Source organism: Myxocyprinus asiaticus, chromosome 34 (genome assembly GCF_019703515.2).
Source record: "Myxocyprinus asiaticus isolate MX2 ecotype Aquarium Trade chromosome 34, UBuf_Myxa_2, whole genome shotgun sequence".
NCBI classification, from domain to species: Eukaryota; Metazoa; Chordata; class Actinopteri; order Cypriniformes; family Catostomidae; genus Myxocyprinus; species Myxocyprinus asiaticus.
Window position 1 is genome coordinate 32,517,467 of NC_059377.1, and position 72,089 is coordinate 32,589,555.

At 38.3% G+C, this 72,089-nt stretch overlaps 1 protein-coding gene across 3 annotated transcripts; it reads left to right on the top strand.

Moving 5' to 3' along the window:
- Window positions 1-8,864: 8,864 nt before the first annotated feature.
- LOC127424923 (teashirt homolog 1) lies at window positions 8,865-55,470 on the top strand. Of its 3 annotated transcripts, XM_051670478.1 has the most exons (3): window positions 8,865-11,768; window positions 13,603-14,167; window positions 48,584-55,470. In XM_051670478.1, the coding sequence occupies exons 2-3, from the start codon at window positions 14,128-14,130 to the stop codon at window positions 51,964-51,966; spliced, it is 3,423 nt and encodes a 1,140-aa protein (XP_051526438.1). In that variant the 5' UTR covers window positions 8,865-11,768; window positions 13,603-14,127; the 3' UTR covers window positions 51,967-55,470. The 3 variants fall into 3 exon arrangements, with proteins under 3 accessions (XP_051526438.1, XP_051526437.1, XP_051526439.1); XM_051670477.1 differs by lacking the exons at window positions 8,865-11,768; window positions 13,603-14,167 and adding an exon at window positions 18,523-18,681; XM_051670479.1 differs by lacking the exons at window positions 8,865-11,768; window positions 13,603-14,167 and adding an exon at window positions 37,007-37,037.
- The last annotated feature ends 16,619 nt before the right edge of the window (window positions 55,471-72,089 follow it).

Sequence of the window (72,089 nt, forward strand, 5' to 3'; positions counted from 1 at the left end):
ACACAAAACTCCACATTTGAACTCTCGGTAGCAGATAAATCCACAAATAATCAAGCATACTTACAGGTTGTGATCCTAAAGCACAAGATTTTCCCAACAAAGTGGGAAATGCACCGTCTTTCAGGAGTAACTGTCTTGAAAATCCAGCATTGGTTGTGGTTATACTGCTGAAGAATAGTGGTAAAAATAAATTTTAACAACTGGTACTTCAATTCGTCTGCCTTTGGAAGTCCAAACAAAGAGGTATTGCTTTCGCAGTGAGGAAAACAGCATCTTCTCAACATGGCGACAACACTAACCCAACTCATCCTGGCCTCGGCTGTAACTACGTTTGTTTGAGGGCGGGCCAAAGTAGCCCTTAGGTGGGCATTATGCAAATGTGTTACATAGTGACGTAGATACTTTACGGAAGAAATGGCTGGACTACAAACAGCCCGTTTCTTGTAGTTCTTGAGCAGTGTTGTCTGTGGGAGAATAACTCCCTTTTGCGTGGACTTTGTGCTTTGTAACTTTGCAGACCTTTTACATGCACAAAGAGCTATGTTACACACTAAAGGAAAGTTAAAATTCCAAAAAGCATAATAGGGCCTCTTTAAATAAAATGTTACACAATAAATCACAGTAAACCCTAAAATGACCATAAAAAACAAAAATGTAAACAACTTTACATCTCAAATAATACATACATTTTAACAGAAGAATTCATGTGTGCTTTTAGAAAATGATAAGCTTCACATCTCAGCCCTTTTTCTTTTTTTTTTGCCCCATTCACTTCCATTGTAGATGCCTCACTATAACCTTGATTTTTGCTTTGCTTTGCTTTTATATATATATATAAAGAAAAGCAGGGGCAAGTTGAAATTACTTTTTGTGGCTATCAATATTATGTCCCAAATGCTGTAGATTGAGTTTACCTTGTATTAAACCCAGAATATTCCTTTAAAACATTTTTACTGTAGCATTTTTACATTCCCTATAAAAATTGTGAATTTTTTATTTTATTTTTACAGTGAATAGGCAAATTTAACCATAATATAATTTGCTTTATAACATCATGCGGATGCTCCCTCATAAGGTCGAGCCCTTCCCCACACCCTAGAGGCTGTAACAGTGTCCCGTTCACCAGTGGCCATAGTCACAAATGTATTTCTCTAACCATCCTTCATCTTTCTAAATCATTTCTCTGTCTCTCCTTCCATAATCTTTCATGCTGTCTCTCTCCCTGTCTCAATTCCTGCTTTTACACCCCCCCCCACCACCACCACCACCACCACCACCTCCTACTCCAGAGCGCGTCACAGGTTGTTTATAGGCTGTTGTTTTCGACGCTGATGACCATTGTCACACAGTGTTTCTATTACCCATCTGCCCTGATGGATGGCCCTCTCTGCGCTCATGCTGATAAGAGTGTCCTTGATCAGCCGTGGAAGTGGGGGGGGGGATTGTGTGAGGTTGGGTTGGCACCACCTGTCCAATCACAGTCTCGGCAGACTGCAAACTTCAGTTGTGACACGTGTAGATCAGCCCACTTACAGACACATGGTGACACACCGGTTGTAAATTGGCCTACTGCCAGCTGAGGTGGGTGTGGACGCCGGGTCCCTTTCACTGGTTAATTGGCAACCAGCAGTCTGCTGAGGACAGCGGTGTCTTTGCCATACAGCTGTGTCAAAGCAATGGAGACAATGGAGATATAACGGGCCAAAGCCTTAATTAAAGAAATACGTGGGGTGTCTCTGCTGTACCTCTCCATTTGTGAGCATCCACAGAGGTCTTTTTTGTTTAAAACACAGATGTAAATAGCGATCAACACTGGCATTCTATGAGCGTCAAAGATATTTGCATTCGAAAAATTAATTATTAAAGGGAATACCGGGGCTAGTTATCAAACAGGCTGTATCTCAGTAACTATATGATTTTTAGACCAAAATTACTTATTTTATGTTACATTTTACAGATTTGTTGTTTCATTATTTTATTTTATTTATATTGTAATTATATGTAATTATAAAAAAAAAAATTAGCTGTATTTTTAATGGCAAGTTCCCACTGAGACAACTTCCCCCAAATAGTCTGACATATATTTTCCTGGGCAGTAATAGTGGAAATTTTTCAATAGCTTTTATGTAGCAAGGACTTTAAGGTATATGCCTTTACATAAATTGGCTTTCAAAACTTATCCCGAGTAAAAAGTGTGACAACTAGTCCCAGTCTCCCCTATAAAAAATATAATCACAGAAAAATTAAGGAAAAAGGGTTATAAATGCATTGTTAAGATGAGGTCATTTAAAAAAAAAAAAAAATAATAAATAAACAAAATGGATTGTGCACCATACGTGGACTCATTTCTAGTGTATTTGTCTGTTTCATCTCTGATAAGAGTCATATTAATGATATTCGGTGTGGAAACAATGATAGCAGCGATTTGCCTCAGCATTGTCATTTACTGATTGATTATCCTGTGATTTATGTTTTAATATAAAGGGGGAAGGAGCTGCACTAGAGCACATAATACAATATCCACAGTTAAAACAACGTAATGAGCTAGAGAGAGAGAGAGAAATGAAATTTATAACGGATAGAACAGCTTATCAGTTATGACCCCTCTACATGTGTATGCTTTCTGTGTGTGTATGTGAATATGTATTGCTGTAATGTGTAAGCTGATGATGAATTTTTAAACAGATCACACTGATAATTGTATTTCATATCTGTCAGTGAGGAAGTGACTGGCCACAGAGATGCTATTTATGTCAGCACACCTCGCTCGCTACAGCCCTCAATAAAACTCAAATCACAAGGGAGATTGTTAAGTCTTCCACAAGAATTATTAAATCGAAGGAAAATTTATGGATGACACTTTATAACAATTAATCAAGCAATGTTGATTAATAAAGTTATCCTCCACCGCCTCCGTTAGCAGCAGTCGGGCAGCTGAGCCGTCGCTGTCGTCACAGATATGGTTTTGTCATTCTCTCTGATTAATGCAGCCAGGACAGACGCCTCCTTCTTTGCCCACCACACCCCACCAGAGCTTTCTCGACTTAAAGCAGCTCGGCACACTCGTCACGGCAAAAACATTTTCTACCTGTTAACCTTGAGAAATTATTGGAATGAGTGGGGCAAGAGAGAGAGATCATGTGGGATAAAAAAAATCTAAATTATATATTTTGGAAAATATCACCCAGCCAACCTTGTCAGTGTGATTAAGCTTCAGTGATTAATTAGTTTAGTAAGATTGAGCAATCTGGTCAGAAATGTAAGTGTGTGTGTGTATGCAATTTTATTAAAAGCCCCATGAAATCGCTTGACAGGCGAAGTTTTCTTTCCTATGTTGGGGCAGGACGCATTGAAGGGCTTGTCCTTTTTATTTAATTTTATTTATTATAATTTTTTATTTGTATAGCGCTTTACAGAAAAGTATGATGTAATAGAAAATGATACTGCTGTGTCTTTAATGTCTTAAAGTCCACATTGAGAAGTTTAAATTAAAAATGTAATTGAAAATCATGCTTTAAATATTATTTGTCTTTAGGCTCCCAGTGAGCAAGCCAAAGGCGACTCAAAACTCTGTAAGATGTTAGTTAACGGAGAGAAAGAAAAAAAAAAACTTGTGGGGAAACCAGGCTCAGATGGGGGAGCCAGTTCCCCTATTGCTAAATTATAGCCAATAGGCTTTAGTGACGTCACAGCTATGAACATTGATTTGGTACTTGCTAGTCGCATGAGAAAGAAATCGGTGTTGGAATAGAGCAGGGCCACATACGTCTGATTTGCTGATACAGCCTTTAAGCTGCCGTCATTGGTCGCTTCCAGTGCCTCACCCAGCCAGTGCTGCTAAGGCATTGGGGAGGACTTGTTATAGTGTGCAACAATGCCCGCCTACTTTTTCAGCCATCTTGGTTCTGAAAGTATTTCCCCATTAATTTTTCCCCTAGGGATTTTATAAAGTACTTCAGAAAAGAGTGAGAAGCCATAAACCAAATCAACCAGCACCAGAGGTGAATCACAACATTACAAACTTTGATTTGAAGCAAAACATTATTTAAAAATCGGACAAAAAGTCAAAGGCACAAGACTGTGTACTTAAAGGAATACTCTGGTTTCAATGCAAGTTAAGATCAATCTACAGCATTTGTGGCATAATATTGATTACCTCAACAATTAATTTCGACTTGTGTGTCCTTTTCTTAAAAGTGCCTCACTGTAACCTAGATTTTTTCTTTTTCTTTTTTTTCAAGAAAAGGAGGGAAGTGTTGAAAATGTTTTTGGTGGTAATCAACATTATTCCACAAATGCTGTTGATTGAGTTTAACTTGTATTGAACCCGGAATATTCCTTTAACGTCTTTAATGAGGCTATGAACTATAATCCCATAAAGCATGGTTCATGACATAATCAAATTAAAAATGATGGTAGCATATAAAGCTATTGATTTAAAGTTGTTGATTATAGGTATAGAATCAATATAGTGAAAATATGTTACAAAATATTCAGATAAATAAGAATTTTACGAGTGTAGGAAGACTTGATTGGATCATTCAGAGTGCGTCAAGGAAGTGGGCGGTCGCTGCAGAGCTCTTTTGTCTTGGTTGTTTGTCATGATTCTCTGATTGGTTTCCCTTTAGTATCAAGGATAGTGTAGTTCTTCACAAAGAATTCTGCTATTAAACAGTTAAAAAAAACACAGACTGATGGCTTCAGCTTTAACAACCTTGGAGCTCATGGTGTGTCTGTCTTTAAAGGTTTAGAAATGATTGTTAATAATAGATTCTGCTATGGACAAAAAGGTACAGCATTTTTATTTCTGGAACCAGACTGTTGCGCTCTATTAAGAGGAGCGACATACTCATTCTAGAGAGAATATGATTAGACAAATCTGTGTGGTGCAAGATGAGTCATCATTATTTTTGGTCATTTTCCCAATAAGAGAAAGACTTTAAATTATAAATGCATATATCTAAAAGTGAATTATGTCAATGTTTAGGAGTACGCTAGCATATAGATTACCTCAAAGCTAGTACACACTGATTAAAAGCCACAAAATTCCCTTTTTCATTTAATGAAATAAATGTGGAAATTAGTTGAAGAGCTTAAAGACAAACTTAAGCATGTGACCTGTTCAGTAGTAGAGCAAAAAAAACTAATTGAGAAAGAAGTGCTACGTGTCAGGGTGGAGCAGGGCCACATACTGTACGTCTGATTTGCTGATACAGAGTTGAGGCTGGCGTCTTTGGTCACTCCCAGTGCCTTGCCTAGCCAGTGCTTCTCAGGTGTTGGAGGACAGAGGCAGCGTTCAGGCTTGTCAGGTTGTGGAGGGACAACAAGGGGCCGGAAATCTGGCCTGGTTCAACACCCGGATCAAAGGGTGAGAGTGCATAGAGGCCGTTTGTTTGAATTAATCTATTTCTGGCTAAGAGAGTGAAGGGACGTTCAGTATGAAATGGTGCGTACGGAGCCTCCTTAGTCTTACATAAACCAAAACCTCTATGAAAATACCTCCTGACTTGTGAATTATGTTTTGATAGGCAGTCATATCTACTAAAATAAACAGAATGGCAGGTTTGGCAGTGAGATGTGTGTTAGCCAGGCAAGATGTTTTTTAGGTTAACCCTCATGTTCTGTTTGGGGTCCTAAGGCCATTAATAGCTTGAAATACATGCTTCTAATTATCATCAGGTTGACATTGCTGGTTAATATAATATCAGGTTGATACTTCTTGACTTTTCCCAATCTTACGAGAATTAAAATTTCAACTTAATAATGCACTTAAATTATCCTCCATAAATATGTTATATTACTCCGAGACGTCCTCTATAAAATAGGAATAAATTGATTCCTTGATTTCTTTTATTGAATTTTTTACAATGTGTTTTGCTTGGGTCAAACTGACCCCAAACTGAAACAACATTACTAGAATGGATACAAAAGTGCATACTTTGTTGTAAAAAATAGGTTATAGCACTTTCGGAGTCCAAACATAGAAACAGTAAAGTCAAACTGAACAGCATGAGAGTTAAGTATCGATTGCATAATTTTTGGAGCAATTTAACGGGAGTTTCTACCTTGCCCCAGATTAGTTAAAAATGCATTACTGTATTAGAATAGACTCTAATGCACTGCGTTATCATAACAGGTTGGCATTGTGCAGGATATTTTAGCTGGTCAAGGGAGAAAAGAGGGGAAAAAATAGTTGTTCTTATCAATGCTTTTAGATCTTTTATAAAAACAAACACATTTCCAACGAGTGCCAGAAGTAGAGCACACCGAGCAGCTTTCGGGGGCTGTTTTTCTCTTTGTTGCATTAGAACTGAGAAGATTTCTCTCTCTCTCTCTAACTGAAACCCTCAGGCTACGAGTTTGACTGAAGCGGAAAAAACATCATATTTTGTTTCTCTTAAAAACCATACATTATCAAAGGTACTTCATGCATATCTTTGATCTAAAATGGTTACATCTTAATAATTATGGGTTGGAAAGATGAAAGAACCAAGTGTTTTTTACTCTTGTATCGCTCAAAATTGTTCACCATCTTTGCCTTGCTTTTTACAGTGTGAAAAAGGACCTGGGGAGCAAACAAATAAATAAATAAAAACTGACAGAGCTGCGCTGCTATATTATTTAATGACAAGATGCGTAAAGAGGGGAAATATCCATTTTAAAATCTGAATATAAATCACGGCCTGTAGCTTTCGTGTCTAATCTCTATCTTTTCGCTTTTTCTTTCACTTTCTATAACAATACATCCAGTCAATAAAACGCTGAGAGAAATGTTCCAATAATCCTACATGCTTAAATATGACTCCAGGAGTTTATGTGCACTGTCTGGCCACTCTCTTCCAAGATACCGTGGAAAATAATGTTTTTACAGAACATTTCCCTCTGCAACCAATCAAAGAGGTGCAGTCAGTGGTAATGAAACAGGAAAACATTTCAGCACTCCTCTCTCCTCTTTAATGGCTGAAAAATGCTAATTGGAAGATCGCATGTGTCAAAGAAAACAAAAGAGGCGGGATGGCAGGCAGCGGAGCTCATGTTGGAGGATGGTATTTTGAAATGTGTCACTTAACTCCTGCTCAACTGCACGGGGTTTGGAGGGGAGGATCGAGGAACGAAAGCCCCTCCTGAATGTTGGAGGTGCAGTAGAGCGGGAAGAGATGTTTATGAGGTAATAACCACATTCAAACACACAGAGACGTATGAAATCTGGATGAAGAAACCTTGTCCTGATAGAAATCTACATACTGATCCAGTCAGTCCTAAAATGTCCCAGTCATTGATTTTTATTTGCAAAATATGGAATCATTGGTTTGGTCACAAAAAAATTATACCATGACTTGTTGCATACATACAAATACCTAAATAAATATACTAGTATTTATGATTCATTAATTTTAGAATGCATATTATGCACCTAATCATATAAAATAAGTACATTGCCTTGGTAGCATTTAAACTATATTAAAAAAATAATAATAATCATCATTTATGGCTTACAGTGAATTACCATTTCAAAAAATAATATAGCTGCTCTCCATCTAATCACTTTTAATGTGTACTGCTAATTAAGTCAGAAGTATTTCATTATTCATCATGAATTGTCAATCAAACCATAAAACACAACTTTCTATTAGTTGAAGGGATGAAAAGTATAATAAAAATAGCGATTGAAAAAGATTGATTCTATTCTGTGTCAGATTCTCAAGTCATCAAATAAGTTTTGTGATCAGCATTTAGTAGAAGTACAGAAGTAATGAGTTATGTAAAGCTGTGATGGGCCTCCTTCCTCCAGAGGAATGTGACATTTTAATTATCCTGCCTTATCTGATGGATTTCAAGATATTCTTCCCAGTAAAAGCCTTCTCTTTATTTTTGTATTATATATTCTTAGTTTCGCCTGTCATTGACTGTACAAAATTCATTTGACCCAGTCGCTGATTGAAGATGGAAGTTTTTATGTTATAAAATAGTTTTTTTTTATTTTTTTTTTTTTTTATGAAAAGATTCAAATCTCTGCAGTGTGAGAAGTGTCTCCTGCTTTAATAACAAAGTAAAAAAAATCCTTATAAAAAGGAATAATTGTGATAAACTAGATTTCTGACTTGAGTATTATCGAACTCGCTCTCTATTGAGTGCTCGAAACTGCAGGTATTTTTTTATTTATTTATTTAAATCATCTTATTAACAATTAAAATTAAATCAATTCCATGTGTGCACTATCCTTTATTTATATGGTTACATAATTAATAACAACAAATTAATTATCAACAAATTATTTATTTATTTTATTTCAAGCATTAAAACAGTTAATGTAAATAAATAGTGAAAAATACAATCTTGTATTGGATTAATACAGTGAAAATGTAAAAAAAAAAAAAAAAAAAAAAACAGATCCATAATTAGCAATGCCACAAGGACTGAATCATCAGTGGTACAATTACTAACAACAGTTATTCTAGAGATCTAGGACTGCAATAATAGTTTCAGTATTAAAAATGCTTCTAGAGATTATTATATTAGTTCTAATAATGATAATACCAGCAGTAGCATGTAAAATGGCTTTGATCGAGATTACAGATGTAAGGTTTACACCACAGCCGATCTGGAGTATTATTAACACTAACCGGGTGGCCGTGCTTAAGTGTACAATTAAAATTTAAGCAGTACTGACATTAATACCCAAGTGATTATCAGTGGCAACATCTGATGGTTTCATGTGCAGAACTCATTGTGAGAACTGTAAAGACAAAGCTGTACAAAAATGTTTTAAATATTTTACAAGTTAGAGAAAAAAAATAATTATTTGAAACAAAGGAGTATTGCTGACCTCTGACCTGTTTTGTTGCAATATGGTCCTTTTGGCATCCTCACCTACAAGACAGAAAAACATTTTGGAAACATAATCAATAAATCTGAGTAACATACAAGGTTAGAGTACTTTTTCCACATGATTTAAAGAGCAAACCTTTATCTGCGAGCCCACAGGAGAGACATTTTGTTTAAAAAAAGCTGCAGCATCTTGTAAATGCCATTTATCGTGCATGCTGATTTTGTAACAGTAACATGATTATTAAAAAGATGATATACACATATGCATTTCACATAAGTGGGGTCAGTACACTGAATTTTTACGAGAATGGTATGATTGGTCGTTTTTAATGTTTACAATACAAAACATGTACATCCAAACCCACAGTCCACAATTAGTAAGCATGTATTTCCAACACACATGACAACTGTATGATCATGTCACGTTGCTTGTGAAAATATAGATTTTTTTGGTCTAAGAAAACATTGTCATTGTGACAGTCTACAGTTACTCCACTTTCAAATACAGTAATGACAGCATGCTATTTTATTGTTTATATGACTTCAGATTTCGCCATACATGTCCGAGAACACATTTGACGGCATCCCGCCTCGTGTGGCGTGCAAGCAATTTAGATCATAATTTGTTGATGCGATGTGACATGCTACACATAAAAAAAAAACTACTTCAAAGGCTATCACCTCAAATCACCCTCTGTTTTTCAGTTCCAGTCTTGTAAGATACATATGCAATCCCTTAAGCAGACAGCTTAATATTGACACAAAAAATAAAATAAAAATTCTACAACAAATAATATTCATTTCAACATGCCATGGTATTTTAATGCAAATAGGGCCATCCTAATGTCTACAGTAAATTGCTGATCTGACTGAAAAGCATACAAATCTGAGGTTATTTTTCATAAGATAAGAGAGATGAACCAAATCGGTTCCACTCGGTCAATACAAACTACCAACACATCAAAACAGATATAGAGAATCAGTTTAAAACCTTGTAACACCATAAAAAAGACATAAAATCTACTATCTCTCAGTCTGCTGCTGCTCTCTTGAAATACATTAAGTTGATAAATTAAATCTAAATATATAGTTACATTTATTTTCCATGCACATAGTGGGTGAGGATGTATATTCAGTAACACTATTATTTTTTTACTTGTCCTATGTGGAAGGAGCTCTTGCGTTACTCACTGATGCTTATAACGCTCACGTTTTCCAATCATTTCCAGTCATTAAGTTAATAAGACAGAATCAGAAACTTATCTGCAGGGAAGACAAACATGAATGTTTCTCTTATTGTAGCTTTAACCAGGGCTGAAGGCTGAAAAATGGCATGGTTAAGACTTCACACTAACCTTTCGTTGGCATTGCAACTTGGATGTTTGCATGGCAGTATTGTATGGCCTTAAAAGAACAAGATGCCCGATGCAGAATAAGATTAAATTATATATTGATAACCATCCTTAAACACACACATAAATGTACACACATGCCCATATGCTGACCTGTCAACTGTTACTAATGTGTACAGACACACATTAATAGAATAACTATACAAAATGCATAAAAAAAAATATTTTATATATATTACACATACATATACACACACACACACACACACTTTCCCTTTATTAGATAACATAGACATAGAAAATGCTGTAACTAAATGTATAACAATCTTTCTTAAATAATTTCTACACACTACACAGTCCATGTCAGCATACAATGAGCACAGCTGATAATTCACCATGCCAAGGCACGCTCTGATCTAGGTTTGGAAAAACAGATGAACAATATAGATATGTTTTAAGATGCATTCTTTTTTTGGTTACATTTTACATAACAGTGATTAAACAGCGTTAAACAGAGATTACTAATCAACAACCAATAATCAATTTAATGTATACACATTATTTTGTGGAAATTATTGTACATACTCATTATTGTAGCTGCATGTAATTATTTACATTAAAATACAGTATGTGTAGCACAGACGCTGTAATGTGTCACATTTTTACAGTGCATATAGACACCTTAAAGGGAACATCACGAAGCTAAATAGCAAACAATATTTCTGTGAGGAAACAAACTAAATCTAATCAGATCATTTGTTTTAAAGTCGTATAATCACTATAAACTCAGAGGCATAATACACCCTCATATTCTGACACACGTACATACAGTAAAACATGCCAACACACACACACACCAAACATTTATTTCTGTGAAATGCAACAGATTTTAAGTGGGACTGTAATATAGTTTGAACTACTGTTGCAATGTTTTAACGGATGCATCAGCACTCTCAGTCAGAAACTGTTAAAGAAAACAAACGATTCTCGATTCTAACTACATACATTTGTTCATCAAATGTGATTTGCATGCCATTTGCTAGTAATAATAATCATAATGTGAAAATAATATTACAATAAATTAAAAATGTATAAAGGTTGCAAAGATGTGGACTGTAAAACAAAAAAATCTATTTTTTTTTTTTTTTTTTTTACCTCATAGGCAACTGTAAATAAACTTTAATTCCGATAGTGCGGCATCTCTCTAAAGAAGGTTTATTTTATCATTACAAGCTAATTATCATAGTAGCTATCGTTGTCTTGCACTCAAACAGAGGGAGATACGTTTCTGCACACACTAGTCACGGAAAATCGCAGCATTTTCAACCCAGGAATATTCCTGCCCGGTAGCGGGAGAAATCTCGGTTTGTTTGAGCCCGATTAGTTTCTGATGGGAGATTGGTGACGTAAGAGCCATCAACAGCGACAGGCTGATCGAGGTAGTCGCGAGGATGGATAGATGGACAGATGTTGGGGCGGAACTTGGACATATTTCCACATTATTAGCCCCTACCGACAGGCGTACAGCATAAATGATCAGTTAGATAGCAACTGGCAATAGCTCAAGGATGCGCAGCGCATTCAAAGGTAAGAAACCCATTTCAACATAGCGTCCGATTCCCATTTGTGCAGAAATATCAACGTTTTGGTGGTGTTGTGTAATAATCTAGCCTGACTTATTCGTACATTTACGCGTTCAGTGTGTCTCGATGTACTAACAAATGTGTAGACTCACCGGGATGCCATATGCAATAGGCAAGAACCTCTCACGTCGGTCCAGAGGCAAAATTGTCAGCTCAAATCACAGCAGCATCCCCGTGTTCGCGTGCTGGAGCAGGACGCGCGCGACGAGCCTAAAATCCAGAAACGAGGAACATCGCGCGCTGTTCTCAGTCGACCAGAGCGAGTCAAGGCCACCCCAAAAAAAAAAAAAAAAAAAAATCACGTTTTTTGTGTTCCCATTCCGTGCGCTTAAAAAAAAGCACATCCACCCACTCGCCAACTTACAGAAAGAGTGGACATTGCGTCAACGCTGGTATAAGGACAAAAAACAAAGTTGAGATTTAAGTGTGATTTGCGGTTTGCCAGGTAAACCGGTGTCAACAAAGTGCCGAAGAGCAGATGTGCGTTGGATTTATTACGGTTCGTTACCTAATAGGATCTAAAATGTCTAACACCGTGTACTCGTTATTTAATTTGTGGATGTTTTGAAATTGATTAATAAGTAATGTGTACGCGTTGTAGAGAGGCTTGTTACGGTCTGCTCAACTTGTTCCAGGAGTCCCTCCCCTTCCCGTGCAAAGTGTTCACTTCCTAGTAAGGTGGAACGAATCAATCTGTAACTTCCAACTGTCTTTTTTTTCGGCGGTGGAAAAAAGGTTGCAGATAATTTCCTCCTCATAGTACATGCTCATCTGGAATAGCTCAGATGTATTTCTCGTTCTCTTCGTCTTACGTGTTTAAAGCAAGCAAGCAAGCAAACAAACTAGAAGAAAGAAATGACAGTGAAATGATTTTTGTATTGAAAATGCTGGATAAAATAAAATGAAGCTATAAGGAATGTAAGTTTTTCCTAGCCTAAATAATTTAAAGCGGACGTCCCCCCTTTATGCGTTTGAATGTTTCTTGTGTGCGTGACGTCCCCAAGAGTGGGCAACTTGTTTTATTATTTTTATAATACGACGCTGATAAAGTCATAATAGTTCATAAGTGGCTAAACTATAATGTAATAGTGGTTTCATTTTGAAAGTCATTTTTTCTTCATATAAAACCGTTTTGATTAGCCTATATTTGTTTTGAATGGACAACAGAGAAACAAGTGATGTCTTCTCCAAAAAGGCAGTTCCTTGTCTATCAAACGATCCTGTTTTGCGGGGAGGAAAAACCAAACAAAAAACAGAACAATTAAAAAGATTGACAGGTGGGTTTTCACTGTCAGAGTGACGCTCCGGAGGGGTGGAGTAAAGGGAGAGAGGCAGGAAAGGCAACTCGATGTGTCTGTCTATCAGTTGAGACTGTCTGAACCGCTCACGCGTCCTGAACGCGCGATACACATTTCAGCGAAGACCCGCGACACCAAGACCCTCGTTTTAGCTCCCTGGAGTATTAGTATTTTCTAAAGAGTAATTCGCTCACGTTTATTTTCGCGAGAGAGTGCTTTTTGTTTATATATCGCTTTGTAGTAAACGCGTCACGCGTGCCCAAATCAACTGTCCACATGTTTCCCTGAGCATGGACGGACAGTGTTGATGAATATCGGGAGGAGCGCGAGCACAGAGACACTCCGCTGTCGCGCGCGTTGGGAATTTAGTCCGCGGAAAATGCACACTGAGCGCGAGCCCCGTTTTAGCTGTTTGTGACTGACATTAACTATCTCCTGTCTGCCTCTCTCTCTCTAACTTCGTTTCGTCCGGTTCTTTAGGGTTTTCAGCGAACAGGGGAGCGAGAGGACGGAAAGTTACAGTTGGATGGGCTCTCCATAACTGTGGAAGTTTCTTCCGTTTTTATACTGTTTGTTTGTTTGTTTGTTGATGAACATCTGCTACAAAGTGTTGCCATAATCCGGATGGCAGTACGGGCAACCTAAGGAAGCGTGTTTTTGTTGTTTTGTTTTGTTATATTTTTTTTGCTGCATTTTTTGCACCGTTAGACTGGACGGGGAGATATATCTTAGCTCTTGGCAGTCATGCAATGACTTACTAGACATTTTTGGTCTGTAAAAATCGACATCCTCTCAAGACCTATTGACCCCTCTTAGACTTTGCATCGTGACTTTTTTAAAGAGGTGGAATAAATAAAAACAGACTCTGATTGCTTTTGAAGAAAAGAGGAACGCTGTATTACATGCTTTGTAATACAGTTATATATTTTTAAATTTATTCTTATCTTCCGTCACTGGCATTTTGATTCTGTATGAGAAGTCAAGTGGAGGGAGTGGGACAACAGCATGCCGCGGAGAAAGCAGCAAGCGCCGAGGCGATCTTCAGGTAAGCCGTGCATGCATGGATCATTCTAATGTATGAATAATAGTGAATAGATGCATTTTGAATACTCCTAAACTTATACACTTAATTAAATGCTATAAATACTCCAAATTAGGCAAGTTTTATATATATATATATATATATATATATATATATATATATATATATATATATATATACTTAAAAGAGGATCAAAAGTTTCTTAGAATGCACTCAGTTTAGTTTTCAAAATAATGCCAGAAAAACTTTTGAAGTTGTGCCGAATTAAAACTTCGCATTCCACCGTGGCCTGTATTTTTGAGTGAACATTGAGGTTCAAAGTGCTCCAGTTCTTCTATTTAGATGCGGATTGCCATCCTTGATCTGATGCTTGATTGATCGCCTGTCATGTGGCCGCCTTTGATCTATTCATTCCTAATAAACATCAGTAAATCATTCACCATGGAAACACGCATGCGCCGTACGGCCACAGCCACTCGAAGGACAACTTTTGCCCCCGTCGTGCGGGAAAAAAAGAGAGAACTTTTCGGCAGGGTTATACAGTACTTTTTTTCGTCATTCAAAGAGAGAGGGAGAGAGAGACAGAAACATGGGAATAAGTGATTGCTGGGGCATGTCGAGAGCACAAAATGTAGCGGATAAGAACATCTTTTCCCTTACAGATGTCACTGAGCAAGGCCTCTGTACTAAGATCTGTTTTCCTCTCGGTTCAATTTATCCATGTGAAAGGTACCTGTGCTCTTTGACGGATAAAAGTGGGCTGAAATCTTTAATTAATCTTCTATCAAGATGAAAAGACTAAACCTCTGATTCGTGATCAACGCTGTTTGCGTTTTTTGTGGACTGATTAAAAAACGGGCGTTATATATTTAACCATTGTGTTGTATTGTACAAAGGGAGTTCCACTTTTTCCTTTAGGTTTTCTTTTTTCTTTTTTTCTTTGTTCCTTCGTTTTTCTTTTAATCTCTGTAACTAACAGGTCCATTCTCTCCCAAATGAAGGCTCTCTTTCAAGTTCAAGCATCAGCAGAGTTTGACAAAATACCAATCTTGAGAATTAGGCCCAGATATTTGAAACATGAGGGGAAAAACAGACATACCAGACACATTGCTGTAACCAAGGTCGATTCTTCTAGTTTAACACCTAACTAGTGCAATTCATAGATAATATTTCCGTTGTTTTTGTATGCCAACATTTATTATTAATTCATATTCACATTTACCTCTCTGCAAAATGAAGGGGAACTGTATTTTGGAGGGATTATTTGGTCTTGGTCTTTCATTGAAGCTTCCTGGCTGTTTGGGCTGCCATAAAGGGACTGACACGGGGAGTTCGAAAGCTTACAGAGGTGAGATGGCACCTGGTAATCTGACCTGGCAGCTCCTCCACAATACAAGCCATCAGCCCCCTTCACCTCAGCTGAATATTGATTTAATTTTCTCTATTCTGAAAGGCATGTTCATCATTTGCTTTAATGGTCATTGTCAGGCACATTGTTTCCGTTATTCCTACCGCCTGACACTTTCCCATCTCCATCAAAACTATGCTCCTTCCGTTATGCTCCACCTCTTTTAACGGATGAATTTGCCTCAATTTGGTTGCTATCATTGCCAATGTTTGCTCCTGAGTGATTTACGTTTATCGGCTGTGAGCTTTGCCCCTCGGTTCAGGCCGTTTTGGTGCAGTGGGATCGGAGTGGCCCTCTCTGTGTTAGGCTGCTGCAGTCATTTGTATTTATTTGCTGGCTTTTCTCTGAAACAGACACGGGCCTCCCACGTAGAGCACTGACTGTGTCTGTGAGTTTGAGCTCTTGAAGAGAGGAGCCAGGGGAGGACTCAAGTGATGAATGCGGTATCTCTCTGCTGCTCCAGGTTTCATTTGGTTTTGTGTTTTCACAACCTCCCACACAGATAGAGACGCGCTTAGTTTGAGTCCATTCCACGCACCTCTGTCCTTGGGTAAGCTGAGGCCTAAACGAGCAAGCTGCCGTGAGCTGGTTACGATATTATTTCTTTTTTAAATTAAAACAATTTCTATATTTAAGCATGGCAATTAAATTGTGTTTTTCTAGATTCATATTTGAGAATAGATCCAAATTTGGAAAACACACACACTCACAATCACATTAGAAAGAAGAAAAATAAAAAGTGTTTAGGGACGAACCAGCAAGGGGAGTCATTAAAACACTCTCTGTCCTCAGCACCAGAGGCTTCTTAATTATCAGACATGAAGGTAAAGGTTCCTCTGCTGGCTTCATTAGGGAGGAACCCTAATTATCTGAGCTCCTGATGGATTTGTGACAGGCTCTAACGATTAAAGCTGACAAATTCAGCGAAGTGTCAGGTCTGCAGCTGCCTTGATGTAATCAAGTTGATATTATACAGTCCCTTTAGCCTGTAGTGCTGAATTAACTCAATATTCTGGTGCAGGTGACAAATGGACTTTGCTACCTGACTAATCATGTCACCGTGGCAATGCTGCCTAATGACCTCAGTAATCCAGGCTCTTAACCGCACCACTGGGTCCAGAAAGCTTTTGAAGCAGCCAATCAGAACGCCCCTGCGTTAGCCAATCAGGCCTGGCACTTGGCAAACACACATCATACAGTCTCTGTGTTGATGGAAATACCACTGTTCTATGTCACTGGTCACACTAGTATTCAAGCTCTTGAGTGTACAGCCTCACCGCGCTCCTGCTGACAATAATCACCCTAGCACGCTTGTGAAATCTGAAAATACTGTCAGAATTTGATTGGTGCTGAGAATCATGCTTGGGTGAAATCTCTTTTTGCTTTAGTATATGATTTTTTTATGTGCAGTGCTGTTATAGTTAATTTGAGATTGTGTGTTTTTGTAACATGAGTAGGAGGTTAATAGCTTTTATTCACTTATTGTACTGCTAAAAATGTTCAGGTTTTGTTCTAGTTTATTAAACAAGCGCGGTGCCTCTAAGCTATACTCTTATTATGTATTCATCGTCATACCTGGTGAGAAATGTAAAATATTCAGAATAATCATTTCTCAACTTGGATGTATTTGTATTCATAGAGATAGGAATTGACAGACACCATTTGTTTTGTATGTTCAGTACAAATAATGGAAATAAGACCACTGGATACAGTTAGATGTCATATTTTATGTCTGTCTGTTTCCTTTAACACCTGTTTTTATGATGGCAAAGTTTTTGAAACATTGCACTATTTCTGAAAGATGTTAACAGAAATATGCAGAATGTCATCAGGGCTCACCTTGTGTTCCCTTCACTGGAGGGTAGACTCATACACTTTCATGTCATTAACAGGTGACATTGACCCATTTAGTCAATATTCATGTTGGGACCCACCACTTACAACTAGTACTTTAATTTGCATGTGGGGATTAAGCCAGTGGCCTATAGGAAATCAAAGAGTATCAAGTTATTCTGAATCCCAAGCATGCCATTCCCCTTGTCCGAGAACGTGGAGGTTGAGTTTGAGTAATGAAGATCGATGACTGGTTTTATGGGAAGAGTGGATCAAAATGAAAATATGTTGTGACTTCGCACGAGCCAAGTGTGTGACGGGACACAGCCCGGAGCCGTCTGCGGTAAACACAGCTCTGTTTAATGAGCTTATTCACATTTGGGAGTTATCTTGTTTCTACAAGTTTTGCAGAGTCTAAAATTAAGAATACTTCCAGACTTGTTCATTATGTGTGTAAGTGTATACATAAATGTGGTGTGTGAGAAAGCTAGCGTGTCCGCTGATAGTTGTTCAATGCCTCGTTTGAAAAACGAGAACACACGGGACCACAAAAAGCTAGTGTGTCACCAAAGGAGGTTTGGATTAGAGGTACTGTAGCATTATGGGGACTCAAAACTATCAAAAGGGCCAGCTGTGTTTTTTCTTACTCTTTTTCTCTCTCTCTCTCGTTCTGTCTGTTTTGATCCCCAGTGTTTCATTTCTCAGCTAATTTAGTCCACAGTGAGTCAGAAAAATGTGAGGGAGGGGGAGAAGAAAGACAAAAGAGAGAAAAGCTCGAGTCATGACCCAGCAATGGGAGTCTCCAAGCTTGAGGAGTACACAGAGGTCAACATGTACCCAGGGGAGCCCACGTCTGCCTCCTCTCTGTCCTGCCCCGCACTCATCTGTTGCTGCTTTCCCTTGCTTTTTTTCCTGACTCAAGGAAGGATGGGGTGTTTTTAGAGGCTGGCCGGAGTTTTCTCATCCCAGTATGGTGTTTTCCTCATGGTGTGCTGTATACATCCGCGTCGGTTAAAACACAATAACCATGGCCAACAGATCTGCGCCGATGTTTATAATGGGCCAGCAGGAGTTTGAGCTTTGATGTTTGTGTTGTAGGATCTGAGGAGCATGTAGCATCTTGAACAGGATGATGTTCTTGCGAGAGTTTGTGACATTTAGTGTGCTGATTAGATTGCCGCTTTCATAGAAAGAGGGTTCCTACATTAAACAAACTCGAATTTTAAAATGGTGATTTCCAGCCATGGAAAAGTCATGGAAATAAATTCATGGAAAGGTAAGGAAATTTATATGAGAAATAGTTTTGTAATAGTTTTATATTCTTTCACCAGAAGTTTTGCATTCCTTAAAGTTTTTGGGTTCCCTTGCGATAGCTTTATCCATCCGTTACGTAAAATAAGTAAAAGCATATTTTAACCATGATATTTGTAGTTTAACCATAGTAATAATGAAAATAGATTTTTGTTCTATTTATGCTCAAAAACATCTAGTTTGCTAGAAATTCCTCTTCATTAGTGCAATCTGTAAAATCTTTTAGTAATCACAAACGACTGAAACAATTATGGAAATTCATTGGTCAAAATGTGTGGGAACCCTGTAGATAACCTTCTGAATATGATTTTCCAACAATTGATATCATTTTGGCAAAGAAGGCTGGGTGTATTAAGGATCAAGTCAGCCTGGCTCTGCGGACATACGTACATATTTAACAACATTAATTTTGACATATGATCATGAAACGAAAGGAAGCTCTTTGATTATGTTAAGTAAACACCCATGTAGCCCCCTCAAACTCAGGGAAGTCACATCCTGGGACTTGCTGTTCCACCTCCCCTCAAATCACTGTACTCTCGTGACTCAAAATATCCTGCCTGTCTGTACACAAAAGACCTGCAAAAACAGATGAAAGAAGAAACAAGTAGATTTTTTTTTCGCCTTATTTTCTTAAAACTTGTAATCTGTTTTAAAGGTGAAGTGTATCATTTCTATACCACTTGAGCCATTTGACTGTTTTCAAACAGGTTTCCTGAACACTTCTCCCATCTTTCATTGGTCTGACAAACAGAAGGCCCCAGGCTAAACTCGTGACATTGGTTGAGCAAATGAGTGTGTTTACATGCACACTAACATGCTGATAACTACCACAAATCAGCTTAAAGGGATAGTTCACCCAAAAATACAAATTCTCTCATCATTTACCCACCATCATGCCATCCTAGATGTGTATGACTTTCTTCTGATGAACACAAACAAAGATTTTTAGAAAAATATCTCAGCTCTGTATGTTCATACACTGCAAGTGAATGGTCATCAGCACTTTAAAGCTCCAAAAAATATCGTTTATTTCTGGTTGCTTTCCAAAGTGCGCCCACAAGGCGACTCGGTTCATGCCGGCATGTTCAAATGAAAGCAAAAACAATGAATCCTGTGAACGGCATTCTCTTGTGAACAAATCGAGCTGCATTTCTGGTTGTATCACCTCAGTTCTCATGTGAACATGCCAACACGCTTACGTCACACGAGAGGTGGCATGAACTGAGTCTCCTCATGGACGCACTTTGAAGAGTGAACGGAAGAAAACAATAATAGTGAATGGGAGTTTCTCACCCAAACCGATCGTATCGCTTTAGAAGACATTCATTTAACCACTGGAGTTGTATGGATTACTTTTATTACGATTGTCTGTGGCTTTTGGAGCTTTTAAAGTGCCATTCACTTGCATTGTATGGACTTACAGAGCTAAAAGATTCTTCTAAAAATCTTTGTGTTCAGCAGAAGAAAGAAATCCATACACATCTGGGATGGCATGAGGGTGAGTAAATGATGAGAATTTTCATTTTTGGGTGAACTAATCCTTTAATAAAAAATCAGTCAACGCAAGAAAAGAGTGTTTACATGAGACTTGAAATCATCAGATTATTCTTTTGATGTCAAAACAAAGTCACTTTTTTTCTATTCAATGAAAGTGATTGGTGCCTGACACTAATCACTTTTGAATCTCATTTAGCAGAGGAAGGACCTTGGAATTGAGACTGAGAACGGGAGAATGAGGGATTAGTGGAGGAGCGGCGATGGACAGAGATGCTGAAAGTGAGAAAAAGGAGGAAGTGAAAAAATAAAAAGAGAGGGAGAGAAGAAAGGAGTGGTGCTCAGAAAGGTATTAGAGCTGACAGATGAACAGGAGTGGGGAGAAATTCTCCTGCAGCAGCTGGGACTGCAGTCATTATCCTGACAGGTGTCAATTAAGAATTACTGCCTGCCTCACTCCTCTGCACAGCCCAGCTGTCTGCGCAGCAGAGAAATAACACTTTACCCTTGTCACTTTGTTATTTCCTAGCCATAGCCTCCGAAAATGAGTCGCCCCAATGCTAATCAATAACCAGTGTATTAGCAATTATTTTGCACATTGATTTATGAGGGCCAACGACTTCTGCTCTGTATTAGTCCTTGATTAGATCTGCCCACACACATGAACATTCAAAGCATGCTGCCCTGTTGCCAGGTGGATATGTGTTTCGTCCGGGGCCCCGAGGTCTAGAACAGTCTTAGTGCACAGTCTTGGTGGCCCTGTTGGGCCCTTCATCACTCGTGGCCGTTACAGAGACAGACCCCTCTTAGGTCCTCTCATGCAGACCCACACACACAAACATGTACAACACCTCTGAGGGGGTTGAAATACTGCCCCGTTTCAGGCAGGCCCTGGATGAACACTGATAAGGTATGAGTATGTGTATGAGAGAGAGGCTTGTAAAAGGCAAGAGTATTAGTGAGGTGTCGTGGTCTGTTTCAGCTAAATTAATGGCTTTGGTGTAGAAGGTGCTCCTGTTTACCGAGAGTTATGGCTGACTAGATAGGAGGCTTCTGGGTAATGTCTGTGTGAAGGAACGCTGCACCTTCGCTACATTTATTTTCATGCCTGTGGTTGTTTAATACTTAACTTTAAGCCGTCGTCACAAACTTTGTGCATGTCTTCATACTGCAACTTATTTTCATGCCTGCGGTTATTTAATACTTAACTTTAAGCCGTCGTCACAAACTTTGTGCATGTCTTCATACTGCAAAAAGTGTGACGCAGCAAAGTAGAATACTGCAGAGTACAGATTTAAGAAATTAGAGTGTTTGTGGTTTAATAAGTTGTCTTACAGTGGCATAGATTCTAAATTATCTATTCTTTTATCATTTGAAACAAACTTATTTTGTTAAATGTTTTGCTTAAAAGTGTGTTTGTGCTATATTTCTTAAAATTAAATGCCACTTGGTTTGATATCTTATCAAACTGTATACTGTGCATTTGGAAGCTGAATAAGAACTGGGTTATTTTGTCACCTGTGTAAACAAACCATGCATATGCGTTAGGGTGAGGTGACAACAAACTCCCAACTGAAATCATTTCTTTCCCATGCATAGTGGTGGATTATTTCCTTTTCGTTCAAGAGAGGGATTCGTGTTTGTTCGAGTGCGACCTTGTCCCTAAAGGAACTGAAAAGAGAACCTAATCCCTGGGTTCCCCTGATGTGGAGATGTAAGACCAGAGGTTTTTCTCTCTCCTCTCTTGATCAGAGGCGTTACGATTCTCCTTTATGAGCACTAAGCCACTGGACACACAATGAGTGGATAAAGATAAGCCTCCAGCTTGTGTTGACATTCTTATTGAGCCCCATAATGCACTGCTCTGGATCGCTCTCATAAAGACCCACCTCCATTTTTACGAACTGTCTTCGAATGGTTGCACAAAACGCCTCGACTTTCTTGTGTTTTTACCCTGACACTTTCATTGCTCGTTTTTCGTGCAGTCTTTAAGACCGCATTTGCAGTCCATCACCCCTAAAGCAAGGTAAAGAGCTCAGTTTCACCCCCATCTCTTGCAGAGGGTTACTTTTATTATCTTCATTGATAAAAGCCCATCTGCACACATAGACAATGGCTGGTAGGTCCTAGGAGCGGCTGTAATATTTTTTTCTAGGTTAAGTGTTTTATTTAATGGATAGGAAGCTGATAAGTAATAAATATCATCTTTTTTTTTTTTGTCCCGTTTTATTGTGTTGATAAGGCATCTAGGGGAAGTATACAGCAAAGTGGTATAGTTTCTTTTTTAGATGGACAACAGACAGGTCATCTGCTCATTAATTCTCTCTATCTTTTGCTCTCCCACTGTATATCATTGCTGTGTAAGGCTATAGCCATTCACACTGGTTTTCACTAAATGAATGCAAAGAAAATTTTCATTTTCATTAATATGCACCAGTTTTACAATACTTGGTGATAAACCGAAATATTTACCTACATATATTTTAACCAAAACATTTTAATATTAAAAATGGTGCACACAGAGAAAAAATAACATTTGTGAGTCAGTATGTATACGTGTGCAGTTATAATCGATCTACTATGGGTTTTTGAGTTGTTGAGCTGTAGTCTTCATCTGTCTGTCCAAGTAGCCTATACACAATGCGTAATCGAATATGCAGTGCTGATCCTAGCCTTTTGGGGGCCCTAAGCAAAAATGTGTGTGGGGGCCCCTGTCAGTATGTTCGTAACACCTTTTATAACATCTTTGACAGTGTAGGGGACCCGATCCGGACTGGGGGCCCTAAGCAACTTGCTTAGTTTGCCTATAGGGAGGACCGGCACTGTGAATATTTGAAGGATGTCAGTTTAGGACATGTTAAGATACACTCCACATGCCACCTGTTTTCGGAACAAGAGTTTGGTCTGACTTTTTTTTTTTTTTTTTTGATATTTTTTTTTTTACGTTTATACAAGCTGGACAAAGCTGAGCTACAGTCGCATTATCTAGGTATGTTAGTATGACTTTGTGAAAACCGGAAAGCATTTACTTTACATTTTCAAGTCCAACTAAATAACATTTTTAAAGTGTGGTGCAAACAAATCATTGAATCAGAGTTTTGAATCGATTCATTTAAATGGACTCCAAAAATGTATCTTAGCATTTTTTTGTATTGAAATTAAATTTATATCATCAACAGAATGATTATAGAATAAATTGTGAATATTTGATATATTTTATTTTTGTCTCAGAACAATCTCCTAAAATATGAATCCCTTACATTCATATTTTAGAAGCTTTGATTAATCCATGCAGTTGATATCTGTTTTAAAATAACTTATGTAGCTATGAGAATAGCCATAATATTTCTATATTTTGAAACATTTGGTTTTTATTTTGTTCACATACAGAAGCCCTGTACTGCATTAGAATCCTTTTCATATCCATTAATAGATGGGTTAACATGTCTTGATTTGTCTCCCAGACTCAACTTTATAGGTATTTATAGTGAATCGGACACAATCATATTCAAATGCCAAATGCCACATGTTCTAAGCTTGTTTGGAGACAGACTCTTGCCCAGACAGTGTCAATCATACCACTAAGCCTGCACTGAATCTCGTGTCTTAGAAACCAGTGGGGGTGTCCCCTTCAAATCTCCCCCACTTCCCCTCCCTTTCCTGTTTTTGTGCCCTCTTCACGACTGGCCACTGCTTTCTTACAAAAAAAAACATGCTAACATGCTGTTAGACTTCAACCTGTGCACACACATATACATACACACACACCAATGGCTCGACACATATGAGGATCAGCTATTAACCTTGTCCAGCTGACTGAAAGCCATACGGTTGGTGGAACTTTAACCGAGGGACACTTCATTGATCATTGACTTGTTCTACTCAAAAGTCTATGAGCTTGGGAACTATGACTTTCAGAGCTGATGAGCAGCTGTTCAGTAAAGATAAGTCAGGTGACAAAAAGAGAAATGCAAATATTTACTCTTCCATCAACACATTTGGACACTATAAAAGCAAGACAACCCCTATCAAGTAAATGTTCACGGGGAAGAATTAAAGGTATAGTACACGCAAAAATGATAATTTACTCACTCTCATGCCATTCCAAATCTTTAGGATTTTCTCTCTTTGAACACGAAAGGAGCGTTTTAGCACATTGTTCATGATCCTCTTTTCCATACAATGAAAGTGAATGGTGACATGGGGCTGTTAAGCTTCAAAAAGTACCATAAAAGTGAGCTGTGGTGAAGATTTTCTTTTTTCTCACATAAAGCTATTGTTTGTTTTTAAAACACTTATAACTCACTATTTCTATGGAATACATTTATGCTACTTTTTTATGGTGCTTTTGGTCAGTTTTGAAGCTTGACAGCACCTGGTCACCATTCACTTTCATTGTATGTAAAAGAGAAGCATGAACAGTACTTAACATCTCATTTTGTTTTCCATGGAGGACAGAAACTCAAATGGGTTTGGAATGACATGAGGGTGAGTAAATAATGAGAATTTTCATTTTTGGGTGCACTATCCCTTTAAATCAACAGTGAGCTAATAGACGCCTTGAATCTCAGATGAGATTGAAAGCCTTGATTGTTATGACATGTCTCTTCACAAGTTTAATATCTCAGTTAGGCCTAAACCGGTTTTAGACTGAAACATTACAATGTGTCAATCATATTTAGCAAAAACATCAGAAATGTGCCAGTAAATTCTTCATTAACCGACAATAGAAGACAAGCAGTTTCAGTGTTTTGCTGAAACATAGCGTTGACGTGTGTGTTGGCGTGTTTTTGTGTGTGCATATGTGTATCTGTGTGTGTGTGTGTAGCTGTTCTTCACTACCACACCATCTCCTGTTAAATTGGTTATGGCAGCGCAATCCAGCCCTACTTGGAGCCATCAGAGCAGCTGCCGAGCCTCAGCAAGGACGTGTCATAAATACTGAGGTGTCGTTTCTTTCATGTAAATATACTGGTTTCAAGTGTCGTCCATCAATACTGCACATAGGGGGAGATACCTAGCTGCTTCAGGAGGTGCATGCACTGGGAATCGAAGGAGAAAACTGGAGCAGCTCCTATTAGGCCTAGTTGTATCTGTCAGGAAGGGACAGACACATGTTTTTTAAAGGGGCAAGTTTATACCCTTTTTTAGCCTTTTTTTCTTTTTCTTCCTAAATGCAACTTATAACATTAGTCAAGGTTTCTTTCACCAAAAAGTTGTAATTAATTTTTGAAAGAGTTTATGTTCCCTACCACTTTGAAGACTGAGGGGGGACACTGTATCAAAATGGCGATGTTTTAGGGGTTGTATGTGAATAGTAGCTCTAAGACAGGGTGTTAGAACACTGTTCTGGGACAGAGGATGGAGGGGGGGAGGGGCTTGCATTGTCTAAAACTCATCACACATTAGGTTAATGATACTCTCCTCTCGTTTAGCCACACCATTCTCTCATTCCCTCCTTCTCTTAACCCATCACTAGAACTGAAATGATTAGTCGACGTTATCGACAACGTCGGCAATAAAAAATTGTCTACAAAAACTTTCGTTGTCGAATAGTTGTTTGATCTCATTTAACGTAACATGAGATCACATTAAACTCTAATGATGACGTGCGAGAGGAGCACTGCAGCTCGCGCCTGACTAAGGAGAGGAAGAATTACACAGCTCACAGTCCAGATGCACTCTAAACCTTCCAAACAGCTTCAGGTGATGTAGATCGCAAAGTATGAGGGAATTATAATGCAAAAATACAAAAGTAAATACAGAAGCACTTTCGTTGTGGAATAAGTGGAGCTGGAGCTGCTGCTCCGCTTAAGCAAAACTTAAGCATCTTTAAAGGAAACACCCCGGCGTTATATCTTAAATGCAGTTATGTTTAATGCATTATAGCTTTATTAATGTTCAAATAATATGGAAGCAGATCATGTAAATAACTACAAACTCTGAAACTGGAATTTCTCTGTGCAGTCAGCGCCTCTTCTATGAGTTGCGCGAATGTCCTGATCTGGGGGGGGTTGAAACTGCACCCGGCTGAGGCACACTCTGTCGCGGGGACGCTCGCGCCGTCGAGCGTGCATGCTTAATGCATCTAGATTATAACGTGATGCTTGCGACTTATTGAATCATAATATATGTCACTATGCATTTCTTATCGTGAAGAAAATTGGCAATACGCAGCTTTATTAATACGAGAGAGTTTGTTTTTTTGTGAGTTAAAGATGGATTGAAGTGAACAGAAAGGTGAGAGAGGTAGTCTTCGCACCAATATACACTGCAACAAAATACGTTTTTGATTTGTTTTTGTTTTGGCTTGTTTTCCAATATAAATATCTAAAACTTCTTTAAAACAACATACATTTTCTTTAGCAGCTATACTGCAGAAGAAAAAATTGTTATCTGAGAATGTTGAATATAATATTAAAATATTAATATTTTAAAATATCTAAAAATCCTTTAAAAATTGATGCATTCACCTGAGTAGCAGCATATAACATATTTCAACTTGCTTTTAGAGAATAGATCTTGAATAGAAGTATATTTTGTCTTTACTGCACTTGAAGTATAACCAAGTGAATAAATACACTTTTATACAAAATACACTTATATTTAAGATACATTCTCTTAAAGCAAGTCTAAATATCTTATATGTTGCTTCTAAAGTAAATGTATCTTGTTTTAAGGAGTTTTAGACTATTTTAAATGGTAAACAAGAGAAAAACACTTGATAACAATAGAATATTTTGCAGTGAATTTCTTTACTGAATTAAACGTAAGTAATTGTTTCAGTGTGACATTTAGTGAATGTCATTTAGAGGTATTTTTAGTAAGCACATTTAATACATTAAAGTCAGGGCACAAGCTGAATAATCGGTTAAGAGCTAATGATTAATCATTGAATAATCGTTCTAATAAACGTTAGATTAATCGATTATTAAAATAATCGTTAGTTGCTGCCCTACCCATCACAAATCAAACCCAGGGTCATCCACAGTTCATGACCCCCAGATGGTCAGGAAAGTGCTACCACGCCCTCGAAAGTACATTTGACAGAGTCTGTGTATGTTTTTCCCTAAACTGTTGTCCAGGTGGTGATTTCTTCATAGCTTTATCGTCATTGCTTCACGTCTTTCTCTGTTTTTCGTCTCGCCGTCTGTTTGTCTGGTGTCAGTCTTGCGGCACGTGTGCATGCAAGGTGTTTTTTGAGCCCAGTGGCAGATTTATTGCCTCTGCGCTGTTATTGTGGTATAAGGGCTGAAAAGTGTCTGTCTGTTCCTGTCACAAAAATGTGTCAGCCGTTTTTTTTTTCTTTGTGTAAAGGTGTCTGTTGATTGTAACTAACTGGCTGTATATAGTTCAGGATTGCAAATGTGGACATAGTAAAATATTCACAGTTGGGTAAGTTTTGTTGTTTGGAATAGCCTGCAGAACTTTGCCAAAAGCTTTGCAGATTTCTGCAGAATTTGAATACACATCATTCGCTAAGCGAATGTAGTTTTTAGCTACCAATGAAAGTGTGGTACTTTTCAGCTCTGTTTAACAATTGACAGATGCTTTCTTTCAAATCAACTTACAGTGTGACTTAAGTTTGTGTTTTCCCTGGGTATCAAACCCATGACCTTGACATTGTTAGTCAATTGGGCTACTGGAACTTGTTTAAATCTATTCTGCAAAATTTCACAGATCTTTCCCCAAAATCTGCAGATTCAGGGCACATCCATACTAATTTGTTTTCAGTGAAAACACAATTTTCAGTTTTTAACGTTATTATTTTCTGAAGTATGCAATTATAAAGAGCGTTTTCAAAACTCTTCATTCGTAAGCTTGGCAAAATCATTGTGTTTTCAAAGGAAAACGTATTGGTTTGGACCTCGGAATGTACAAGAATATGTCTGAATCGTCTGAGCGAACGATTTTTGAGCAACTCGCACAAAAAGCCTTTCCCACACCTTTCCTTTTGCTTTTCCTGCAAACTGGCAACTTACAAAATTCAAAATGAAACCTCTCTCTCCCTCCCTCACTCCCTCTCTCGTCCTTTCCACAGTATCCTCTTTTCTCACACTAAATTTAGGTCACAGCTGTAAAGACAATGAGGCTGATTTGAGTATTTCTGTAGTACTTCCTCTGATGTGTGGCTGTATTCGGCGAAGACATGAATACATGCAGATAGCGTCTTCATTTGATGTCTTTTTACAAGAATGCCTGAATTTCTACATACAAGAATATTAAAGCACGGTAGTTATGTAGGAGTGTCATTGTCTGCATATTTGTGTTTTCGTTTCCTCTCAGGTAAAGAGAAACCCCAGAGTTGTGGAATTAAAGCATTTTACCCATAATCCATCTGACCTGCGCTTGCTATACCCCCACTACAAACCTTAAATCAATCTACAAATTCAGCTCCGTGTCTCTGCTCATAAAAGACTCTCCTTTCACGTTCAAAAAAGGAGAAAAAAAGAAGCTGTGTAGGAAAGCAGGGACCTTATATAAAGGGCATGGTCTGCGTCCATGCCAGAAAAGCCTGATTTCCTTTTGCAATGTGGCCATACATCAGAGGCCCTCCCAGCTGGACTGTCACACACTGACAGAATGACATGTGTCATTTATCAAAGAGGCCAGAGCTTGGGAAAACTCATATGACAAAGCCTGGGAGAGTTCATTCCCCCTTATCCACTACACACACACACACACACACACACACACACACAGAATCCATCTCTCTCTTCTCTCTTGCTCTTTCACTCTCTGACTCTTTCTCTCTCACACATACACAGTTCCCTCCCACCTTTTCGCTGCTTGCCTGTTGCCAAAAAATGGGCCTGTAATATTTCTGTCATCTACACAGCAACTTGCTGTTTTTCGTCTCAGTCTCTCTTTCTAAAAAGACATACGTTTTCCCTCTTTACTATTTATTATACTATTATTTAAAGAGTTGTTTAAAGCTGTTTTCTTTAATAACACAATTCAAATAATTCCTTTTTTAGAATCATGTGTATTTTAAGTGATAAAACTATAAAGTGCAGCTGAACATCTCAGATATTTTATATTGTGTGAGCTTTACTCTGTTGGAATCCATTCATCATTTTGAGCAAACTTCATTCTTAAGTCTACTTGCACCAGCTGAGAGAGAGAGAGAGAGAGAGAGAGAGCGGGAAAGAGAGGGGTCAAAGATAGTTCACACTGCTGTGTACTACTCTACAGGGCACATTCACCAATCACTCAAAATGTGCTTTCTGTCTCTCACTCTGAGGGGTGGGAATAGATGAATTCCACAGACTCTGAACGCTGGGTTCCGGCGCTCTGCGGATGACCTTTGACCCTTTAAACGAGCTCTGAAAATGTGGTGTGTAATGATCCTCGCACTGTAAACATTTATTGATGCAAAGAATATCAGGGGAATCTTCTCGCTCGTCGCCTAGAGAAAACGTCAGAGAGAGAAGGTCCTTTTTGTGCCCAATTAGCACATTTCGTTTTGTTAGCTATAAATCTTTGTTTAGAGTGTGAATCTTTTTGCCAAGAACGAATCTTCGTTCTGAGTTTAGTAGGGCTTCACCTAATGATTATTTTTTTTATCGATTAATCTAACTATTCTTTTTCTGATTAGTCGATTAATCTAATGACTAATTTGCCGATTATTCTAAAGATTTTTTATAATTATTACTTGATTAATATAACAATTAATTAACCCAAAATAAATAAAACTTTATTAAACTCATTAATATTTCAATATTTTATTAAATCATCTTCTCTTAAACACAAGCAAATGTACAAGAAACAAAGTGTGCACTGTAGGGCATTATTCTGCAACAAAAAACAGTGTTACTATGAATGCAAACTTTAATACAATGAAAAAGACACTATTAGCATAACAAATATATATATAAATAAATAAACATTTCCAACATTCTTTTGAATGTCCATGTACTAAAATAAAATATTTGATGTCATGAGTGTACCTTCATTAACTTTTAGTATTATTTTGAATGGCCATGGAAAATGAAGCAATGTGATAACAATTTTACCTGGCCGCAAAAAGTAGTCTGTTAATTTACCTGATGAACTTTCACCTTTTGCTGACCCTTTATGCTTCGCAGAGCTAATGTGTGCTTCTAAATCACTTGCACCTTTATTAGCAACTGACACATAAGTGCCAGCTTTAAATGTCATACATTCTGCTTCCCATGGATCTCGACCTGGACGAAAGCATGGGAATTTTTTTGCAAATCTTCTGTAAATTTGCACTTTCGTTTGGGCATTGTTTCCACTCAGCTGTCATTTGCTGCTATGGTCAAGCAACTGTTTGATGCTGAACACAACAGCACTTGGCGCATTCGCGGAGAGATTGACAGGCAGGAATTTGGCCAAAAGTTGCTGCAAGCCTCTTATAATTGACCGATTGGTGTGCGAGAAGGCGGGACTTACAAAGACGGGTTAAAGCAATGCAAATATGCGCGCACACACAGTGAAGTATTAGACCAGATGTACATCATAATGCAACTAAAGCCTAATCCTGGACATTTTCACAAATTTAGAAATCCCGGCCGGACGCTTTTTTAAGGTCCGAAAAGAGGACATGTCCGGGAAAAAGAGGACGTATGGTCACCCTACGTTAGCAGCAGTGCAGAAATTACTTTTAACATGGGGGCGATGAGGAAACATTTAGAAAATCAATTTAAAGTAACTACTACTAACAGAAACACGATGTTGTAATACTAATATGTCATGCTTGGACAAAAAGTAAACAGGACTTACGGTGCTGCCTTGCTGCCGTCTTGACAAAGCACTCTGGGATGCTTTCGCTTCAAGTGTTCGTTCATGGCGGTTGTACTGCTGTGATAAGCCATTTCCAATTTGCATAGCTTACACAGCACCACATTGTTGGGTCTCTGGCTAAAATACTCCATGCTTTAAATGACCGTGGGCATGTTTTTTTTTTTAGCTGCAGCTTGTTCTTCGGGGGAATCCATACTTAAACTGGGCGCTGCCATTTTAATTACTCCATTGCGACGCGCCGACGCATGTTATGCAAATCTACGTATTTCTGTAATCGATGATGTTGGTTACGCCGATGAATCGTCCCAGCCCTAGAGTTTAATTCTTAGTCCTATGTACGAATCTTTTTTTCCTGAGTGCAATGTTTCGTTCTGAGACTTTTAAGAAACATTTAAGATCTTTATGACATGTTAACAGCAATAAAACAAAGTGTTGGAGCCATAGTTTAGCAGTTAAGGCATGTGTTCTGACACGTCAAGCAATAGTGATCATTCGAGTGATGTGAATTTGTATCTGGCTTGCATCATTTGTCAATCCCATTACCCCCCTTCTCCCCAACATTCTCGTCTTCCCATCTTGAGTATGAATCTTCGTGGCAAATATGAATCCTTATTCCAAATACAAATCTCTTTTCCAAGGAATTTTTTTTCTGAGACTTGCGCTATAAAAGACAATATCCTTATGATAAAAATAAAGACATAACGTCCTTATTTTACAATATAAACAACAATAAAACTACAATGAAGTGTAACAGCTGTGACTTAATGGTTAACACCATCATCCCCGTCAGTTCAAATACTAATCTTTGTTCCGAGACTTCATTTGTCAGTCGTTTTGTAGCTCTTGTCCTCAGGATATAAAAATTGAAAGAAAGATTTTTTTATCTTGTACATTGTGTACTACTGCAACATCTTCCTTTTAGGAGAAATTCTCTCAGCAGTTTGCCGATTTTTCTTTCACAAATTCTCTCTCTCTCTCTCTCTCTTCCACCTCTCCTCATATTCACCCTCCCTCTCTGTAGCAGGGCAAGGCTTTTCATTTGTCTTCATAAGCCTAATTTATTTTTGCAGCCAGATGTGGGCTGACAGACATCAGTCAGTGGGGCCGCTGGTCCCACTGACTCCCCCCCACCCTCCCCCACCCATTCTCAGGTCAGCAAAGCAGTCACGTCTCTCCATTTGACTGAGTCCCCCATCAACATTTCACAAGATAGATGTGTCTTTAAAGGCCAGATTGATTGTGGATATCGGAGTTATGGCATCATTTATCATGGTGAATATTATTTAGGTGCAAGGGAAGAACAAGAGAGGAGATGTGGGGGGACTGCGTATTGTTAGAGGGCAATTGAAAGGCTGTGAAATTTTAATTGTGTGTGCGCGTATGTATGCGGAAGGAGAGGTCGTTTGTTTCAGGAAGGTTTAGCGAGTTTTGCTCTGCTTTCGCTTCTGCCTAGGAATATCATATTGTGTTGAAGGATAAGCTTTTTTTCAGATTTTTTTTTCCCCCTCTCTTTCTCTCTCTCTCTCTCTCTCTCTCTCTCTCTCTCTCTCTCTGTCTCTGATGTGTTGTTATTGATTGTGTGTGATGTGGGCCTCTGCATGATTTAGTGCTTCTCTCAGGACCCTCCATACACACCTCTCTTCTCTCAGCCCACTTTCACGCCCGTCACAGAAGCTTCTGAAAAAAAAAAAAAAGAACCTTCAGCTCTTTGTGTGGCTGGTCCCGGGGTCAGAGTAGGGTGTCTGTTCGGGACTCTTAGCAACAAATTTATCATTAGCACTTCCTGAGCCTTAGTCTCTCAATGTGTCCAAGGTGAGGTGAGGCGAGGCAGTTTTTGATATAGCAACATCTCAAGTTACTTTTGATTTTATAGCTTTCATCTTCTTTAGGAAGATGGGATGTTCAATACAACACAAACTCCTTATTATAAAATATGAAAAACCATAAAACAACAAAAGTGTTAGAACTGTGGCCTAGTGGTTAGTGAAAGTGCTTTGATGTGTTGAGCCATGAAGCCATGGAAAAATATTTTTCTTTAAAAATTGTTATTGTTTTTACTTATTATTATTATTATTATTATTATTATTATTATTTTTTATTAGTGGAACTGTGTTATTACTTAAAATATGTTCTGTTGTTTTCCAATGATAATATTAGGCTTAAAGTCAACATGAAATCTAAATTTACCTTATTTGTATGCATAAAATGGACTCATGTTATTCCAAAGGAAAAGAAGTTCTCTATTTCTGAAATGACTTTAATTTATGGCTGACATCACCAAGTCCTGTTATTTTTCATCTCTTATTTTTCTCCCCTCCAAACACCTAGCTTCATTCTGTTATGTTGTAAGGCCCACTTTTCATGATCCAGTCAATTCCCGCTGGATAAATTCAAGTTACACTCTATATTTTTTTTCTTGTGAAATGTCCTGTTTAACTTAAAATGTCACATATTACAAAAGTAAAAAGGGATGCAAATGCTGTTTTGTGTTGACTTGTAAGTTGTCACAACACAAATACTTACTTTAAACAAAAAAAAACAACAAACAAAACGATGATATTTGTCATTTACATTGTTGTTCTGTTTTGGAACAACGGATGCCTTTACACTTAATCTTCCCTCCCTCTGATGTCCCCCCGATCAGACCAAGGGCAAATGCAACACCAACAAACCCCTCTCAGAGGCAGGCGTGGATCAAAAAAGTGAGAGAGGACTGACGGTATCCAACATTTTTTTTTTTTAACTCATTTTTTAGTAGTTTAGGCAGACTGAACCAATACAGAGAGAAGATTAGACAGCAGAGAGTGGAGCTGTCTGTTTTATGGGGCGATGTGGAGGGTTATTTATGACGCCTGCCCGTTCTCCCCAGCATGGAGATGTTCTATGGAGCGCAACCTGACACCCAGTAGTAACGGTCTGGTCTACAGTGAGCTGCCAAAGTTTACAGTGAGCTGACCCACAAGGGCCCACCCCCTACCATCATCATCACATATCATATAAAACAAGAAATAAGGAATAATGTTTATAAATCAGCATTCCAATAGTGTACTACAGGATGTTAAAAGGCAACGTTCCAGCATACAGTATAAGGGGGTCTCCAGTGAATGATGGCTGCTCATATTTGTCTGTATCCTGTATGATCCATGTCAACAACCAGAGTTTTGGCATGCGTGTATACGTGTGCATCTGTGGATCTCCAGCAAACAGGCTACAGCCCATATTTGTCCCTTGCATGTGCAGGGTTTTTCCGGTCAAGGAAGGGTCAGGCTCTGGGAATGTATGTGTGCGTTAGCTGAGGGGTGGGATGATGGCACTGGCACATTTGATTGATGGGGAATTGTGCAACCAGACTCAGCTAGACAGAACTGGTGAGGTCATGGCCCGAGAGAGGAGGTGCTTTTTGTCCTTCTGCTCTCTCGTTTTTTTCCTGTCCCTCTCGGTGACATGAACATCTTTGCGATTCTCTCTTTCTCTTTATTACTTACTTGCTCCTGCACCTTTCTCTTTTAATCTTCCTTTTCACTCTATTTCACATCTTTTTCTGCTTCACTCTTCTTTCTTGCTTTCTATCTTTTGTGCTTTCTATTGCTCTCTTTCGGTTTTCCTCTTCACTCTTTCTCTTGTTTTTATTTATTCTTGCTCTTTCACTCCTTTTACTCTTTCTATATTGCTGTTTTTTTTTTAGCTCTTCCGCTCTTGTTCGTTTTCTCTTGCTTTTTTATTTTGCTTTTCTTTTGCTCCTTTATTCTTTCATTCTATTCTTCTTTCTCTTGGTTTATTTCAGTCTTTATTTTGCTTCTTTCACTGAGCATCTTCTATCCCTCCTCTCCTTTTCTGTTTTCTTTGTCTTGCTTACCTGGATTCCTCCTGTAGATTTTTTTCATGAATTATTTTCTGTAGTTGCATGTTGATTATAGCCATTCATCACAAGTGTCCTCTTTCAAGAAACTTTTTCGACAAAGTGCTCTCATTGCAATCACTTTTGTTATGGTTTAGACCTTAATCTATGATCTGCTATCAAACCCTGTTTGTACTTTGCTGTAGTCATATTTTATCCCTTAGAGTTAGGAACTTATCTCACTGAGCAAATGCTGGACACTCTCCTATGCGTGCTTGCAGGCTCTGAACGGTGCTCGGCTTCACAGCTGTTTTTCCTCAGATTCACTCCAGATTAGATCACAAACAACCCACATCTCTACACAGAGAGACTTTTGACAGGAAATCTTTAACTTGTGATAAATACGACAACAACCACAAACCTGAAGTTTCTTCTCTTTTAATAACCCAAGACCAAGTCGCTTATACATGATGTCGGATAGGCTACTCATGACTCACACACAAATTTTTACTATCATGAGAAAATCCCGCCATACTGTATGTGCATCATGTCAGAGCCCACTGTCTATCAAACATATTTTATTGGATTGTAATATTTCTACTCCTTTGAGAAAATTATTTTATTCCGTTGACACCCTTGAAAAGGTTTTTAACAAAATTAGTCCAAATTTAGTTTGAGTTTTTAGAAAAAAATCAATCTTAAACATCTTAATTAGTTTTACTTTTATTATTTTAACCTGGTTTTTGCCATGAAAATAGCCATCTAAGCTGGCATGGTGTTAAGATACAAAACAACCGCAAACACTAAGTCGTATATCACATTCCTGCCAATTCAAAATGAGTTGTAAAGCTTGCTTCTTATTTCTTTTCTTATATTTATTTCTTTTCATTTTGGATGTGGAGAGAGAACAGGAAATAATGGGGAATGTCACAAGCTGGATTCAATCTCGCATTGGCCACACAAGAATCGAGTCTCAATGTGTCGGCACACATAGGCATTGGTTGAGCCAAAGTTGCTGTGTCAGGATGCTTATAAACACAGAGCATTCTTTTAATAGCACAGTGTTTACATTTTTGGCAATTAACCTACAAATTGTTTACTTATAATTGTCTTTTCAAATTAAGCTAGGATTAAGTAATTTAACCTCAAACTGACGTGCTTTACGTTTATGGTGTTTGTTAACATGTAAGACCTTCGAGGGGTAAAATTGTCTGTTAGAGCTGAAGTCGCTCATGGTGGTCTGACAGGTATGAGGGAGGAAAAGTATGGGGGAAGAGCTGAGCAAGATCCCAGCATGTTGTTTAGGGTTGCCCAGCGATGGTACTACAAGAGTACTGTTTTTCATCTCTTCTTAATCAGAGCAACCTGATTTATGGTAATTATCCTTCTTTAGAATCATCTATCAACTGGTAGTTGCTAGGCAATGGGAGCAGCTGGTGTGTGTGTGTGTGTGTGTGTGTGTGTTTGGGCTGGTGAGTTTTCCATCAGGTACTCTGCTCAGGTGATGGCCTGGTGGAGAGACTGTGCTGGGGGATTTAAACAGAAGAAATAAAACAATACTTTCCTTCATTCTCGTTCTCTCGCTTGTTTCCTTCATAGCTTCCTCCACATCTCTGTCTGTTCTGATATTGTTGTGTCTCGGAGCGCTGGGGTGGATTTCGTGTTATCTGTTTCTTGGTGAGGGCATGCATAAGGGAGGCATGGATGCTGCACTATAGTTGAGCTCAAGATTAAAGGTATAGATGACCCAAAAAGGAAAATTCTGTCATTTACTCACCCTCATTTTTCAAAATCCATCCATTGAATGCAAAAAGAGATATGAAGTAGTATGTCCAAGTTGCTCTTTTCCATACAGTTGATGGTGTATGATCCATATGACTTGTACACTATATTTCAAATCTTCTTAAGTCATTACAATAGCTTTGTGTGAGGAACTGACAGAAATGTAAGTTGTCATTTACTGAAAATTTTGTGTTAATCATTAATCATTTAACTATGGGTTTGGAATGACATAAGGGTGAGTAAATGATGACAGAATTTTCCCTTTAAGAAGCTCCTCAAACCTGCGTTACTGAATGTGAGCACTTTTTCACCCCACCACCCAACAGCAAAAGAGAGGTTCCCCTGTAAAGGGCCAGATGGGGACGAGACTGCAGTGCTTAGGATATAATGGCCATTGTCTCACGGCTGGGCTGCTCCCTTTATGACAACGGCGAAAGGTGATTTATTGACTGCACCTGACGGCATGACGGCCCGCCAACTGCTAAAACCAAACCTGGATAGAGAAAAAAGAGCTAGTGAGATAGAAAGAGAAGTATAAAGAAGCAAAAAAAAAAAAAAAAAACACTGCAATGCAGAAACAAGCAGTGGGAGAATACAAATATAAGCAAACAATATGAAATACTTGTGTTATTTTATAGCTGAGGAGATTATTCGAGACTGCATGGATGGTTGGAAAATCATTTATTGAAGGCGCTATTGATCGCAACGCACATGCTCATTGTTTCCCCTTCAGATATCAGGATCATGCAGAACCCCTAAAATCGGGCCTGTTATATGCATTCCTCTCACGTCTGACTCGTAGCGTAGCTCATCCTCACCCGAGTTTATATGAACCTCCATGTCTTGCAATAAATAAAAAAAAAATGTTAATGACATACATTGAGGTTCAAAAGTCCAAGAGTCCACTTGAGAAAATGTTTGTATTTTGCATTTAATTTAATAATTTTTTTGTTACAATTTATATTATCAGCATAAAAACAGATTTTTAAATGTTGACAAATTAACCTGAATTTCAGAATTTCTTATTTGGTTTGTCCCCCTTTGCTTTAATGACAGCTTGGACTCGAGCTGGCAATAGACTCCAAAAGTTTGTACAGTACCTGATGATCAATCAATGAAAACATGTAAATCTGACCTTTCATGCAAAGTTAACATTGTCAATGTCACGATTTTGCTTATTTGATTAATGACCTAGATATAGAGCAGAATCTGAAATATTCCTTGTTCTTTTTACGTCGACGCTTTTTTTTTTTTAATCTTAAAATGTTATTTCCTGGATTAAATTAGATATTTAATCTCAGATTTTCAATGAGGACTTTTGAAGCCCACTGTATATGAATAAAGTAAAATGTCTGTTTACAAACATAAATGTAATTGATCTCAAATTTTCATAAATTTCCGAGCCACTCAAATATTTAATTTGATACCTTCCACAAATTCTGACAAATGCGTGTGTGTTTCAGAATGTGTGTTGCATGCAAACAGTCAATTAACAATGCTAATTACAAGAAGGTAATTATTTGTGGAAGTGTTCAGGTGAAGATTGAGGCACCTTCAATTGCTCAGCAATCATGAGTGCTGTTTAATTAGCTAACTTGCACTTGTTTAGCCTCTTGTTTACTCTGCTCTCTTTGAAGCTCTCGCAATAGCAACACACAGCACAGCTGTTTCAGTCAGTCTGGAAATGTCTTCTTGCTTTAGTTCATGACAAATGTCCAGCAATACAAGCTGGATTTTTTTTTTTTTTTTCAACTGAAGAATTTTAATTCAATTCACATTTTATTATTTGCAAATGAGTAATTGACACAAATTACTTTTGGAAAGTTGACATGTTTTGCATTGTGACATGCTATACATTTTGCTGATTATTTTATAATTAATACGCATGCAACTTTTATGACCTCGTATTAGTAATTGAGAGACTACATGGTATATTTGTAGGTTTAAAAATGTATTTGTCACACCGCAGGACCATTGAAAGGGAATATGGTGATTAAAAATGGTGAATAACTTCAAAGAAATGGTGACCGGTAACAGGACCTAAGATATTATACATTTTACACATTATAACCATAAACCTTGATGCTAATTTAAAAAAAAATAATAATAAATTCCAACTACCCACATTTTGTTATAGATTGTATATTAGTTATTTGATTGATTTAACTGTTATGCAGTAACTGAGGAGCACATTGTTTAGTTTTGCACACTATCCGGTTTAGTGGCTATATGACAATAGCTTGTGTGCTGGTTCATGCTAAACTTTTTTCTAGGCTTGAATAGTTTTATCCTATCATGTAAGGTTAAGAGTAAGGTGTTAAGGAAAAATAAATACGAACTGTACACTCTTTAAAGTTCTTCTCTTTTTTTTTTTTTCTATAGATGGTTTCATGCTTTATTGAGCTAAGCGAACAATAGCACCACAGTTCCACTTCCTTAAAATATGTCCGTCCTTGCCGTACTCTTGCAGGGCAGATTACCTAAGTAAAGTAAATTGCTGTTAATAATCCGTTAATTGAACCCTTTCTTCAAGCAAGCATTTTGATCTCAGCATTCGGCAGTCTTTGGGGATGATGGGACGTGAGCGCCTTGTGGTTTCATAGGGCCGCGAGACCTCCATTCCTCGGCTGCTCTGAATGAGGACGTAACGACGGGCAAAGGAGACAGACCCCATCTTACTCCCCCGGTGCTGCTGTCACCTCTGCTTTGCTCTTCCCTCCCTATTGTTTGACGTTAATGTAAAACGCACTGTCTATATGACCCATTTTAGCAGCCCATTAACATAATTTGGCTGTCGCATGGCCACTGAGTTAATGTACTTGCAAATGACAGGGAAAGTGTGTTATACGACCTTAGGGTTTTTAAAAATTAAATGACAAAGTAGGCCGCACTTTGCATAAGTATGGATTTGACATTGGATTGTGTGAGTGTGTGTTAGTTGGTGAGTGATATTGCAGTGTGTGTCAGTGCAAGGTGAGGTGAAAGCATTGACACAGTATTTTAGTTCATTCATCTACTTTGCAGTTACTGACTTTTAACATTATTTAAAGATACAGAAGGCATTAGTTACATTTTAAATGTCTTTTTTTTTTTTTTTAAATGTTAATAGATTATAGACTTAAAGGAACAGACTGATATGTTTGATGTAAACAGTGAATTACATTTGAGTAATTGTATGTTTATGTATTTCTAAAATATAGTTCAAAACTTGAGCCATAAAATTCTTTAATTAAAATATACTTTACTATTAAAATCTTTTCTTTTAAAATTAAAATAGAAAAAGATTTAGCATTTTTTATGTTTGGTTAATTGGCAGGGAATCTAATGTAATTCAAAGTTAATAGCATAAGTCAGCGTACATTATATCTGTGAGCTGTCATCACTGTGCAATTATTAGTATTCTTGTTTCCTCCTCTCCATTTGATGCAAAACACTGGATTTTTACAGAGCAGTCTGTTGTCCTTGTTCTATAACACCATCCATACTCATCCGGAAGTATCTAAAGCGAAAAGATGAATTTGGAGCGCAGAATGGAATGCCACACCAGTTCTTCGGGGGCCTGAAGCTATTCTGCCATATGGTGGCCTATTCCACACGGAGGATGGTGGGAGGGAGGGGACATTGAGCCAGCCTTTTTCAAGAGATGCTTAAAGAGGCAAAGCAGATATTAATTCAGAGAGCCTACTCCAGTGTCCGCAGGAGCACAAATCACTGTCAGCGGATACGGAGAGGTGGGCAGGGTCCATGTAAAACGCCCGTCTGCACTTCAAAGCCTTCTTTTGTTTAGTCTGTAATAAAGTTAGATGTGTCTCACAGAGAAAGGGATGAAAAAAGCCTGGAGACAGAGCACAAAGAAAGTCCTCAGAGAGGACGATTGTGTGCGAGATGGTGAAAAATGTGGAGGCTTTCTACTCTTGTAGGTTCACAGTGTGCCAGAGAGAGGGAGAGAAAAAGATGGTGGGGGTCAGATCTACAACCCCCCCCCCAAAACAAATCTGTCCAACTCTGCAGTGCCCTCATTACTTTGAACAGCAGCCATCAATCAATGTGCATCCACAGAATAGAAACAATGATCATTATTCAGTGTTCAAAATAACCCGAATGAAAAAAAGTGCTAAAGAAAAACTCTGCAAACAGGTTTATAGGAGGAACCGCCAAAGATTGCTACACCTACACAACATATTGTGCTTCTCACTTTACTTTGGTTAACTGGGATCTTTTTTTCTTCTTTTTTCGTCCAGTTGTTTTGATGTGTTGTAAAACAGTGATTCCCAACCAGGGGTACATTTACCCCAGGGGGTGCTTGGAAAGATTTTGATTTTGCTTTGTTAAACCTATAAAACAGAAAGAAAATAATAGATTAATGGAAGCAATACAAGGTTTAATCTCAGTCAACAGCATTTTTGACAATGTTAATCACCACAAAAACTAATTTTGACTTGTCCCTTGTTTAAAAATAAATAATCGCGATTACAATGCAAGTGAATGAGGCCAGTCCATAAGCAGTAAAATTAGGACTGGGTATTGATACAGATTTCCCGATTCAGTTCTGATTCAGAAGCTCGATTCAATTGGGCAAAATGTTCATTTTGCTTAATATGAAATAAATTCTCTTAGTTAATTCTGTTAATTATACAGGGGTCCTTCTTACCTTCTAGTTTACCCTTTTAAGTACAATTCAAAAATATAAATTTTACTAATTATATTTTCAGCAGTTTTCACCATATTAGTCACATTTTAGCTTTTGAAAAATTTTCAAATTCAGTGTATTACATAAATGTCTTGAAATTGCTTCTATACTTATTGTTACATGTTTATTGTTTACATGCATAATTTGTACTATTTACAAGTATTTACATTGATATGTAGAACACATGCTAAATCTATACTGTCTCTTTAAGACTACCGGCATCAGGCAGTGGGCACATATTAACAGAGACTATTTAGCCAGAGTTAGACCACTGGTATTAAAATTAATGGAAGAAATTGGAACTCCCAATGCCCAACAGACATGTAAGGAAGCCCCGCCTTACATGCAAAAGAGCCGGTAACCTTTTAGATACAGACATCGTCCGATGTGCATGCGCATTTGCTGAACCAGCCTGAAAAAATAGTGTTTTGAGCTAAAGAAGCACAATTTATAATACCATTGTTGTCAGATTTTGTATGCTCTTTAATCAGAATCTTAAACATTTTGTATATTTCGGTTTTTCCCCATTCAATTAGATAGGAGCTGTACTTTTATGCTGCTTGTTTACATAGAAAATAGCTGCTCAGCCTGTCTGGGAGTGTTCCAAAGATGGCCGCTGGGTGGGACTTTAATATTAACGAGAGGATCCGCATCCGTGCTGTGTGTGATTTACAATTAATTTTTGTTTTTAATCAACTCACTTTAAAGAACATAAAGAATATAAAAAGAGAAATTATTCAGTGACAAATAAATTGAGTGAATCTAGTCTTTGGACCAAACCAAACTTTTACTTTCAACATGCAGTGAAAGGATCTCATTGCTTAACTTTTTCACCAATATACTGCTCAATCACTGGTGAGTGAAATCTGAAGGTTACCAGCCAGTGGCTAATCACAGACTTTTTTAGAGCAAAATTTGGTGGCAAATGTGAGTGATTTACTTGCATTGTAGAGAGTTGCGCATAGAGTGAAATATCGATCTTGAGATTTAAGAATTTCGCGATGCATCTGAAAATCAGTATTTTTACACAGTTCTAAGCAAAATACACACAGTTTCAAAAGTATACACACAAGACATAAACATTATACATGTTAACTTGATTTTAGTGTGATAAAATTGCTTGCTAACCATATCTGTATAAAGTTATATCCAATATTACAACTTCATTGTCATGACAATGTAACTCCAGTAAACCCTGTAATCTGTTAAACCCAAAAAATACATGATTTTAGCCCACGTTTAAGGACTGGCCCCATTCACTTACATTGTAAGTGCCTTACTGTTTTTGCCTTTTTTATATATATATATATATATATATATATATATATATATAAGCGGGACGAGCCAAAATATATTTTTTTTTTTTGTGGTAGTCAACATGGTTACAAATGCTGTCAATTGCAAAACACCATTTTAATACACACACTATACAGTCATTTCTGTAAATGGCACATGTTACGGTGGCACTGTTGGCGTTGCCAGTTTTGCAGACAGCCCTGGCAGGTTGCAGCCGGCCATAAGTGGACTGGGGCAGACAGCATCATGCTACCGAAGCCTTGTTTTAACTGCCCTGGAAAAGGGGGAGAGAAGAGAGACAGAGAGAGAGAGATTGCTGCATTCTCACTGACATGCAGAGCATTACCATAATTGGCTTTTCTACATGATAGGACAGAGGAAATAATAATGTCATTTTATTTACAGCCTTCAGTGTCCTGCCCCCACCCCCTCTTTCTCTCTCCATCTCTCTTCCTCTCTGCCTTCAGCATGCTGCGTAGGTCAAAAGACATGGTTTGATCAGCCCTGTCCAAAAGTATCAAAGTTGAGTGGCATGTAATGGAGACCCAGTGACAAACCACATCGGCCAGCCAAATAAGAATTGCCAGTTTTCCCATTAAAATGTCGGGTAAACGGCATGGCTTTCCTTTGCGCACTACAAAACCACTCTGACCGGCTAAATCAGCGGACTGAGGCAAGGCAGAATTGGACATTAGTAGTGCAAATGACTGTAGTGATTGCCCCCTCTCCTCCTCGATAAAATAAATAAATAAGAACAAGGAGGCGGGGGGAGAGGGGTAGGACGGTGGGCAGAGCAATGACAGTCGGGGAAGGAGAGGGCATCTGCGGTCTGTCCATGAGCATTCTCTTCTCTTTCCTCACTTGGAGTTTGAACACTTAGGCATGACAGTTTTCAAGCGGACCAGTCTCAACAATCAGACAGACCTGGTTTGTCTAGCTAAACGTGTAGAAGTGGCATACAGGACATGAGATGTGTACGAATGTTTTGGCCAACATTAACATTTTTGAAGTATTTATCACTTTGTGAAAGAGTTTGTCTTTTAGTGTGTATTTGTACATCAGAGCTGTGGCTGAGAGTTGTGGGTTCCAATCGGGCCCATAACATGACCGATCCCATTCCCTCCTCTTTTTTCCATCATTTTCTGTCAAAAAGTGTAGGCTGCTACTTTAAGACTTTTTGCTTGCAGGAATCATCTAAGACCATTCAGTGTAAAGGCTAGGAATTCCTCAACTGTTTGTTGGGCAACTGTATGCGAATCGCAAAGCTTAAGTGCTCATGTGGGCAGTGTTTCTAAGAGCTGGCACCGGCTGTGTTTGTGTGTGTGGTGTCATGGGTGTCTATAGCAAGAAGGTTTACTCTGTGGCTGATCTTTGTTGGCTGAGATTGGGTGAGCTCTGCTCTGAGTGTGTGTGTGTTTTGCTTATGTCCCATTGCTGTGACACCTGTCTAAACTCAGTGAGATCTCTGCAGCCACAGTGACAGCTCCACTCTGGACACAGATGGCCACGCTCTCCTGCACAACACACACATACACACACCTTTCACATCTCACACACCGCATACATGCACACAACCACAAGGCCTTTGTGCTACGGCTGATTGTTTTAGATGTTGGTGGGCACTCAGGAACATACACACCTTTGTTCCATCTGTCCATATTGATGTGTTGTTTTTGAAAGAACACAGACAGTCATACACTGTCTTCCTGCTTGCAAGATTTTTGAAAGCAAGAATGCAACCACATATTCAGTAGTGGTGGGGAACAAAAGAAAAATTCTAAGAGGCCGTGTATAACTAATCTGTGGCCACATTCACACTAGTCTTAAGTTTTCAATTTTCAAACATATAATGTGTTGCAGTATGCAGTTCTGAAGCATGTTTTCAAAATGCTTCATTTTCAGTGGAGGAAAACGCCGTTCCAGTGTGGATGAGAGTTGTAAATGTAGCAAAATCAGTGCATTTTAAAACGAAATGTATTAGTGTGGACATGGCCTGAATTAGGAATGGATCACAATGATCATCTTGTCGCCCAGCAACTGACTTGTCAATTAGCGATGTCGACTAATATGTCTGCCAATCTGTCTGTCTGTCCATCCATCAGTTATTTTTATATTTTTATTGCCTGTAATCCAATTAGCATGTTAATGGCATGCTGTGCTTTTGCGTTAGCAGTTTGCATGATAAAACCTTCTTGCAAAGTTGCATTTTTTAATTTATCCCCCTTAAAGCACAGCTGCTTCAGCCATTCATATTTAGACAGATGTCTTTTGTCACATAGTTTTTTTTATTGTCCCGCCACTCTATCTGTTTCTGAAAATAAGAACACATCTTGTGTGAACAGACTCCAAACGCATTCGATCTGGGTTAGGTGAGCCCCAAACCAGCCTAATTATACTGGCCTGCCTTTTAGACCAATTTGTTTACTAGTCATTCACACAAACAACTGCTGGCAAGTCCATTTTTATAATGTAAAGTTTTGCACATTTGAATGCCTCACAATCAGCTACACTCAGTGAATTAAACTCTCCACATCTTTTTAGTTTTCCTCTGCATCAAAAGCAGCATCTTTTTATAGCAACTATTGATTTTCTTAATTGTGTGTATTCTTAACTTATCTCTGCCATTTTATTCCGACAATACAATGAGAGCTTATTTTTGACTGACAAAAACAACAAACCCCTCCCCCCTCTCCTCTTAATCCCTCTCTCATTGTTCACCGTGATGTTTAAAAGCAGGCCTCTGATAAGAGATGTCACCAGTCAAACTTCTGATTGGGTTATTAAGTGTGAGCTGTCGTTGCCGTCTGGCGCCGGTCCTTTTCATTTATTTATATATTTCTTTTTTTTTTTGATGCAGATGGCAAAAAATTGCCAAGTTGAGTTTGACGGCTTGATGTGAGGACAGTGACATGCCAATGCGCATGCCTGTCAGATGCCACGCGGTGTCAGGGGCTGAGAAGATGTGCTCGATTTAGTGTCAGGTTCTGCCCATCTCTTTGCAGGAAAAAGCCCTTTTTCGCTTTCTTCTTCTCTCAGCCCCATCTCTCTTTCTTCTCTCTCTCTCTGTCTGTCTGTCTCTCTCTCTCTCTCTCGCTCTCTGCCCCTCTATCCAGCCCTCTATCACTCTCTGTAATTATAGAAAAGATGAAAAACTTCTCTCTTTGTTTTAATGTGATAAGCTGTCTTAAATGCTGCAGTGACTTGAGGGAATTATCAGGGCTTCAGTCTACTGAACCGTGTTGCAGCGTGAACATTTCTTTTAAAGCGATATTTGGATAAGTGATATATTTGACAGTTTGTAATGTTTATTTCAACCAAATCCTTTTCACTTTAATAATGCCTACTTGATTTCTGCGAGGAATTGATGGATTGAAATCCGTCTCAGAGCGAGATTCTTTCGATCAGAAGCCATCCTTTACGAATATCCAAGTGCAAATGCAAATAATGCGCACACACACACACACACACACACACACACACACACACACACATTCCCAGCTGTTCACGCCCCTACAGCTTCCTCCATGCAGCAGTAAATGGCACCTTACAAACATCAGGTACAGAGTCCGTTCTGATTACGTGTGCTCAGCTGCACGCCGTTTGAAGCTGACAGCACATCTGCTTCAACCTCTGAGATGGATCCTGGCATCTCGGACAGACATCTCCTGGTGGCTCGCTGAGATAAAGGAACAACTCTTCAAGCTCTGCCTGTCTCTTTTTCTTCTCTTTACTCCCTCCATCTCCTCCTCCGCTCCCCTCTTTTCCTGCTCTGTCTCTTCCTATTGCCTTCAGAGTTGTGCAGGCTGTTGTTGTAGTTTTGCTTCTCATGTTGTTCAAAATGGCTGATAGTTACAATGCCATTCTTACAAAGCGTATAGTAGGCTTTTTTTTATAGCAGGACATGCTGTGAAGTTACACACACAAGCACACTCAAAAGAGGTACTTTGATGTCTTTCGATGATGGAGAGAGCTCATTTTGTTTATCTCCCAGTGCAGATCGAAAGCAGCTGATGAAACAGGAATTTAATCCTACCGCTCCTCATTACACACTTGGTCTCATGGACCTTTATTCTCTTTTCATTAAGTGAATTAAAGAGTAGCATTCTCTTCTCTCTTTCTCTCTCTCTCTCTCTCTCTCTCTGTTTTTGTCTTGCAGCTGCGGGTGCAGACAGTGGGCTATCACTTCGTTTTCTGTCAGCTCTGTCGGCACACAATAGAGTGAAGGAGCTTTTTGTGGCTGAAACATGAAACCTTACATTTGTGAACATTATTGTTCCGTTCCTTTCCCCTCATGTAATACATCTGACAGTACATCTTATTACCACACATTTAGTAGAGGAAAAATAAGCATTTCTGGTGTTTGGCATAAGCAAAATTTTCAAGTATCCTCTTTTTACCTTTAGAAATAATGTGCACTTAGCAGTTATACTCGGTGCGAAAAAGCCAGATTTGCACAAATCGGCATGATTGTGTATTTCTGTGCTGAAAAGCACACTTTTGGCCTATTTCTGTTTTTGCTAAAAATCAGTGTGTTAACTGGTTCTTATCAATCCGTTGGGACACTTTTGGTCAAAATGTAGACAAGAAAGGAAGACATCAATGCCAATATCATATATATATATATATATATATATATATATATATATATATATATATATATATATATATATATATATATATATAGTGTATATATACAATTTAATGAAAATTAAAAAAGTACACAATTTATACATTTCAATTAATTAATAAAAAAATTGGCAAAAAAAACAAAAACATTATCCACTGGCAAATTTTTAAGTTGATTTTAAGACTGACATATACTGTTTCTGTTAATCACCCAACCAGGCTTGGATATTGGTTGAATAAAATCGGCAGAATATCATCCGATTCATTGGCTTGGCCGATATATTGATCTATTATTAAAATGTACGGCAAATACAGATTTTCTTATGCATCCTCTGTCTTTCTATCTCTCTCTCTCCCCCTGTGGCTGCACACACTCCTGAATCCCTTAAAATTAGTACAGCATGGACCATGACAACATGACATGCCATTTCCACTTGCATTTTAGCATGATTCGCTGCGATAACTTCCATTGCCTCTGCCAACAGCATTGAGCCATGCTGCACCCCGTGCTGCATCCCTGGCAATAATTCAGATGCAATCTCACACTCAGAGGAGTCTAGCTTGGCTTGGGGATGGGAGAAGTGGATCAATGTCACACACAGCCTGTGCCCTCTATCTACAAGGAGAGCGAGAATGAGAAAGTAGTCAATATGGAGTTCATGTTTTGTAAACGAGTCGACTATTGAGAACAGACAGTCGATTTTACTAAGATGTTTTATTTATTTATTTATTTATTTATTTTTATTTGGGATAAGATCTTTTGCTTTCATAAAGATAACCTTAATTATTTTCTGCAATTACATCCAAAAAAAAAAAAACAATCCTGCTGGAAATGTTTGTGATTTTATGGACCTTTTTCTGTCTGAGCACAAATCCACTTGTGCAATATTTTGTATGACATTATCCGTTTTTGTTTTTATTTTTTCAGCATGCCCTTTAAAAAATTTCACCCGTTTTAACCATTTCTTTTTTCTAAATCCCATTTTATTGCTTTAGAGGACTACTTTTTGAAGGAGAACTCTCCTCTGCCCTCTTTACCCTTGCTGAGCTTTTACACAGGATAGCTTTGTTAGTCTCAGCAGTGAAGGGTGCTATCTGTCATAGTCAAGATATGGATGTTTGCCACTTTATAATTGCAAACCTGTGTCCTCTGCCAGGACTATTGACAAAAAATCTCTTTAGGATCATTATGTAGGCATGCACACACTCTCTCTTGCAATAACACCCTACAATCCTTTTGGACTTAAAAAAATAAATAAATAAAATTATAGTGAATGCACTTATTCAACATCACAATCCATGTTGAAGTTGCACATTCTGGGGGCTCTTTTGTCTTATCTCTTTTTTTTCTCCTCTGCTTTGTTTTCACAGCCTATATGCCAGAGGACGAGCTTAAGGCAGCTAAGATTGATGAGGAGCACCTGCAGGATGACGGTCTTTCCTTAGATGGTCAGGATGCAGAGTACCTGTGCAATGAAGACGACGATGGCCGTGAACAGCTGAGCTTCCAGAACTCCCCACTCAGCAATGGCACCAACCCAGATGCTGGGTATGGCTCGCCCCTTAGCGAAACCAGCGATCACCTGGCTGACTTTAAAAGCACCTCCTCCAAAGAGGGCCAGGATAAAGAGGAGGTTGAAGACATGGAGACAGACGCAAGACTGTCCTTGCAGGACAGCCTGGCACAGATGAAAGCTGTCTATGCAAACCTGATTTCAGATGCTTCCTGGTCAAGTATAACAAGAGATATTATGAAAAGCAAGCAGGTTAGTGCTAGCAGCACTACAAGCAGTACTCCAAGCAGCCACAAGGGGAACAATAGCATTGTAAACTGCCATGCAAGTAATGTTACTAGCAGTGGAGCCAGCAGCAGCAGCAACGCTAGCGCTAGCACTAAGACAAATATGACAGCAAGCAGCAATTCGACAAAAACCATCACTTTAAACAATGCTAACAATGGAAATATTAATGGTGCTAATAGTGGGGGTGTTGCATACGACTGGCACCAAGCAGCCCTTGCTAAAACCTTACAACATACTCCCTACCACCTCATGCCTGAACCGAGTCTCTTCAGCACAGTGCAGCTTTACCGGCAAAACAATAAGCTGTATGGGCCTGTGTTTACAGGTGCCAGCAAGTTCAGATGTAAGGACTGTAGTGCAGCCTATGACACACTAGTAGGTCTCACAGTGCACATGAATGAAACAGGCCATTACCGTGATGACAATAAGGACAAAGATGAGGACAGGGGCAAGAAATGGTCCAAGCCACGGAAGCGATCCTTGATGGAGATGGAGGGCAAAGAAGATGCTCAGAAGGTCCTGAAATGCATGTATTGTGGCCACTCATTCGAATCCCTGCAGGACTTGAGTGTCCACATGATCAAAACGAAACACTACCAGAAAGTGCCTCTCAAAGAACCAATGCCAGCTCTTGCCTCAAAGCTGGTGCCCTCCACCAAAAAGCGAGCATTCCAGGATCTGATGTCTCCATGCTCACCTGAGTCCATCTCGAGCACCCCTGGTATTCCATTGGCAGAAACAACGGCCACCAAAGATCCGAAGATTTCCAACCCGTACGTCACGGCTAATAACCGTTATGGTTACCAAAATGGTGCAAGTTATACTTGGCAGTTTGAGGCCCGAAAAGCTCAAATTCTTAAGTGTATGGAGTGTGGGAGTTCCCATGACACCTTGCAACAGTTGACGGCCCATATGATGGTGACTGGACATTTTCTCAAAGTCACAAACTCTGCCTCTAAAAAGGGAAAGCAGTTAGTGTTTGACCCTGTGGTGGAAGAGAAAATCCAATCCATTCCTCTTCCACCCACTACAACACGTCTACCAGCTCCCACTATCAAGTCCCAACCAGATTCACCAATACACCCCTCCACCATGGATGAAAGAAAGGAGATAGAAGAGGAGAAAATGGAGGAAAGTGAAGAGAAGAAAATCAAGCAAGAGAAGGAAGATCCTTCTGAGAAGACGGAAAAGACGGAGCAACCTAGCCATTACAAATATCTAAGAGAGGAAGATCTTGAAGAGACCCCTAAAGGTGGACTAGATATTCTCAAGTCATTAGAAAATACAGTCTCCAGCGCAATCAGTAAGGCTCAGACAGGTACACCAACTTGGGGTGGATATCCTAGCATTCATGCCGCCTACCAGCTCCAAGGGTCTGTGAAATCTCTCCCTACCATTCAGAGTGTACAGGTTCAGCCAACATTCAATGCCAGCAGCTTGAAATCTTTGACATCTGACTCCAGTGCTTTGATACATTCTCCAAGCAGCCCATCTCCACCTCCAAACCATAAAAGCAATGTCCTAGCCATGGAGGAGCTGGTAGAGAAAGTAACAGGCAAAATTTCTTCCAAGAAGGACAGGGATGAGAAATCTACTGAACGCAGTTCCAAACATCTAAACGTTGAATTACCCTCTCCTGTCCTGATAGACAGAAAAGACTTGCAAAGACCAGATGATCTTAGCAAGCCAACAAAGAACGGCACAACAGATAAAGAGTTAGAGCACGTTCCTCTTCGTGAAGGGGAATATAAGGAAAGCCATGCAGATAATCACGTAAAGAATGGAACAGATGCCCTCAAAACACCAGTCAGCAATGGTTGTAGTAATTTAGGAATTATCACTGACCATTCACCAGAACAGCCTTTAGTCAACCCACTCTGCGCATTGCAGTCTATCATGAACACTCATTTGGGTAAGGCCTCCAAAACTATAAGTCCACTCCTGGACCCACTAGCAATGCTGTACAAGATCAGCAACAACATGATGGAGAAACCCATGTACAGTCTAGCTCAGGTCAAGCAAGTTGAGTCCATCCACAGATATTATGAAAATGACAATGATCAGCCCATGGACTTGACCAAGTCTAAAAGTGGCAATGGGCCCACCAATAATTGCTCATCCACTGTTATTAACAGCAACAGCAGCATCACAAACAGTTCCCGGCCCATCTTATCCACTTTGGCTGAATCAGTCTCATCTCCTCTTCGGGAGAACGCGTTAATGGACATCTCTGATATGGTGAAGAACCTCACAGGTCGCCTGACACCAAAGTCATCAACACCTTCCTCCATTTCTGAAAAGTCGGATGCAGATGGCTGTGCATTTGAGGATGGCTTGGAGGATCTTTGCCCTGTTCAGAAGAGGAAAGGCAGGCAGTCAAACTGGAACCCTCAGCATCTGCTCATTCTCCAAGCTCAATTTGCATCCAGCCTTCGAGAAACCCCTGATGGAAAGTATATCATAACAGACCTAGGTCCTCAGGAGCGTGTACATATTTGTAAGTTTACAGGCCTCTCCATGACCACCATCTCACACTGGTTGGCAAATGTCAAGTACCAGCTCAGGCGGACAGGTGGGACCAAGTTTCTGAAGAACATAGACTCGGGCCAGCCACTGTTCCTGTGTAGTGATTGTGCCTCCCAGTTCAGAACTCCCTGCACATACATAAACCACTTAGAATCCCACTTGGGCTTTAGCCTGAAAGACCTGTCAAAGTTATCAATAGACCTCATAAGAGACCAGCAAGCAGTCACAAAAATGATCACGGACAAGACATTCAGTGCCCTTGGCTTGACTGAGGAGGACTCTAATTCCGTATTTCAGTGCAAACTGTGCAATAGGACTTTTGTCAGCAAGCACGCAGTGAAACTGCACCTCAGCAAAACACATGGAAAGTCACCAGAGGACCACCTGATCTTTGTTACTGAGTTGGAAAAGTTAGAAAAGCCCTAAAGAAAGCAGGCTGGTGGCAGTGAAGTGACTGGATTGAGAATCATTGCACTACATCACTGTACTGCTCTGCGCCTGAACTGAGCCTTCAAATTCAGTCCAACTTATGTTGTGAAACTGCCTGACTGGACCATGATCTGTTTCGATTTTTTCCCTGTGTTTTTCAGTCTCTTGATTTCTATCTCTTGCTTTGTATTGTATTTATCTGATATGTGTCAGTTATGTGCATGTTTCTTTTTTTTTTTTCTTCTTCTTTTGTGTACATTTATATTCAAACAGAATTTACAGCTTGTACTCTGTTGAATTGGGAATGAAACAAACATGGTATCCATGGGCATGGTCTAAAACAAAACGACTAAAGAACTTCTGATTAGAATGCATTGTGTTCTGAACACTTACTACTCATCAAAAAATACTGACGTCATTAAAGCACTCTGTAGTGTTGAATGTTATGAGAATATGTACAAAACCTAGACAGACCTATTTTGTTAATTTGAGCTCAGAATTTCAGAAATTGGCTTGAAATAACTCAAACTCTGCAACCCTTTGATATGAAAATAATACATCGTAAATTTCATTGAATTTTCTAAACCTCAAGGGGAATTCAGGCTAAAATAGGCAGCCGCCTATGATTATACACTTTGTTTTCTCAAAGGCATTTCTTTAAGTTTTTAATAATCATTGTTTTTTTTGTTGTTAAGTATAATTTTATACAGTAGCAATTTGAAATGTATGCTTTGGTACCACTATTTCTCTTTCTATGGTTTTGCTTCAGTTTCAACATGTAAAGACTTAATTGAAATCTTATATACAGCACATGTATTTAAACGATCAACAAAGATGTGTAAATTTTCATCATCATATCTTGCCAATTGCCACAGCTCAACATTGTTTGTATGGTGTGCATTCTTTTATATTGTCATTTTATATATAGTAAACAAAAAGGAAATGATATGTACAGAGATGTATATGCAGTATATGTGCTGTAGAACCACAGTTCATCCTTTAATTTCCATGAACCAAGTTTTCTGATGTGGTAAATATGAACTGACTGAATGAGTTGCATCTCTGTTGATGCATGATGTGTGAGGGAGAATCAAGCAACGCAAAACATGAAATACAGTACATTTCAATGTTTTATCGTGCCATTCTGAAAAGTCCCACCAATTCCGTAATTAAAAAAGAAAAAAGTTTTTGTCCGTTAATTGTAAAATAAAACCTAAAGCATTTTTTGATTAATGCTGTTCTCCACTTGTTCGTTCATGTGTTTTCGCTTTATCCCATAATGCTCTGGTTAAGGAATCCAAACTAACAATGAGCTATTTAGTTCATTTTGCATTTTAATTCTTGAACTTGTTACTTCTGCCTTACAAACATGCTTTGAATTGCTCATGAATTATTTTAACTACTTAGCACTTCTTTTTTGTTGAAGTATTCTAATGTTTATTGTCCATTTTACCTTTGTTAGTCTTAAAAAATTGCAGATTTACCTTTTCTTTGTTACATGTAAATGAGAGATATGTTTCCAGCCACTGCTGGTAAACAGCCAACGCTCCCAATGTAGCCAAAATGGGCAAAGAACTTGTGGATTTAATGCTTTTCCATAAAGCCTGTATATCTGGCTTCTCAGGACTGATTCTGAAGCATTGATCCAGCCCTTCCCCTTTTTTGGGGGATCTTAGTGCAGTCCCTGTACATATTCTATGTAAATTACAGCAATCATGACAACTGCGACATTGTGAGTACCTGCAGAGCAGAGTGAAACATCGGCAGATAGACACAGTTTAAGCAGATTTGCATATTGTTTTTCTACCTCGCTCGCACAAGCGCTCTCCAACCGATTCACAGGGTTCCAGACTAAGAAATAAATGCCCAATTTCTTATGGGAATCAAAGATTGACTCTTTTCAGCTCAATTACTGAGTGATTATACGTGTGGACACAGGGGGCTTGAGGGGAAACGAAACAAGAAGGGGCAAAGGATTGAAATATGCAGTGTTTGCACAATAATCTCAATCTCCATTTGAAGCAGCTTTGGGGAGTTGCAGTATCAAACCCCTTGTTAGTTGCCCTATTTGAGAGTATCCTCTCACTCAGATTGGCCTGTTTTGATTTCCCGGTGGTCCCATACAGAATTTTCTGAGCCTCCATCTGGTAGTTTTGCTTTCCTCAATTACTGCAATTCTTTTTGTTTTCATTTGAATGGCACTGTGGTGGGATATTGGTGCAAACTATGAAAAAAATAAATAAATAAGGTGTATAAATCGTATGAAGTATTTTTGCATAAATTGAGTGAGATACGTCGTACAGAGTACTGTTTCTTACATGGGCGGCAAAGAAGCAAGTTTAGGCTTAGAGAATGTTACATAGTTGATTTAAAACTATTAATTTATTCAAGTCAATTCTAGCTGAACTTTCCACAAGTTGGAATATCTGCAATATAATAACATAAAAGAAATATTGTTATTGAAGTCATACCTTTAAAGTACTGAGCAGATTCAAGTGTATTGTGAAATTAAGCCTTCCATTTCCCTTAACATCTGGGATCCTGACACACACAGAGATAAAGGGCCATGCCAGTTCTCTCTTGACTTACTGCCTTCCAGCAGATATCTTTTACTCATAGTACTGTAAAAGAAAAAAAGTTGTCAAAGCATTTCACAGCATACATTTGTTTTTAAAATCTCCAGTTAAATGCAAATGCAAACACAAAGCTTTAGGTGAGAATATGTTAAAGACAGAAAAGGTAAACACTCTTGCAACTAAGAACTGGCAAATACTGTAGTTCTTAAGCAGTAAACAAGTGACATCCCATGTTTAATCGGTCTGTATATGTCCCTGCCAAGTACATCCCTTCTATGGACATTAATCGGCATAGAGATAAATTTCTATTTGTGCAGGAATACATTTGGAATTCAAAACACATTTTCTTAGTCCTTACTCAAGTCTGTTGACAAACATGTCCATTGATCTGCTTCAAGATTTTACTTTTTCAAACACAAACTAAAATACATCAAACATGAAAAGAGCATTTTATTGATTAATCAAAAAAATATGTAGTTTAGATTTGAAGATAGATGCCCACTTTTGCTTGCTCTGTCACTGTTCTGAGATATTTCATATTGAGACAGGGTATTGGGTTGGAGGAAAACAGAATTTTGAATCTCTGCACAACATCATGTCAAACATCAGTGTCATTATTATTGATGCAACTCATCACTGTGCATTCATCAGCTTGACCTTGTGTCTCATGTTTTGTTATTTCACTTTAAGCAAACAGGAAATAAATCATCTTGGACTATTTCATTGCCACTTGACTGCTCAGAAAGCGACAGAAGCATAAATACAATGCCACACAAAAGAATCGATTGATAGTGGTACTATGATACATTTTACCTGGTTACAATTTGCTGTTTTCAAAAGGCACATGAGATGTTACCTATTAAAATTACACACTTTCACTGAGAGGAATCAGTTGACATTGAAAATACTGAATCTGGAAAATTACATGGCATGGTCCATGATTGACAGAATTTCTGGATATACAATAGAATATGATTATGAAGGCCAACAAGTGACAACATTTCATCCATCCATCCAAACACATGGACAGCTGATTTGGTCAAAAACATGAAATCAACAATTGGACCCAGTAAACCAGTGGCTCTCATCTTGATGTTATTCAGGTCTCAGATTTTACATTGGACATTTAGACTAGATTTTACAAGTCGTGACCTGACAAAGTACCAAAATTGCTAATGGTACAAAACTAAATGGAAATGTTCTTAAATGCAAACATTGAAATGTAATAATATTATCATGAACTGCATAGGCCCAACAATATGCAAAATTATTCACATGACATACTGAATAATTGCATAAAACATTTTTGTAAATATATAATGGCAGAAGTGAGATTTACCATTTAGCTAACTATAATACAATACAATATGATATATGCTAATATAATATAATACAATATAATATAATATAAAAATATGTATAAAGATTTACAAGCATTAGGGCCTTCAGAATTTTTCTTTCAACAGTGTAAATGAATAGGAATCTAAATTCCAGATTGTCAGATTAATCGGCCAATCAAATTGTTTTATTTGTAGCCTACCTGGTGAAGGCCTTCAGTAACACAGTCACACCTGAAGAGTGCATGAGAGATGTCACTTCAAATTCTCACTGGTAAATTTAGTTTTCACTAGTTTTCTAATCTGTCAATTGCTTACAGTCAGTTTACTGAAGTTTAAACTCAAGGCAAGTTTCAAGGAAAGTCAGTCCACTCGGTGGCATTTTGGGAATGCTTCCAGGCAGCTATTTTCTATGGATACAAGCAACATAAAAGTACAGCTCCTATCTACTAGAATGGAGAAAAAACAAAATCTCCAAAATGATTGGTCAAGATTACAATCAAAGAACATATATATATTTTTTAAATCACCAGTTAAATCTGAGAACAATGGCATCATAAATTGTGCTTTAGCTCACATCACGCTAAAAAACACTGGAGACCGGAAAACGAAAACAGGCTTCCATTATGAATCGTGAAACACTTCTGCATTCAGGAAAAAGTGAATATGTTGCTGGGATGTAAAGCAATTTTTCAAAGTCCATTCATTGTGAAACAATGTTTAACGTATGAATCACAATAAAGTAAAAATCTGGGTTAAAGTGAGGCATTTATAATGGAAGTGAATGGGGCCAATTTGTAAATGTAAACTTTAAAATAGTTTCAAAAGTATAGCCACACGATGTAAACAACATGTGTGTTAAACGTGATTTTAGTATAATAAAATTGCTTTCTAACCTTTTCTGTGTAAAGTTATATCCAATTTTACAACTTTGTTTTCTTGACAACCTAACTCTAAAAACCTAAAACAACCGTAAAAGCTACATTTTAAAATGCTTAACAGCTCAAATAATGCACAAGTTTTAGCATAAGAATGAATGGAAGTGTTTTTATAAAATTATAAGCTTGACATTTCTGCCATCAAACCCTCCAAAAATTGGCTACATTTACTTCTATAGACCTTTTTCACAGACCCCCACAGCTGCGAGGGGGTTTCTATGACAGCTGCTGAGAGAGTGACAGTAATTTTGTCATGTTCTCCCAACTGACTTGCTTTATCCACCGCTATCTATTTTTTTCCCCTCTTCTGGAAAGTCATTCAAATGTAATAGTAATTTTTGTTTTGGTCTTGGAGCAAATGGGAAAGTGAAAATAATATTTGCTGTGATCTCCCATTCACTTCCATTCACTGCTGTCGAAGTTTACCCTGCAAACTTTTACTTCCGTGTTCCAGAACCCAGAGTGTGAAACAGGTCTATTGTATGTGTTTGCACTGTAACCCTGATTTTTGCTTTTTTTAAAGAAAAGAAGGGGACAAGTCGAAATTATTGTTTGCAGTATCAACATTATGCCACAAATGCTGTCAATTGAGCTTAACTTGTATTGAACCCAGAGTATTTCTTTAATATTAATAATTATTATTAAATGAATAATGATTAAATACAGTTAATTGTTAAAATTAATATTAATATTGAGTGATATTTAATATACTAAAACACTACTAAATCTATTTGTACACAACCTTTGATGTCAACAACAAAATTTATGGGAAGTGTTTTTTCTTCCCTTTTTAGCTGATAAGCCTAACTTTTGCTGTCTATCTATACACAATTATGTAGTTAGTTCCATTTTATAAATTGCGTTTAGCATTGTTTTTTCCCTGCTGTCCGCAACCCTATAAGAACAGACCGGTGACCCAACAGTTGAAAATCAGTGCTGTAAACCAAGACAGTGGTCTAAATAACCTTTACCCAAATCTGAGCTTCCTTGAGTCATCATCAAGCTCAGTTAATCCAAGTTCAAATGCACAGTTCTGAAAACACATACAGTACAGTTTGAAATGTAACAGCAATGACACCTTAAGGTGTTCCTCTTTTAAATTGTAAATGTTTCATGCCTTTTATAACTCATTTGCCACCCGCTGCGCTGACTATTTTGAGAGTGAATTTGTTTTTCTGAAGCTGTCCGCAATCAGGCCCGTGTTTCTGTCAAATGACAGCTGTCAAACTACAAGGCAGAGTGTGTAAAATTGAATAACAGTTGAACACTGAAGGAAAACAAAGGCTTGTCAGATAAATGTACGTGGCAGAATAAATTGTGAGCCTGTTTGATTGGCAGCTGGAGGATGAAATGTACATTTTAGAGAATAAACATGGCTCTAAAACTTTGAGTCCCATCAGGTGTTGGACTGCGAGATCATTGCATTAAGACTTATTTGATGCTTCCTTCCCAACGGATGTGTGAAATGTTGAGTAGGAGGCATCACAAATGGTTGTGTTCCTGTCAAAAGTGAGCCGTGTTTGGAGATGGAACGTCCTACTTATTCATCTGCGTGCGGATAGCGGCCTGAAGAATGGAGATGTGACAAAATCTCTTCTTTAGAGAATAATGACGGCTGACACTGGGCCTAATGGATGCAGTGTTTTTGATCTCACTGAAGGCTCAGCCCTGTGATGGACTTGGCTGCCAGGCCTACAGGTGTGCTGTGACAGCCTGTCTATTCTGCTACTCATCACTCACGCAGAGCAGAAAGGACCGGCTATGCTTCAGTCCAATCCACTCATAATGCTATTACACGAGACTCAAAGCAGAAGGGAGGAGTGTCACCACCACAGCTCCGGCTAAAACCTGCCCCCAAGTGCTGGTCTTCTATGATTTTTTTCTTTATGTAGAGGTTAAGAGAGTCAAGCCCAGTGTCCGATATGTCAAGTTGGGTAGCAGAGGGTGAAGAGAGGAACTGAGAGTAATGGAGCCCATTTCATTTTACATAGGGATGCTGTTTAGTAGTATTTCTCAATCTTGGCCCTAAAGGACTGCAAATGGTACCCTTTTTTGATGTCTCCCTTATAGTGCTTTGTAGTGCGTTATATAGTGCCTTATAGTGCAATAAGCAACTGAAAATGAATCTGTCAATTAGGGTATTAATATTATTAGATTTGTTTTAGTTGTTATTACTTAGTAGAAATATTAGAGGCTTAATGCCCAGAATTGGGTGTGTCAAATAAGGGAGACATTCAAAATGTGCAGTGAGAAACAGGTTTCATTCATTGACCAAATTATATGTATTGCACAATAATAATAATAATAATAATAAAATAATAATAATAATAATAAATAAAAAAAAATAGCAAGAGCTTTCTCAAAGCTGCAAGCTCCAGTCTGATTGGCTGGATTTATCTATTTCTGGGAGTCAGAGTGCACAGATTACATTGAGTCATGAGACAACCAAATCATGCTTGCAGACAGGCTGGTAAAATGAGCACTCTAAAGAAGGAACTAGTCATGGAATATGCAAGGTTTGTGGCAAGTCACTACACTTAGCAGCCATTTTTGAAACACTCCCAGGCAGCTATTTTCTATCGATACAAGCGGCATACAAGTACAGCTCCTATCAACTAGAATGGGGAAAGACTGAAAATCACCAGTAAAATCTGACAAATATGGTATGATAAATGGTGTTTCTTTAGCTCAGATCAAGCAAGCAAGCAAAAATAAATAAAAATAAAATACCTTTAGTTCTTTAGGTTTTGGAAACTTGTTCATGTCATTCTTGACAGAATCCAACCACTTTGATCTTGATCTTCCTCTTCTACATTTTCCTTCCATCATCCCAAGCATGATGTTTTTTTGTTTTTTTTCAAAGGAATCTTCTCTCCTCATTATGTGCCCGAAATATGTGAGCTTTATTTTGGTCATAAATGATTCTTTTGAAAGTTCTGGCTTGATTTGATCAAGAATGTATTTATTTGTTCTCCTGGCAGTCTGGCAGACCATGTGCAGAAGCCTCCACGAACACCAGAGTTTGAAGGAGTTTTTTTGACAATAATTTTTTTTGACTCTCCAACTTTTGCGTCCATACATCGTTACAGGGAAGACCATTGCTTTGACGATTTGTATATTTGTTGTCTATGTTGTCCTTGCACTTCATCAATTTGTCCAGGCTCTGTTGTCTTCTGATTTCAGCACTGCAATTGCTGTCTTGACTTGTACTTGCGATCCCAGAAAAATAGAATCTTTGACGGTCTCTAGTTCTTCATCGCCAATGCTAAAGTTTTGTAAGGCTCCTGTTGACATGATTTTCGTCTTTTTTACGTTTTAGTGCGGCTGTGGCACTGTTTTCTTTGATCCTGACAATCATTGCTTTGAGATCTTCTGCACTTCTTGCAATTAGAGCAGGTTTGCTGATTATTCTTCCTCCAATTTTGATTCCACTTTGATCATCGTCAAGTTCAGATTTTCGTACTATTTGTTCAGCATAAGCATGGTGAAAAGACACAGCCTTGTCTGACATCTTTTGAAACTCTGAACCACTCAGTTTCTCTGTAGTCAGTCCTCACCATTGCTTCTTGATCGGCACCCCCATGTCTTTGAGTATATTCCACAGCTTTCCGTGGTCGACGCAGTCAATAGCCTTGGTGTAGACTATGAAGCTTAAGAAATAGCATCGATGTAATTCTGAAATTCTTTGGCTTTTTCGAATATCCATTGGATGTTGGAAATCTGGTCCGTGAACCTCTTCCTTTCCTAAATCTAGCTTGCACATCTGTCAATCTTTGTTCCAAGTATGGTTGTATTCTTGCTTGAATGATTTTCAACATGATCTTCCTGCCATGCATTATCAAGGCTATTGTGCAGTAGTTTGAATAGTTCTTTGCATTCCACTTCTTTGGGATAGGTACAAATATAGATCTCTTTCAATCTTTTGGCCATTGCATCTTCTTCCGTATCTGCTGACAAACAGCCATCAGTACTTTGACTGTGGAGTTTTGCCTAACACCTTGTAAATCGTCTGTATACTTAAGTATGTGTATACTCAGTCTTTTAGCTTATGTCTTTGTCTTGATCATTGTATTAGGACTTCTGCACTGTTTTCATCCTGTTACATTAAAGGGTAGGAATTTAAAAGGTGTGCTTACAATTTCTGGACTTCTATTAAAATATCTTTTTGCAGCTTAGCTAAGAGTGATTTTGCCATTCACTCAGTGATGAATGATTGAATTTTGTCAGCCTGCTGTGATTTTTGACATTATGAAACAAAAGCTTCTGCAAATGTTGCTGTGGGATTTGTGTGCAATTTCAGATTAAATTGATGTAGGAAAAAGCCAGCGAGCAATGCAGAGTGAGAAATGGGGGGGTGGGGGGGAATTAATGAGCACAAATATGCTTCCATGCCCATATTCGTTGGTGAAAAATTTATATTCTTGCTCCCTGACGTCCCGAACAGCTGAGAGAAAGTAACTGACTTTGTTGTTGCGTTTGTGTGATTGTTCTTTCAGATTCATCTGAGTTTTGTCTCAGAAGCTTTCAACTGGCTGAACTGAATGTGTTTGTCTTCTTGATCTATAGGTAAGTTTAAAAAACATTTGTATCTTTACATACAACACAGTATTCATCAGCAGCAAATGAAGGCTAAAATGACAGAATTGTATTACAATAGGGTATTATACTTGAAATGATTCATGTTTGCAACCTTTGATTAAAAGTTCACTCTAAAACAAAAACTGCTACTAATAAAAAAAAAAGTGTGTTCTGATTCTAGGGCAAATTACTCTTTTGAACTGATCAGTTTATTAAAAAAGTTCAAATGACTCACAAACTTGTAAGTTTATTGTTTTGAATCCGTCTGAAGAAATCTTTACTGAATGACATACTGAATCAGTCAGAGTGGTTACTGAATCAACATTTGACTGTCTTAACTGAAGGTATCAGTACTTTCAGAAGTGAAGCAAGAGTTGTTTTGTATACTTAAGATTCGTGAAACTTAAATCAGTATTATTACTGACAGGTTGATCATATGACAACATGTAGTTTAAAAAACATTTGTGATAGGAATGAAGATTCTTTTTGTTGTAAATTATATTTTAATTAAAATGTATACAATTTTGTTTTTATTAAAATTCAGTGCTTTATATGTAATATAATATAATATCATTTAATTGGAACTGTGGCAAAAAAAAAAAAAAAAAAAAAGATTTTTAAAAGGGGGTTGAACTTTTCCATACCAACAAAAATGGTTGACACACCACTGGCCAATTTGGAAATTAGTTTGTTAGTTTAATATTGGCTGTTTTGAAATTGTGAATTGTACCTTTTAAGGAATATTCTGGGTTCAATACAAGTTAAAATCAATCAACAGCGATTGTGGCATAATGTTGGTTACCACAAAAAAAAAAATTATTTAGACTCGTCCCTCCTTTTCGGGGTTACATTGAGCCACTTACTATGTAAATTTACAATGGATAAGTTTACATAGAAAATGTTAGTAACCAAATTTATCACGCTAAAATCATGTTAACACGCATGTTAATATCTTGTGGCTATACCTTTGAAACAGTGAGTATTTTAACATTTACAGATTGGCCCCATTCACTTTCATTGTAAGTGCTTCACTGTAACCCAGATTTTTGCTTTTGTTTTTTTAAGAAAAGGAGGGACAAGTCGAATACTGTCAATACAATACTGTTGATTGAGATTAACTTGTATTGAACCCAGAATATTCCTTTAACTTTGGCCTCCGTCTTAGAAAAGCTGAATTTTTTGTCTTCAGTCCAGTTATTTTTCTGAATAAAATACAGAAAAGTTCACACACCATCCTGCCTTACAAGATGCCTGGTGTGTTTTTTCCATGTTATGTTGCAAGTCAAACACTCAAAACTCTGTTCCACACCATCCACCTCCAACTTCTACAAATAACGCTAGTATGTCCACCCCAACGCCAACTTAACATGACACAGGTCTGTGCTGTGTTTTTTACCCGCTTGCTTTTTCTGGTTTGGTTTTGTTTTAATCAGATGTAGGGTCTTCTCTGACGATGTCATGTCTAGGCTCACACGCACCTACACACACGTACGCACCCTCAGAAGGACAGTAGGCTGTCCAGTGTAGCATCATTAGCTCAGCGGAGACGTGGCGGCCCTGACACATGTCGAGAGGCGTGCAGCCAACCCACGGACGAGCACGAGTCGCTCCTGCATAATTTGAAGGTAACGCTACATTTGTGTGCAGGCATGCTGTCACTGGTCCATGGAGAACAGGGGACACTGGGTGGGGGAAGGCAAGGAGAGACAGAGAAGGGGAAGAAATGTATCCAGAGAGCTGTAGTGGTCCCTCTATGGCTGCCTCCTTATTACATGGAGTGGGCTGTGTTTGTCATACCTGCCGGAGCAATTGCATTTTGCCTTCCGGAAGGAACATACCTGTGAGGTTCTTTTTCTAACATAGCTTGAACGTAACTCACCTTCTGACAAGTGAGAGACATCAAGCAATTCTGGCACTGTCATTGGAGTTTGGCGGAAAAGTCTCAACGGTTTCTTTCATTGTTCTGTAGCTGAACTGGAAGAGCATTTCGTTTGGAATTCCAAGGACAGGGGTTAGACTTTGGCAAGAGGACATTTTGTTGATTGCTTGGTTTCTATTTCTGCTGTGTCGTGCCAGGTAGCCCCGCCCACTGTGAACTCTCATCGGTCAAATCCAAGTTTAATTTAAGTTTATAACCATACATGAAACATGAATTCTGATTGGCTGTGATTTTGCCACAACACACAGCATTATCAGGTTCATTGTGGACAGATTGCTTACCAATGGAATCTTATTTTATCGCATCTGGTTAGGACATGGTGTATGTGGCTTTGGATAAAAGTGTCTACCAAATGCATAGGCTAATTGTAAATTTGGATACTTTATTATTATTATTTTTTTATGAACTAACATGGTTTTCATACATACTGCTTTTTGGAATTGCAGGTCTGAAGTCATGGGTTCATAGGAACTCCTTGAAAATGGAGGTTGAATACCAACCATTCCAGTGCACGATTGGATACCCCAACCCATTATGGGTGATCCATAATTCTATTACCAACAATCAAACTCAATTGTACTTAAGTCATGTCTTCATGAGAAACGAGAGTTCTGCTTTTGTGGACAGTACATTACCTTTCAAGTTGTATCCATGCACAATCGATCAAAGGTCAAAGATACTATTCCTGTTTTTCAGCTCAGTGCTAATATATGCAGCAGTACTGCTCTGTAGGTATTTTACAGGCCTCATCCATCAGTCCATCCATGCATTATGCATATCGGAGGTCATATTGGCTGTTGCCTCACCTGCAGAGGCGTTAATCCTTATCTTAGCTGTAATAACAAGATTAGGCAGGCTGAGGGGCTTATTGGGGCAGCTGGGGGTCCTGCTCTGACCGCAGTGAGGTTGACAAGGCCGTTCCGATGGGGAAATCCCACGTACTGCGCCGACGGAGCTCATTGATTACTCTAACTTACTAAATTGGCTTGGGGTTGTGTTTGACGCAGGGTATGGACTCCATCTGTTAAATGGTAGTTAGCTTTGTACAGAATGGGCTAATGTCATGCCAATGGTGTGCTGAGTGGAATTTTCTTGGACAAGCTGGGATAGAAGTGATGCTTTAGGCGGCTCACACCAGCTCTGTGTGGTCATAAAGGTTTATGATGCCTAAGATAATTCCCTCCATGGATGTTCAATGTCGCCAGCTACATTTTTCAGTACCCTATTACTTTCCAATCCAGGGTGATTTTACAAGAGGTTTGGAGACTAGTATTCATATACAGTAGACTATGTATACACAACATGGCCAAAAAGTATGTGGACACCCAAACATCACACCCATATGTGCTTGTTTTGCTTTAACTACAAAACCATAGGCATTAATAAGGAGTTGGTCCTCTGTTGGATGCAACAACATCTACTTTTCTGGGATGGCTTTCCACTATATGTTGAAACATGGTTGGGGGGATTTGCTCCCATCCAGTCACAAGAGCAATAGTGAAGTCAGGCACTGATGTTGGTTTATGGGACCTGGATCACAGTTGGCATTCCAATTCATCCCAAAGAAGTTAAAAGTGATTTAGGTCTGTGCTTTGTGCAGTTCTTAAGGTTGAAACATACTCTACGCAAGAACGTGAACGCATATGCGAGTGCATGACCACTGCATAGCCAATGCGCAGTCCGGTTGAACATGCGTAATGTGCATTCTTGCGTTACCGTGGATTATGAATTGAGGTCTGACACATTTTAGAATGCAACAACACATGAAATTGAGCTTGCATCTACGTTCACGTACTTGCGTAGAGTATGTTTCGGCCTTTACACAAAACCCAATAAACCATATACTGTACATGACTGGTGGCATCCTATAAAGCTTGATTTTATACACCTTTTAGGTAGGGGTGAAGCTGGAAAACTCAAATCTCTTAATTACAATGGGGTATACACATAAATTTGGCCATACACATTATTTTTGATTTTACTAGGTTTGGAGACAGGTACTCTTATATACAGTACGCATAGGATAACCTTTTTTATTTTCTGGTTTAGTAGCCCTTCTCTTCCCCTTACATAGAGTCATCCATGTGCTACGTTTTGAGAATTCTTCCTAGCATTCCTCATGAGTTGAGTGATGCATCGCTCAGCTGCGTGATGGCCCTATTCACGCTCAGGTATGCCTGGCATGTACTTGAGATTCATAAACATTTTCACCGTTAGCAATTTTTATTCCTCAAAAGCACACATTCCATAACTGTCACAGACAGATGCTTGCTTGGAATGATGTATGCATGCTTGGGATGACATGGCTGGCTGCTTTGAGCGGCAGTGTTTAGAGTCTATTAATTTTACAGTGCTATTTGGAATTATCCATCTGTTTAAAGGTTAACTGCCTTCTTGCTTGTGAAGAGTACATTTCTCACACACACTCAGGCTTAGCACACATAAGAACATTACCATCATCACTGCACGCAAGTTTATCGCAGTCCACCGTGCACGTCAAGCCAGATAATGGCAAGGCCTATTAAGGGGCATTGGGCGCCATGTCTCTCCCTACTTTAACAGGCCTGCTTGGATATATACTTTTCTATGAGATGTAATATCAGGCAAACAATCCACTTAATGCCCAAAGTGAAGTGGAGAGGCGTTTTTACAAGTCTGTAGATGAGCCTCACTTTCATGGGCGTTGTCCATGTTCTGATTTAGCACGCCGCCTGCCACTTGACTTGACTGTCAGTCTGCCAGAGTAATCTCTCTCTGTCAGCTGCCAGAGGGGGTGAAGTTCATCTTTGCAATAACGTTAAATGCACTGGTGCTTCATCCTTCATGAATATGAATGGCTATATAAATATATCAATAGGAAAGTTGAAGAGCAGATAGATTGGGTGGCTGTCACTTCAAACTTCCTAATCATCTCCACTAAAAGCAGTGGGACTTGACACAAACATGGTGTAGGTAACGCTATTCTGGTTTATTGTACCATGGAACCTATCAAATTTATATCCTTCACAAGAGTCTCGTGGGACATCATGGTATAGTGGCCGATTACAAGCCATGTCTTAACTTTGATAATGCAGTGTGTGGTCTCTTGAGGGGTTCTACCTTCTGTGAAGCACATAACATTTCTAATTTGTTTCTAATTTTTGAATAAGAATCATTAAAACTTATTGCATGCACAAAAATGCTGAGAAATAAATAATTATATAGGCACATCAGCAGACCTATGTCATCATCTTTAAAGGAATAGTTCACCCCAAAAATAAAACTGTCATAATTTACTCACCCTCATGTCGTTCCAAACCCGTAAGTTTCAGTGAATGAGGACTGGTGCTGTCAAGTCTCATAATGACAAAGCATCATAAAAGTGGTCCATATGACATTTGCACTACATTCCGTGTCTTCTGAAGTCATACAAGAGCTTTATACAATCGAAATGTTAAAGTTTCATTCACTGATAATCTTTCCTTCCAGTGAGCTACGACCAGATCACTGAGTCAGTGAGTTGATCTGAAGAACCAGATCAGTCAGATTCATGAACGAATCATTCAGAACGGTTTTGTGAACTGGATCAACTGATTTATTTAAAAGCTCTGACTCAACAGAATGATTCATTCATGAACTGGACATTGCTACTTTTCTAATGAATGCACCTAAGAGAGCTAGGTAAGATGTCAAGATTTTCAGTAAATAACAATGAAATTTCAGTCATTTTCTCACACAAAGCTATCGTATGGCTTCAGAAGACATGGAATATAGTGTATGATACATATGGACTACTTTCATGATGTGTTTATGGTGCTTTTTAGTTCATATTAGGGCTTGACAGCCCCAGTCCACGTTCACTTTCATTATATGGAAAAGATCCACATGAACGTTTCACTAAGCATCTCCTTTTGTGTTTCTCGGAAAGTCATACTGGTTTGGAATGACATAAGGGTGAGTAAATGATGACAGAATGTTCCTTTTTGGTTGAACTGTACCTTTTAAGACCTGTTTCTATACCTCCGCTCTGTGGTCTGTTTCTGTTTCTATTGACACTCTTTGAAAAACAACAACCACAAGGCAAGCTGTCAATCATGTTTTCTCCTCGCTCTCTGGAATTTGAGAGGTAGATCTAGCTCTATCTGAAAGCTGTCTCAGACATTACGGTCTCTACTCCAGGGCTGACACATCCCCATGCTGTTCCCTGTCACCTCACACACACACACACACACACACACACACACACACACACACACACACACACACACACACACAGATGCCAACCAGAACATGTGACACAGAGTGTGACTTCTTCCACACACACACTGAGTTAATTCCCACCTGCGTATGTTTCTTCTTCCACATTCGCCTGGTGTTAACCAAACCCAAGGATGCCGTAGAGAGAGAGAGAGAGAGAGAGAGAGAGAGAGAGAGAGAGAGAGAGAGAGAGAGAGAGAGAGAGAGAGAGAGAGAGAGAGAGAGAGAGAGAGGGAGAGGGAGAGGGAGATGATAAAATAAAAAAAGAAAGGGAAAATTGAGCTTCAGCACATGCCAAAACTGGGGCTGCCAGTCAGTGACATGCATTTTGACAATCATAGGCTGTCATCACTCTGTGATCAGATCTGTCAGTGGCAAGGCAGCTGGGAGACAAGCCGAGGACTGGCAATCCTCACCTTCCTCCCCATACAGCACTGTTGCGAGAGTCATTTTTGTTATTTATACACATACACACTCGGCTGTGTTGGAAGCCAGCAAATCAAACATATCAGAAGAGCCATGTGACACCCAGAGTTAGTGATACAGACAGCAAGGCATGTAGGTGTACTGGTGTTCCTAATAAAGTGCTCTGTGAGTGTAGTTATAGCAATGTCATTGTGCTTTGATATACTATATACCATGGTACTGAATTAATACCATATTAATTTACCATGGTATTTACATATGTAGTACTTCAAGGCACTTTAAAGAATACCATATTACACCATTAAAAAAAAAAGAAAAAAAAAGAAAAATGACAATAAAAATCTTTTTGTTTCAACTTAAAAAAGAAAGTGTTCATGCAGCCTTAAAATTCATTTAAATTAATTAAAATTATTAATGAGCTTAATGTCTTTTTAAGTAAACATGACTTTCTTAGTTCAATCAACTTTCTTATTGACTAAGAAAATATAGACTAAGAAGTCTATATTGAACTTAATGCTATATGAAATTGAATGTAGACATTTAAATACTTTCATTTAATATAACTGATGATAAACATTTATGTAATTACGGCTATCCCATTGTCAGAGATAAAATAAAATGCCATTAGATGGTAAATAGCTAGTTGATAATCAGAGACCAACATCTGCTCCCTCTATCATATTCAGACCAAAGTTCGTCAAGGAGACATGCATGGGCCTCAACACGTTGCAAGCAAATTACAGTGATGGTGACAAATAATCATCAAACACATCATTTAGTAAAAAGATGAGTTCTGAATTATTGTTATATGAGACATAACTGAAAGTAACAACAAACAAAACAACCAACAGCATAAATAAAAGCAGCAAACAGTAAAAAATAAATAAATAAAGACATTAAAACTGCAATGTGCATAATTTATTCAGGCTGCAGTGCATGCTGGGAATCTGAAAATGTGAGTGTGATGTGCAAAGCTCTCTTGACTTACACAATATTTTTTTATTTCAGCTGAATAGTTTTTCTAAGTTCAATAACTTATCACAAATTCAGCCAACAAAAACTTGGATAATTGATTTATCTCAACAAGATCAATACAAAGGCAGTTATTCTAACTCTACATTTTAAGTTATGATAACTTAAAGGCAAAATAATTTTTTTGTACATGTCCATAAAAGCAGTTTTTGGTTTTTTTGTGTCATGAGAAATTCAGTTACATAAAGGCACAAAACCATGTCTTTCACATGTAAGAATAGGAAAAGTTGTGTGTATGGGGGCATTCAAAAGCAACCTTATGAGAACCACTACTTAACTTAAGCCCTAACCAGACACAATCTCTTAAAAAAAATAAAAATGATAATAATAATAATAATAATAATATATATATATATATATATATATATATATATATATATATATATATAATTTTTATTTTTATGGAATAACACGCCTAAAATGTCACTACTACCTGATAGATTTCACAAGAAATTACACCTGTCATAAAAAAAGTATCTGATCGCAGGAAGCTATTGTTTAGCCAGTCAGAAAACTTTGAGGCACTTCCTGCCTGTCAGTCATTTTGAGCATTTTAGATTTTCTGACATTGGATTTGCTGACAGGTCTTTGAAGGGAGGGATTTTAGAGAGATGTAGAGGTCTAATTCAGTCTTGTTGAAGTTAAGGAAACTGCTAACATTGTTTGCAGCACCTTAAAAGTAATAGTTCACCATAATTCAGTCATAATTTACTTATAAAAAGACCCAAACTCATCATAAAAGTAGTCTATGAGACTTGCAAGTCATATTTTAGTCTTTTGATGGTGAAAGGTTTAGGTGAACAACCTGAAATTTAAGTAATGTTTCTGTGAAAATCTTGACGTCCATTACGTGTTCATTGTGAGCACTGTGAGAGAAGCTGTGTCATTGTATTGAAAAGATGGATCTGCATATTTATTAAAAACGTTTTGTGTTCTGCATAACATATGGGTTTTCCTTTAATATACCCACCTGTTTTCACAGATGATCATATGGCCCCACATAGGTGTACTGATGCTGACCATAAGTCACTCAATGCATTCAAAACATCATTCAAACCATCCAGATTTACAATCCAAATTTACCACAGCTGGGCGTACCAGGGGCTATGGAAATCAGAAAATGATAGCTTTTATCACAGCTATGGACCACATATTATGACTATGAATGAGTAGCAAAGGATATTCTATTACACTATTTGTGTTTTGAATAGCATGGTAAGAAAAGTTGATACTGCTGGTAATTACCATTAACCAAAGTGCCAGAAAAGTTTTGACTATGAAATAGGAGAGATGTGGGCTAGTTTTCTCACATCATGTCTGGTCTGGGTAAGTTGTCGCTTGTGTTTTAAATGTTATTAATTTATACAATTTATTCAATATTATATTTGTTGGCTTAGCAGTATTTAGGGGCACAGTTGGTGTTCAGGTTGATACAACTGGTAATGTATCACAACAGAGCATGTATGCATTAAATGACTACAGAATTCATTGACAAAAGATTCTTCATACATGACAAAGGAAGTCTTCTCTGATAAACCTTTTTCAAATGATTATTTCTTAAATTAACCTTACAGGCAGCACCAAACTACATCAGTCCCTACGGATCTCCTTAAGCTACTAATAAACTAATAATATATTGATGACACTGTATACTTCTATTTGCCATTAACAAACATATGTTGTAGGTAGGCCTAATTCTTAACAGATTAGTTGCTAGTTCATCAACATTTAAATCTTTCAAATCAAACTTTCATGACATTAAATTATTATTATTTTATTTATTTTTTTATCCCCTTTTCTCCCCAATTTGGAATTCCCAATTCCCACAACTTAGTAGGTCCTCGTGGTGGTGCGGTTACTCACCTCAATCCGGGTGGTGGAGGACAAGCCACAGTTGCCTCCACTTCTGAGACCGTCAATCTGCGCATCTTATCACGTGGCTCGTTGTGCATGACACTGCGGAGACTCCCAGCATGTGGAGGCTCATGCTACTCTCTGCGATCCATGCACAACTTACCATGCGCCCCATTGAGAGCGAGAACCACTAATCGCGACCACGTGGAGGTTACCCCATGTGACTCTACCCTCCCTAGCAACTGGGCCAATTTGTTTGCTTAGGAGACCTGGCTGGAGTCACTCAGCACATCCTGGATTTGAACTTGCGACTCCAGGGGCTTTCATGACATTCATAACTACATTAATGTATTTTCAGTTTTAACTGTCTATTAAGCGTTGTATAATGCAATAATGCTTAATGGGTTATTCATTAAAGTTATACAATGGTAATATATTTTATGTGACATAAACTACCACAAAGAAGCAATTCTGTGTCTGTATATGCTGTTTTTTATTTTGTATTATTATTATTGTTTTTCTATGAAAATATGCACCAGACCAGTGGTTCCCAACCTTTTTACCTTGAAGCCCTCTCTGCATATACTGTATGTGTAGACTTATATATATCACCACCATGGATGCACTCTCTCTCTCCTCACGTTCTATGTGTTTGCTCGTGTGCGCACATGAGAGAGCACTATCATCGATGGTCGTGAGAAATGCAAAATTATGATTATAATACAATGATTTTTGGGAACGTGCACTGCCACGGATTTTGCATAACCGTGAAAGACATGATACTTGATACATTTCTAGTGGTAGACATTTCCACTGGTCTGTTACACATTGACACAGAGCCATGCAGCTGCTTGATAGTCTCGTTATAAAGCATCAACAAGGTATGCCGTTTTAAGAGGTTGTTACAGTCTTGCAGTGCGTGGTTATGACGTTATAGAATTTTCATGATCATTGAAGATCCAAGAAAAAGAAACCCATAAGCACTGTGTCAGAAGCAGAATCCTATAAATTTGGTGCGCGAGTTAGACGAGGACGCTGACATGCTGTTTAGTCTTATTGCGCATATTATGGATTCACACATTGTAATTTGACTTGCTATTTTTCTCAGAATCTTGCGTGTGAGCGCGGGATTAATCCGTCATTATTCAAAAAACGGTCTGTAATTTTGACATATAAAAAACAAGCAAGAAACTCCGCTTAAACC

Bases quoted from the DNA above. Each gene is read 5' to 3' on its own strand.
- LOC127424923 (XM_051670477.1), top strand. From the start codon at position 18,633: ATGGTGATTTCCAGCCATGGAAAAGTCATGGAAATAAATTCATGGAAA. The intron at 18,682-48,583 runs GTAAGGAAATTT...TTGTTTTCACAG, and splicing joins GGAAATAAATTCATGGAAAG to CCTATATGCCAGAGGACGAG.